Raw genomic sequence first — 71,578 nt, 5'->3', positions numbered from 1 at the left:
GGAGACTGGATTCTCACTGTCAAGATTGCATCAACATAACTCTTCATTAAAAAAAGTTTTGTAACATCTTTTCCACATTGGGTCTGCTGAAATCTCAGTCATCCTTCACGTTTCAATGCCCCCCTTCGCAAAATGCCTTTCCTGATCTTCTATACCCTCAAATCTAAATTTCAGTCTGAATTAACCAATCCTCTTTGGCACTCCTAATGCCCTTTGATCAGACTTTACTTTTTGTACCTATCATATCAGGGTCATCTATTTATGTTGCCAAAGGAATTATACATTCTATCCATCTAAAAACAACAAATAATACAAAGCAAGTGTTAGGTCTCCATTAGGTGTTGAAAATAACCAGATGAACAAAAAATAAGCTGTGGATAAAAGCTCATGGCTCAGTGGGGAATTCAGGCAGACAACACATACATTTCAGCAAGCACAGCCTGTGCAATATAACAGTGACAAGTACAAAGTAGGCTAACAGTTTGGAAGGATGAGAGATCAGGAATAACTTTACAGGGCAGGATGAACAAGTACATACCAGGTAGGGGCGGGAATCAGATTCAGTTAAGAAGGCATGAAACATGGGTGCAAAGTTTCAGTTGTGCCAGGTGAAAAAGGTCTGGAGATCTGCTGTGCCTATAGTTAACAATACTGTACACTTAAAATTTTAAGAGCAGATCTCAAGTTACATGTTTTAACAATAAATTAAAAAAACGAAGGCATGAAAGATCATGGCATATATGGGAGCTTGTGAGAAGACCACTGTTGCTGGAGTTGATGGGGAGAAAACAGGGAGAGGAAGGGGAAGCTAGAAGCCAGGTCAGAAGGAGACTTGTGAATTGTGTTTGGCCTTTAACTTTCTAGACAATAAGAAGCTATGGAAAAATAGGCTCAGAGCTGCATTTCAGAGCACCGACTCAGAGGGCAGTATGGGAGAGCACTGGGCTGAAGAGGAAGGCCCAGAAGTGAGGAGAGCCAGGATGAGAGCAAAAGGCCTTGGTTAAGGAAATGGTACCAGGGACAGGCCTGCCTTCTAAAACACTTATCAGTATCTGGATTTATTTAGGCAATACATTTGCTTACTTTACCACCAAAATATAAGCTCCAATCACCAACAAATTTACTTAAAGTCATATTCCCAGTCCTAGAACTGGACCTTGTATATAGGAGGTGCTCATCAAACACCTGCTAAATCAATGAACAAATCCCTTGAGGGCAGGAACTCTGGCTAACTCATGTATGTATTCTTCAGTACTTACATGAGAGTACTGTATATAAAGAAAGGGATGCTCAAAAAAATGTGATGATGAATTTTTTTAAAGGTCCATGTCCTGGATTTTCCAAATAATGACATCAAATTTTCTTGGTGGAAAGTCCAAAGACAGATTCTTCCAGCTATCAGCTTTGCAAACTCCACCTGGGCATCTAGCAATCCAGCTGGGCCCTTTTTCTGCCTGGTAAATCATTGTTGGCAACAAAGTCTCAGCAATTAGTGCTTAGCTGTTGGTTGCACTGACAATGACAATGGTCAGGACAACCAGCAACACAGTGTGACCCCTATACTGTGTGACAGTACTAACGCATTATGACGAGGTGGCAGCTTGATGCCTCCTTCCCCTGCTCTGCAAATTACAACCCACTTTGGGGGCGGGGGGGGGGTTTCCTCTGCAGAGGAAGGATAAAGGGATTTAATTTCTGTTACATCAAGAACCAATAAAAGGGCAGTTTTATAACTCTTCTGAAGTGGAGCATACCAGGCTCAAGACATCAGCTTGACTGACTCATCCCTATGGTCGGCACCCGCCCTCCAACTGCCAGTTTTAAGTTAGCTGCCTGCTCACAGGGACTCAGAGTACGTTGGTTTTAGAAAAGTGTTCTGTATCTCTGAGAAACAGGTCCCTGATGGTGTCTCCACCAACGTGAGTCAAGAATCCTCTTGGGGGGAATCTACATCGTATTCAGTACACAGGGGTACAAGGATATCCCTAGACCAAGATTTCAGACTTGTAAATAAACCCTGACTCTATCACTTACCAGCTGTGTGACCATATGTAAATGATTTAACCTTTCTGAGTCTCAGTGTTCTCATTTATAAAATGGGAATAATATTCCCTGACTTACAGGATCCCCAAGAGAAAATAAATGAGGGAATTGCTATAGTGTGATAAACATGGCATCTGAAACCCATGGCATTTAACAAATGTTCGTTCCTTCCCTTACCCTGGGTAGAATAAGAGCTCACCACATTGTAAGGAGCAGGCCTTGTGGGGTCTCACACACAGGGAGAAAGAAAGCAGCTTGGAGAGCAGAAAGTATGGAAATGACAGCTTGCAGGTTCTGTCTGTCTCTTCTACTCTTGGGAAAGTTACAAAATGTGAGTGACAGGGGCTGTCCCAAGAACATAAAGGAAGCTAATCTGTTTGCAAAGGGAGGAAATAGCACAGGATGAAGATTGTAAGTTGTTTGAAGCTTCTTCCCTAATTACCACTCATAATGAAAATTTAATTGCCAAGTTAAAAGCAAATTTCACTTTTTCTGTCAGAGAATCTCTGCAGAAACTGGCACATTTTGTTTGAACAGGAAATCAAAGTTACTTTAATGCTTAAATGAGATCTAAGGAGCTGCAGATGTTTCCCTGGGAATAACAAGCTTCAAACTGTCCTACTGGGTTGCAGCAACTTACAGCTACAGGGGGAGAGAAAAACTGTTTTGAGCTGAGTAACTCAGAGGCTGGGAGGTGATTCAAATTCCAAGTACCCCAGTGCTAGACATCTAGAGATAAGGCAGGGATTGGGTGATACAGAGAAGGTCTCTGGCATCAAGAAGCTTACAAGTAGGAGAGAGAACTGAAAGACAACCCAAGATTAGGAAACTGAAATCTAGAAACCTTTAGGTGATGAAAGAACAGCAAGAAACACAGAGGCAACCTTCTGAGGGTGCTAACCCACATGAATGTCAGCCAAAGGACTTCTCACCTGTAAGGTGCTGGTGAGAAAGTTGTTCTGGGAGACAATATCCACAAAGAAATCGGCGGGGATCTCTCCAAGCTGATGGTACAGGATAGAGATGAGGTTGATGTACAGGGTATTGTGCTTCACCATGGCTTCTTCTGACCGGCACAGAAGGTTCAGGAGCCGCTTCCAGTGCTCAAATGCCTCATACACATTTCCCAGCAGGAAGCATACAAAGGCAAATTGGAGTTCACCTAAAAGAGGCAGAGAGGAGAAATGATCCTGGGGGAGAGGAGAACCAGCTGACTCTGTGAGGTCATCAATTCACCAGTTCTGCTCCTCAGCAATGGCAGCCTTTTATTCTTGACTCCTACAGAGTCTAGCGTGGGGTTTTGCAGTTAGCAGGTGCTACAATTTCAAGCATAGGACATCAAACTGTTGTAAAATCAGACTACAAGGAAGAGGTATACCTAGTATTTGCTTGGCAAAGAGTTCACAAAATGTATCCATAGATATTATGCCAAGTGGATTCTAAACCTGGCTGCTTATCATATTTACAAGGAAAGCTTGTTAAAAATAAAGCTGCCAAGCCTCACACCCAAAGATCCTGATTGAGAACAGATGATGGGCCAAAGTAACTGTGCTCTAATAAGCTCCCAGGTGATTCTGATGAAGCTGTCTGCTCCAGGATCAGGGAAGTGCTGCATTACACCACATAATCCTCAGCTTGACTCCACAAAGCAGTCAGGAAAGGTGTATTTGTCTTATTATGCAGACGAGGTCAGGGATGTGCCCAAGGTCACACAGGCAATGCTTGGCAATGTATTCAATGGGAAGATAAAACAGATTTCCTATTGAGTGGGAATAGCTCTAGAGGCTCCCAGAATAGGAAAATTAGTGAGTACTTATTCCAGAGTTAGCCTGCCAGCCAGATTTGGATTTTTTTATAATCACAAGGATATGTGGTATAATCCCTATAAACAGTTTGGTGGCTAAGAACCTGAGCACTGGAGCCAAACTGCCTGGGTTCAAATCTCAGCTCCACCGCTTCACAGTTGTGACCATGGCAAGTTACTTGACCTGTTTATATCTGTTTCCTTACTGGCGGGTGGTAAAGATTAAATAAATCAATGAAACACATAAAAAGCATTTAGAACAATGCCTGCCACAAAGTAGCCCTCAAAGATACCAGTTTTTATTATTCCCACATTTCCACTGGATGTCTGTTTCAAACAAAGAGACCTGTTGTCCTTGGACAACTGGGTCTCTGGTTGCCAAGATATACTGTTGCTGATCAAAGACATTCTATCTGGCTTCAAATTTAATGAGGGCTTCTGTGGTAATCTAGACTCAGACCATCAAATGAACAGATGCACCCACTACCTCCTTAAAAGCTTGGTATCTATCACCTCCAGAGACCTGAAAAAACTACTTTCCCGCCCCAAGACCTGTGGAACTAAGTTTAATTTGTATGATTTGATTTGACCTGTGTAGAAAGTATGAAGACCAGTATTTTCAAAACATAGTCAAATATTCTTTGTATGTTAGAGGTTAATGATTTACTTTTTCAGTTGGCTCATAAAGCCAACTGAAAATATGAGCTTATTCTTTGAATTTAGGGCATTTATTTAAATTCATGCATTTCTGAGCTAGTCTAAAATTAAAGTGAGATGAGAAATAATTTTAAAGAGCTGTTCAAAGATATAGTCATCCCTGCAAGGAAACTGTCCATAAGATTAAAGAACTGAAATGTTTAAGAGATAGGATTTCTGTTCATTTGTTAAGCCAGAATTCTAAGCATTACTTATTAAATGAAAATACTGTGTAATGCATTAAAATGCACCCATTAAAATATCCCTTTTGATCAACTGAGCCAATGATAAAAAAAGTCTTATATTCAAACTTTTCACTCACCTTCTAATAGAGAAATATGCAAATACTGGGACAATTTGTAAAAGATTTTTGCTGTTACCAGTAATCAAAGAAAAATAAAATGAAACAAGATGTCATTTTTACCTACCCAGTTGGAAGAGGACTTTGCTACATAACTATGTCAACAGCTTCCCCTGGGGGTAAGGATGCACACAGGCTCCTGCCAACACACACTCTGCTCTAGCCATTTTAACCCTATACATGTGCTGAAGGACTCGCAAGGAAATGTGTTAGGCTACACTTATCAGAGGGAAAATAGAAACACCTCAAAGGTCCATCAGCAGTAGGCTAGTTTGATAAACTGGAAAATAAGTTGCCACAAAAAAGGAGTGGCTGTTTCGGTGACAAGGAAAAATGTTTATATTAAAACAGATTATGAAATAGGATACAGTAATCCTGTTTTTAAAAAAAATAATTATATACATCACAAGCATATATAATTAAGTTTAAAAAAAAGACTAAAAGGAAACAGAAAAAGATAAATAGAAGAAAAGATAGAATACACCAAACTGTAAAACATGGTTATTCCTAGATAGTGGACTTTGGAGTAAATTTTATTCTTGTTTTTCTTTTTTGATGAATATGTATTATTTTTGTAGTAAAGGGAGGAGAAACAACAATAAAAACTAACAAGTAAAAATCACTGTCCTGGTCTAAGCCAGTAGAGAGCCAACACGTTGAGACAGTCAGGAGCAAACTGAGGAGGCAGTGCAAGACCGAGAACCAGGAGTCCCACTTTGGCCACTTAGAGGGCCAAATCCTTTGTTTGTTGAACTTAACTTAAAAAACAGGGGGATGGGCCACACTGATGGTTCCCAAACACAAGATTGTCTTCATCAGGTTCACCTAGCATGCTTGTTTATGACATAAACTGACAGACAAATTACTGAGGGCCCACTCCAAATCTCTTAAATTAGTCTTTAGAGGCAAGGCCTGGGCATCTATATCTTTAATGAGTGTACTGGGCAAGACTGCCACCTAGCTGTGTTTAGGTACCAAAGGACTAGATAATCCAAGATTTACTCCCTTCCTCTAAGCCCCCTACTATGTTCCCCTTCCTTGGTCCACTCCCAAAGAGCCAGTGTCTCCTCACCGAGTACATCCTGGGGGCTGCCAGGGAACTGCTTGCTGAGCACAGTCTCCAGGGCATAGCTCAGGTCCATGCTGTGCCTGGTTATCTCTGCTGGCGAGGCACCTGCGGGGAACATCTGTGTAGGCAGCTCTGAGAAGCGGATCTCTGTCCCAGCTCTGGGTTTCATTTCAGGCAGCCGTGCCAGGCCCTCCTGGTAGCTTTTGCATTCGGTGCCACAGTGGGGTAGATTCTGCCCCACCCGATCTTTGGTATGCTTCATGGAGAGCACGGGTAGCACCTCTGAGAAGGCACAGATCTGCCGGTTTTCAGGTTGCAGCCTCTCCATTGTGGCCTCACTGATGAAGTTGGTGAGTGAGATCCACTTTTTGAGGGTGGCATATGGATAAGGTCCCAGGAACTGGTCCAGCTCCTGGAGGTTGGCCCTCATGGCTTCCACCTCAGCCTCTGGGGCTGGGGTTAGGTCCACCTCCTCCCGGACTGCATTCCAGCGCAAGACCATTAGCCCCCGCTGCTGCAGGCTAAGGAAAAAGCCCATGCGAGGGCCCACCTCCCTGGGATTGGCTTTGTCCACAGAGCTGTAGTGGAGGAAATGGATTCCTGGTGGGATCATCTTCACGCCCCGGAACTTGGGCCCCACTTCCCAGGAGTTGTAGTCAATCCCAAACTCTGTCCCCTTGGGCATATTTAGGATGACCACGGTGGCCCCTTCAAAGAAGAGTCGCTTGGCAAGTTCAGGGTCCATCTGCAAGGCGGCCATGGGACCAGTGGTAGGTGACCAAAAAGGAGGACACGTCTTGTCTTCCAGAACTGAAAGGAAAGAAATCAGTTAATCAGAACTTAGGTAAGGATACTTCATTTGTTGAGCATTCTCTATGTGCCAGATATTTTATTAGACAACTGATATAATTATCTTTTAATCCTCACCACAGCCCTTCATTTGTTTTACAGATGAGAAAATGAGATTCAGGAGGATTTTGGGGTTTGGCTTAATGAACAAGAACACTCATTTCACAGCTAAAAAGGTATACTCATGAGAAGGACATACTCAAGGTCCATAAGGTCACACAAGACCACACAAATTAGAACCCAGATACCAATATTGTTACTACGTTCCACTTGGGATCTGTTTTCAGATTTCTCTTTCATAATGGAGGATGAAGCAGAGAAGCCTGGAGGGTTCATTCCAAATTATAACTCTGTCTAAAACTTACTGCTAAAGAGTCTCAAGGGTAGAGAAGGTTGATTAAATCAGGCATGCATGCAGCTTCCCACAAGCCTCAAGAAGGCTCAGAAATGGACAGAAAAATTTAACCCACCTTATAAAATTAAAAAAGGTTGGAGTGGTGAAACTTTCAACCACAAGCCTCCCTTCTTTTCCATATACATAATCAAAAGTGCAAGGAGTGAAATGACTTCCTAAAAGTCAGTGTTAGCTCAGGACCACTTGCCCAGAATGGAATCAGAAGGAAAGGTACCAGTTTAATATACTTATTTGAGCTACCTCTCAACTACATGATGAAACTTCTGTTCTCTGGCAGCTACCACATCTGTGATGCTTACAAGAATGGCTCCAGTATAAGTTAATTTAAACCAATCAACTAACCTTCTAGTCCCAAGATATCTATTCAATTCAACAAATAATCGTTAAGCGTCTGCACTGTGCCAGCATCTTGTGCTGGGTACTGAAAGATCCATAATTAAAAGTCACTACTCTCTATGTACTTCCAAATCCAGCCAGAGAAACAAACAAGACCCAAAATTTCACAAACAGAAGAACCAGTTGCCAGTTAACTCAATACAATAGGAAAGACTAATCCTTTTTCAGACATGTTAAGGGCATATTTTATAATCTGAAATCAAAAGCTACAAAGGATTCCACTCTAAATCAACATCTTTTTCAAACTGCAAGTCAACTCACTAATGGATCAAGAAATCAATTTAGAGGGTTAATACTTTTAAATGAAAAGAATGAAATATTTCAAAAGTCAGAATACATCACAAGTAGTAAAGGTTTACTGTTTTCTGAAGCTTTGGTATTTGCATGTATTCTTAGTCATGCCATAAAATGTACTTGTTACTGTAGGTCACAGTCAAAAAAGTCTGAAAGTCACTGCTCTAAATAATTTATATCATCATCTTCCTATTTCCAATGCTGAATTCAGGAGGTACTTAATAAAATATTTGCTAAGTGAACAGCTACTGCATTTAGAATAATTGCTCATCAATTAGCTATTTTCCCTTGTGGCATCTGTGTGCTCCTCCTTGATAATGATATTCCCTTCATTCTAATTCCACCAGCCTATAATTCTCTTCCCTAAATCTTCAGCAGCTGACATGTGGCCTGGCACAGTAAAAACATCCTGGAATGCAGAAAGTCTCATCTATCCACTTCTTTCTTCTACCTCCTTAATTGGAACTACCATATCCTTCATCCAGACACTGATTGCCCTTCCAATTCACTTTGTATCTGCATCCAGACAGTTGGAGAAAACTTTTCAAAGTGCCTAGCTGAGCATGTCACCAACCCACTAAAAACCATTTGACTGGCTTCCTATGTTCTTGGAAAGCTAAAATTCTCACTATTACCTACCAGGTGGGTCTGGGATGGTCCCTGGCAACTATCCAACCAGTTTCAAGTTATAACCCCATTCCTCTCCCAGCCCCAAGCTCTCTGTCCCACTCACACGTGCTGTTCAGACCCACAAAGGTGAAGATCACCTCCTTGGTAAAGCATCTTTGATGTGGAATTAGGTCAGATTTCCCATGATACATTCTCAAGGTACTTTGTACTTTTCCATTTCACTTATCACAACCACAATTTTGCATTTGTTTAATAAAAGGCTGTCACCTCTATGAGACTTGAATCTTTTGTACCTCTGGCACACATTAGACATTCTGCTTACTTATATAGTAAAACCATGATAACTGTGTGAGGCAGGAGACAGGGTCAGATGAGTCTCAGGACACTATCTTACTGAACATTAACTCAGGTTGAGGCTGACTAAGTCAAATAAAGTAGAAAGTTTTTTCCATTGGAGATGGGAAGCAAGGTCACTTATCCACAATCTGACAGTGACTGTCCCTATTTCTAAGAAGGAACCACCTCCCACCCCCATACATACTTTAGATGAAATAAAGTTTTTATCATTAACAAACTCTTTCGGCTAACAACCCTCTAGGCCAATATGGAATCCATCCCGAAGAGGTCACAAGTCTGTGGAGATGAGGAGTTCGAGAGAGGCAATGACATCAAGGAAAGAAAAGCAAAGGATGTACACCAGCCCTTTAATTATGCTGGGTTAAAACTGCTAAAATAGAAGCTATGCCTATTTTTTGGAGAATGGCACACATATCCTGGCTCCCTTATGCTGAACTGCGTAAACTTTAATAATGCTTACTCGGTACCTGCAGGATTGGAGTCTCCCTTTTTTCTGTATCAGTGAACTCAAGACCCCAGAATCCGGTAACGTAATATTTCTGATGAGAAACAGACTCGGTTCAGAAAGACCTTACCCGAAGTTAGAGAGCAGGGCTAGCGGTACCAGACTAGGAATAACCCCACGGTGTCTGGCCCCCAGGTTCTAAAGTTAGGGGAAAAGCGACGTTACCCCAGGATCCCCCAGGAAGTCCTGGCGACGGTGTCAGCGGTGACGGTTTCTCAGGGAGCAAGGCCTGCGGAGACACCGCGGGCCCTCAAGCCCGGGAAGCAGCCGTCCGGCGAGATGCCCTAATTCAGGGCACTCCGCCACCGCGGGCCGGTAATAGGGTTGTTCGGTTACACGCTAACGAAAACAGAGGAGTTGGAAAGGGGCCAGAGAGCCCCTTCAGTAGCCTCCCGGACCTCGCCACACGACCAGGAACCGCGGAAACGCACCGGAAGTTCTCCCCTTTGGCGCCGGAAGGGAGCGTCGGGGAAAGCCGCCCGGTAGAGCACTAGGTCGGGGGCGGAACGTCGGTTCCTGCAGGTTCCGCCCCTATCAAGTGTCGCCTTTTGCTACCGATACTGGATAACAACTTTCATGGAACCATACATTTCATATCCCACTGCAGAAACATATCCACCAGTCTTGATCCTTTGGTCTCAGTCAGTCGTGGTCACTGAAGCTGGGGTCGAGGTCGTGACTTCCCAGGAGCCAGTTTCAGACCCTTAGTTTGAATTTGATGCTGGTCAGCCTGTCTCCATCCGAGTCACTGAGTCACCTCTGATTCGTCATGACCCAGTGTCAGCTTCCAACCACATTCAGCCCGAGGGGAGAGCCTCGGAAACTCAGTCCCCTATCTCAGCAGCAGTAATCACCACATGGGTCCTTCTTGCCATAATCACTCAGCGTCTGGCTATAAACACGCCCTGCGCCAGGAAACTGCCTGTCCCTGGAACCTACCTCTAAGTTAGGCACAAAACGATTAGCACAGTACATGTATTATGCATTTCATTAATGACAGCAATTCAGTATTAATAAATGACTTCTAGTTTTGTGTCTAGCCCTGTGCTGGTTTCAACCAGGGATAAACATCAATATGATTTATTGCAATGAACTGGTTTACCTAATTGTGAGGGCCAACTACTATCTAGGTAAGTCCAAAATCAGTGAGGCATACCTCTCCTATCGAATTTCTAACCCTTACACTAACCCTTACGTAAGTTTTAGTATTCCCAATTTACAGAAGAGAAAATTGAGACTCAGAGAGGTTACACAGTCAGAGTGATGCAGCTATGATACAAACCAGTGTCTGACAATCTGTTCTTGTACTTGTGCTGATGCTCCTTAGCTCGTCTGTCAGTCCTCGGTGATAACTGAAAACACCAATCTGTCTCAGTCACAATTCATCCCTTAGTTGATTACACTGGACCCCCAGGCATGGTTAATCACAATGAGCTGCTGCAGGATTAACCAGAGACATCCTCCATCCATCACAGTCATGTGTGTAATTCTCAGCCTGTCCTGTCAGTTCCATTTCCTGCATGAAAAAGCTCAGCTCCCTCGCCAGCCTACACATTCCCAGTCTTAGCTGCTCACTATGTGGTCAGGTCTCAGAGCTCTCTGTTTCAATTGGGTTCACCATCTTTTAAGAGATTATAGGGCACCCAACAATGGACACTGAAGCTGTAGATAGTGGCCTGGGAATCCCACCTTGAGGATCACTATTCCATCCAGATAGGGGTTTTCACCCTTTGTACTATTGATATTTAGGGGCAGATAATTTTTGTTGTAGGGAGCTGTCCTGTGTACTACAGGATATTTAGAAGAAGTACCCTTGTCCCTATGCATTAGATCCTAGTAGCACCCTAAAACCACAATTATCTCTAGACACTGCAAAATGTTCAGGGCGGGGGGGGGATCATGTCCCACCCCTCATTTGAGACCCACTGATCCAGATGAACCAGCTCCAGATTATTCCCAAACATTCAGAAACTAATATTGTATTTATGGGAGATAGAGCTACAGATCTAGGGTGTGTGGAGTCTCAGTGTTTACAATCCAAGTCCTAGTCCAGAAGTTCAGGGTGACTGATAGCTAAAGGAAACCTGTGGAGAAAATTCAGGGAAGGATTCACAAAGCTCAGTGGGGCAATTGCCTCTGGCAATGGACAGGAGTCTGGAGAAGGTTGTAGAATTATTTTCTTCTTCTTCCTTTTTTTTTTTTTTACATTTTAAAAGGACAGGGTTGTTGAGAAAAGGAAAAAGAAAAATAGAGGCACCTGCATAATCACAGACAGGCAGGAAAGCTGCCTGCAGAATTTTTTTTTTTTTTGCATAGCATTCTGTGTAACTTCATGAATTTCCTTTTTTAAAAAAGATTTATTTATTTATTTATACAAGCACTGGGTACAGTCAGAAGTGTGGGAGGGTGAGAGAATTCACCAGAGTGGGGAACAGAACAGGCTGACTGACGAAATACACTGCTGAGGGAAGCAGCGGGCACGGCAGGAGAGTCTGTGCGCCATGTGGGACCCTCGCCAGCGGCCGGGGATCGAACAGGCGCTGCAGAGGCTGCGGGCAGCTTCACAGCCCAGTGCTCAACCGCTGCGCCACCAGGAGAGGCCCTGAATTTCCTTCTTAAAGAAAAGAAATTGTGTCTAGCATTTGAAATTAAAAGGAAATGCTCAGGATGTAAATTTTAAGAAGTAGTACTTTAAAATATTATAAGAAGTATTAAATATGCACAAGGTAACTTCAATTCTGAAAAAATGGATATACAAAAGAAAACTGAAACAAAAAAAAACACCATATTACTAGCTGTGGGCGATAAAGTGGTCTAGATGAGTCACTTGGTGGAATGAAAAATAAAGCATGACATGTGCACCTCAGGTAGGCTGAGGGACAAGAGTAGGTTTTATAAGGATTATGGTTTGAGTATTTTTACACTTATTTTTATGAAGACCTCTCTTCAACAAATGACTAATTTTCCATTTGTGGAAGTTATAGTTTCCTCTTTAAAATAACTTGCCATTTTCTACATATTCAATTTAAAGAAAACTAAGTCAAGAACGGGACAGGTAGTACATATAGGAATAGGGCAATCTGTGGCAAGGGGGTTGGCAAAGGCTGATGTTGGAGGTTACTATCTACATATCTGCTAGGAGCCCCTGTAGACCTTGATGCAGGTGATCTTCCATGAAGAGAGGAAGGATCATGTTGTTCCCCCATACACCAAGCCCCTCCAAATCCTGGAGCCTACGAGCTTTACTGCTCTCTGCCTAGAATGTGTTCACCCAAGTTCTTCCCATTATTGGATCTTTTCCCTCATTCAACTCAAAAACTATGTCCTCAAGGAGGCCACAACTGGCCACCTTATTTAAAGTGATACACTTTAGAGATGTTGCATCTCCTCCTCCTTTGCCTTTCCTTGGTTGTCATTCTAGAATTGTCTCTATGTACCCATTTCCTCCACTAGCCTGGAGTTCCCAGAAGGCAAGGACTTTGTCTCAAGGGTGTACCTGCAGAACCTGGACCACCTTGGGAGCTGCAAATATTTGTTGAATGAAGTGTTCTACGTTGGGATCTCTCCATGCCAGCTTTGGCCCTTCTTATAATGCCAACCTGTATCAGTAGCCAAGGAGAGAGAGACAGAGAGATGCCAAAGCTGCTTGTGGTTCAGCATCAAACACATTTATTTCACTTTTATTGAGTATACAAGAACAGAGAGCACACGCATACAGCACGGAGCACTGAGGTGGGGAAGCGCAGGGACGAGAGAGGAAGGGCGTGAGTAAAAAGGAACAGGACAGCATCGCAGTTGGTTGGTAAGGTGCTTTTGAAAAAAAATTATTTAAAGTGATGTTGCTCATGCAATTTCAGGCCAGTCTTGGAATGTGCTTGCAGGATTCAAAAACAGAAACAGATCATGGCACTTCCTGTACCCTCATATGGAAAAGATCCCAAGAAAACAAAATAAGAGAAAATGAAGATCTACAGGATGGCAGAATGGAAAAAGACCCTGGAGCACATCTGGTTTATCCTTCTAGTTTTGCAAACGGAAAAACTGAGACCCAAAAGATCTAGTCTGTTTTCACACGGTGAGGGAGGGGCTGAGCCAGTGTGACCAGCTGGAAGTCTTGACTGCCCTCTGGGACATTTCCACTATGCTCCATGGTCTCCTATACGGACAGGCAGCACACAGATGGGAAATGCAAAAAGGAAAAGTAAGTTGAAGACAGACAAGACAAACATTGATATTCTCTATGAAGAGGACAGGGAGGAATCAGTGCCCTAAATTTCAGCTTTGCAGCTCCCCTCCTCTCTGGTGGCACTGCCTGCTTCCCCTTGGAAGGCCAGAGCATCCATGGGACAGAGACCTCCACAAACCCTGCCCACCTCCCAGGCTAACCCTGATCACTCCCTCCCTGCCCTGCAGCCACACACTCAGGGTCTGTAAGCAGGTGCAGAATTCAGAGCAAATATTCTCCTTGTGAGGTGTGCAGTGTGCTCAGGACACCTGGCTCCTGCAAAGACAGCGGGGTGGTCCAATGAGTGGTATCTCTGCAGCTCCTGGCCCAGAAACAGTGTGAGATTTCGGGTTGAGAAGGCAGGGAAAAAAGTTTCTGTGGCTTCCCCCCCAGGAATGCAGTAAGACCTGGTGCATGGACATTATGCCGCTGTATTCAGGGGAGGGGTGTGGCTGATGCTACCTTCTGATCCCCAGATGCCGGGATCTCCCTGTCCTCTCCTTCCCATTTTTTTTTTTTTTTTTTGCCCACAAGGTAAACACTAATTCATGTCTTGTTCTGCCTCAGGCAAGCATCAGCTAAGCAGCTAAGCATATGTCTTCTGGGCAATTGATAAGCCAACTTGGGCCCTCTGAGGGGCATCCCTGGGCAATGTATTAGAGAGAATGCAGAAATATTCTCAGAGAGGCTGACCATGGTGGGAGATATAAGGCTGGCTCAAGGGGCTTCCCAGGGCCCTCCCCTCCCCTCACACATTCTCCTTCAACCTAAGAATAGTTCCTGGCACGAGTAAGTACTCAATAAATATTTGTTGAATGAATTTATCGACTGCTTTAGAAGCTAGGCTGGGAAGATGAAAGGGGACTTAGAAATGAAAGTGCAGTGGGGACACACTCCCTCAGAAAGGGACTCTGCTCAAGGAAGCAGCGTGTGCTGGAAAAGCCCATGTGTGCCAAGGCCACTGCCAAGCTTTTGATGGGGTCTTCTCCAAGGACTTCTGTGGTCTTGAGGCAATTTCTGGGATTCTAAGGTTACAGGCTCAGAGCTTAGATGTTGACTGAAGGGCCGTAGGGTGTCTCCAAAGCAAGAGTCTTCTCCATAGACGGAGCCTTTGGGTGGGACCACCTTGCATTCTTGGCTTCTTCCAGGGCAGGTGAAGCCTTTAGAAATGCAGTTTTGACCTATCAGGGCATGCCCTGTGTTCATGGTCTCTACCATGGCTGTTTTGGCCCAGGAAGAAGAGAATGATTCAGAACATGGATGAAGGAGAGGAAAAGATTGAATTAGGAATTTCCAAACAGCCAGTTTGAAGACACTGTACTCTGTGGGAGCCCAGTGCAGGGAGCAGGCATTAGCTCCCTTTGGATGGGGAGTCAGCTATCACAATGTGGTCAGGGAAAGGCAAGACATGTGGCAAAAAAAAAAAAGAAAAAAAAGGGCTGAAAACCAAGGCAACCCCCCTACCACCACCACCACCCAGGGAGGTAAGGAGACTGAGCCAGGAGAGCCTCTTAAGCAGAGTCTGGATCAGGACTCCGTTTGAACACAGATCAGGCTCTGGTTGCTACTGCCGGGGGAGAGAAGGCATTCTGGACCTTCCTTCTTGCCAAACTCCTGCCTCTCCATTTGGGGCCCCCGCCCCTCCCCACCAATCAACCAATCACAAACACCACATACTGTATTACTACACTGAACCACTGCCTCTACTGTGAGCCACCACAGCCAGAGTCCAAGTCTCCTTGACTGGGCCAGTTCAGTGAGATCTAGGAACCTTGGGATACATTGATCACAGTCAGATAATTATAATTTTAAAATGTCAGCTTCATACTTACCAGCACTGTTTATTTTAATATTTGTTTCCTGTTATATGTAATATACATAACTTAAAAGCACATCCATACAAATCTACAAGCTGCACCTTCATAATGAAAACCCATAAACATACAGTGTCTACTTCCCTTCCTTGGCTTGGTTTTCTGTTCTTGCTTTCTTTTCTTTTCCTCATTTCAAATGACAGTCATCTGTTGTGGCCCTCAGCAGGACCTGGACACAGAGGGTGACAAGTATGGGGTGGGGGCAGGGGGAGGAGGGAGCCAAGACAGAAAATGATAACTAGACGCTTGAGAGTGGAGGGAGGTGGGGAGATGGAAGAAAGGAAGGTGGATTTTGCAGCCCAGTGTCAAGACCCAAAAAATAATAATCCAGTGTTCCTCCTCCTTCTTTCCAAGTGGGGGATTTTTTCTTTCTCGGAAAACGGTTGATGGGTACGTGTCTTGCTGCTGCGACTTCTCTTGCTTTGTTGCAAAAGTATTTTCCTTTGCATCTGAGTGGGCAACAGATGCTGGAGAAGAACAAATGGGATGCTTGTCCACTAAATGTAATGTGCAAAACCAGGGTTATATTGTACCTCTACAATCACTGTGGTCTGGCTTGCTTTTGTTGTTCCTCAGGGCTTTGAAGCGGGGAGCAAGGGATTATTGTGATCTTTTTTTTTTTTTCCTTGAAAAATCCCACCGGTTATTTAATTAGTCTGCAAAGGAAATGTAGGTGTTCAGATGTTGGCTGTTGCTGTCGGCCGATTGCTCGGCCAGCCCCAGCAGCAGTGCAGGACGCGGTGTTTCCTGTATATATACTATATCTCTATATATCTCTATATATATGCTTTTCCTTTCCCAGTCTTTCATCAGGGACAGTATGTCGCAGCTGGGACATCGATGTTGAGTCGGAGAATCCAGAATGAAGGCCCCTTCTTAACGGTTCTCTGGCTTGAGTTGGACCAGAAATGCCAGCATCTCTTCACAGAGGTCAGGATTCCTGGAGTCATAGGGTCAGAGTTGGAGACAGGAGAGGAGAGCACAAAGAAAGGGGGAGGACAAGAAAAGTTAGGAACTCTCTGTCACTCATCTTTTTTTTTTTTTTTTAAAGATTTATTTATTTATTTATACAAGCACTAGGTACAGTCAGAAGCGCGGGAGGGTGAGAGAATTCACCAGAGCCAGAGCAGGGAGCAGAGCAGGCAGAAGGACCAAAGTACACAGCTGAGGGCAGCAGCGGGCGGCAGGAGAGGTCTGTGCGCCATGTGGGACCCTCGCCGGTGGCCGGGCATCGAACCGGTGCTGCAGAGGCTGCAGGCAGCTTCGCAGCCCAGCGCTCAACCGCTGCACCACCAGGGGAGGCCCTGTCATTCATCTTTAATGCATGGCAAGAGGTTTGTAGCTAGCCTTTACTATGTATCCTTAATTATGGCTCCAGAAGATAAAGCAATTTGTCCAAGGCTAGCCAGCTGATAAATAGCATCTGACAAATGAATCCACACCTGTCTGCCTCTGATATATGTTTTCTTGTTTGTTTCCAGGGAGAAGATGTCTTTCATTTTTTTTTTTAAGATTTATTTATTTATTTATACAAGCACTGGGTAGAGTCAGAAGTGCGGGAGGGTGAGAGAATTCACCAGAGCCAGAGCGGGGAGCAGAACAGGCAGAGTGACAAAGTACACTGCTGAGGGGAGCAGCGGGCGCAGCAGGATTGGTCTGCGCGCCATGTGGGACCCTCGCCAGAGGCCGGGGAACAAACCAGCGCTGCAGAGGCTGCGGGTAGCTTTGCAGCCCAGCGCTCAACCGCTGCGCCACCAGGGTAGGCCCTGTCTTTCATTCTTAACAGTCCAAGTTTCCTTTAACACTAAGGCTACAATCACATTCATTTCACTTTTTCTTCCTCTCCTCTCTCAGGTCTAAGAAATGTTTAGTTGTGACTGCAAGAATACTTTTCTATTTGTTTTTCCTTGGAGCAGAATACATGGGACTGCTGTGGCTTGGGGCTTACACCCAAGAGATCAATATTTAAATAAGGAAACTGAAGTCTGGGTTCCAACTCAAGTTTGACTCCAAAACTTTGTGGGTGAGGAAGTGGGTTCTGCAGTTAGAGTCCCTGAATTCAAATCCCACCCCTCTGCCTACTCACACTATAATTCCCAGCAAGTTTCTTAATCTCTTGAGACCTTGGTTGTGCCCTCTGTAAAATGGGTCCTGCCTTATGCAGTTATAGGGAGGATTCAAAACAAGGGTCAGAATATGTTAAGTGCTAAATAAATACCACCTGTTCTTATTAGTACTACTGTGGTTAATTGAACCATACACTATTCTAATCTCCTTGAGGACAAGGAATATCTTTGCTAATGTGGTGGGTACACAGCAATAACCCAAAACTATTTCACAGGTGTATATTATTCCTGCCCTTTACTGTTCACATCTGGTCAAGTGCTGATCGAGTCAGAGATTTAGCAAGTTGGTCAGAACCCAAGGTTCCTCTTTGGAATGGATCATTTCCACCCCCAACCCTGTCAAATTAAAATTTTGAAGGTAAGAAAGCACTAAGAAGCTGGGTGAGTGATGACCTCTTGTTGGCAGTGTTTGGGAGACAGGTCCTGTCTGAAGGAGGCAGACAGTGGGAGAAGATAGAGCAGAAGCCATACATCTAGCCTGCAAGTTGCAGGGAGAGGAGAGAAAAGACTCTTTGTGAGATGGGTATGTATTCCACACTCACAGCAAGAACTTCAAGGAGAAGAATTTCCAGATGGAAGGACAAGTCAATAAAGGACAGATTTTCTGGAGGATTCAGGGAGGCAGGAAAAGACCAGCAAGATGAACACCCACATGGACACAGGGCTTGAATGCCAGGCTGGTGGCAGCAGTTCATGGTCTGAAATACTTTGGGCTGTCATCGACTCCTCAAATTGGACAAAGAAGCAGGTTTACATTGTTAAAAATGTGAGATCCTTCCCTGACACATCACTGCAATGGATTGGATGTATACGTCTCCCCAAAATTCACATATTACAGCCCTAATCCTGTAGATGATGATATTTGGAGATGAGGCTTTAGGTTTTTAAGGGTGAAGCCACATAAATGGGCTTAGGCCTTTATTTTATTTTTAAAGATTTATTTATTTATACAAGCACTGGGTACAGTCAGAAGCGTGGGAGGGTGAGAGAATTCACCAGAGCCAGAGAGGGGAAGAGAACAGGCAGACTGGTCAAGTGCTAACCGAGTCAGAGACTTAGCAAGTTGGTCAGAACCCAAGGCTCCTCTTTGGAATGGATCATTTCCATCCCCAACCCTGTTAAATTAAAATTTTGAAGGTAAGAAAGCACTAGGAACCTGGGTGAGTGATGACCTCTTGTTGGCAGTGTTTGGGAGACAGGTCCTGTCTGAAGGAGGTAGACACTCAGAATGCTGAGGGGAGCAGCGGGCATGGCAGGAGAGGTCTGTCACGCCATGTGGGACCCTCGCTGGCGGCCGGGGATCGAACTGGCACTGCAGAGGCTGCGGGCAGCTTCGCAGCCCAGGGCTCAACCGCTGCGCCACCAGGGGAGGCCCGGCTTAGGTCTTTATAAGAAGAAACATAAGAGATGATCTCTCTCTGCCCTTGACCATGTGTACACACACAGGGAAGGTGACTCACTGCAGACCAGGCAGTGGGTTCTCACCAGGAAATGAATTGGTCAGCACCTTGATCTTGGACTTCCCCGTCCCAACAACTGTGAGAAATAAATGTGTGCCACCCAGTCAATGGTATTCAGCAGCTCCACTGACTATGACCGTCACACAATGGCTGTGAGGATATGCTGTTTTCACCTGTCCCTCTTCACTACCCACTGTCAATCCTCACTCCCTTTTTCTTACCACATCTGGATTCATTTTTGGGGGGTCTTGTGCCTACAACCCCAAAGAAGCCAGGGAACCAGTCTTCCTTCCCCTTCCCACTCTGATTCATTGTATCTAGGGGAGCTAAAGCTTTATTTTTATTTTTTAAAAAAGATTTATTTATTTATTTATATAAGAACCGGGGCACAGGCCAGATTCACGGGAGGGTGAGAGGATTCACTAGAGAGAGAGTGGGGAACAGAACAGGAAGACTGACGAAATACGAAATACACTGCTGAGGGGAGCAGTGGGCGCGACAGGAGAGCTCTGCCGCGCCATGTGGGACCCTTGCTGGCTGGCCAGGATGGAACCAGTGCTGCAGAGGCTGTGGACAGCTTCACAGCGCTGCACTCAACAGCCTGAGCCACCAAGGGAGGCCCGGGAGCTAGAGCTTTAAAGAAAGAAGGTTAGGGGGTATCAAAGCTACACTAGGGATCAAGTCATTTGATGGATTCTCAGAAAGAAATGAGGCTCAGAGGATCCTGGCACCATCTGTTCTTTCCTTGCATGGCTGACGAGCCTCAAAAGGCTTACCTGTGGCTTCTTGTCCCTCTCCTCCGGGGATGGGTCTGTTTCTCTGTATACGACAGCTTTGGTTACCAGCATGTCAGGATGCTGCAGCTTAGCCTCCTTGATGGCCAAAGCCAGGGCCTGGTGTAAAAAACAGCAAAGTGAGCACCATAAATTTCAGACACGAGAGAAACCATGAAGACCAGCAAGGCCCTTAGTGCACTGCTGGGAAACTGAAGCACAAGGAGGGACAGAGGTCAAATAGTTAAAGGCACAGACTAGAGCTTGGGTTTTCCCACTCCTTCTGGATCCTATTTCCCTCCCCCAGGGGCCTCATGTCTGGACAGTGTCAGCAGGAAGAAGACATTCCCTGTCCACAGGGTAACCTGATATGGGAAGCACTGGGAACCGGGCAGTGCCGCTGGGAATAAAGTTTCCTAACCTCCTACCTGATCTTGATCAACATCTTCGTCCCCAGTAATGATGATTCGCTTCTCGATCCTCGTCTCTGAAAACCCTCCTTTCACAGTCTACAGAGGGAGAGGGAGGTGAGGTCAGCTCTGGGGCCTGTTGGGGCACCTGAGGCAGGGGACCTCGCCAAAGCATCCCTCATGGGCCAGCCTGGGAAATAGCAGTCACCTGCTCTCTTGGCTCCCTCCAATTTTTCCTTTTCTGGCTTTGTGACTTCAGACTGCAGCTCTGGCCTGGCTACCACCACTACCCCAGTTACCAAACTACCCTCCTAAGCCTTCCAAGCCCAGTTCAAAGGCTGTCTCCCTGACCTTGGGTGGCTGTCCTTCCTGCCTTGATGCTCCCCCAGCATCAGTCTGTCTCTGGCTGTTCTGGGACACCCTGCCTGGGGCTGATCATTTGTTTGTGACCTGGCCTTGCTCACTAGGCTGGTGATCTTGAGGACAAGTGTTCTTTTGTTCATCTCTGTATCCCCTCCTTCCTCACTCCCCTGTCCAACCTGACCAGAACAGGTGCTCAATGCAGATTTGTTGGATGAACACATGAATGAAATGTAAATGGTGACAAGGTTCTAACTTAAATGACTTCAAACAATACTCCAAGAAGAAACTCTGATAACACTCCACACTCCACTGTTTTCTAAAAGGGTGGGCCTTGGGTGCAAGTTTAGAAGTAGAAGAGGTGGTAAGATCTAATTGGCATATTAAAGGAGGGTGGCATTTGAGGAAGTTCCAGCTGGAGTCAGGAGTAGATGGAAAGAAGAGGGGCTCCCAGTGGGTAGGGCCAGGAGGGTTTGGGCAGGGAACTGACAGCAGTAAGCATGTGATGGGGCTTTGCAAGGTAAAATTTGCAAACCCAAATCTGTAGGATAAATACAGGAGCACAGGCTGGCTGTAATGGAAAACCTTCCCACAAAGCACCCGATGAAGTGGTCATTGCTCACTTTCGGTGAGAGTGGGTGCTCCCTGGAGGAAGTAAGGAAGTGTCGAGTCCTGCATAGCAGTGGGCATAGCGGGGACACTTGTGTGCAGAAAGGGCAGTGCTGCCTGCCAGACTCAGCAGAACATCCTCTCAACCTGACTTCCTGGCCTCGCTCCTCCAGGCCTCCACCCTGGCCTAGACTCCCTCCTGCCTTCTTCCCTGCTACTCAGGCGTGGATGAGCTGGCCTGCCTGCCCCTCACTCCCCAGTCCTCTCTGGCCTTCCTTTTACGGTCCCTTACTTCTCCATCCCCTGCTCCCACCCTGTCCAAGTTCTCTATCCTTAGTCTCTCCTTAATTCTCTCTTGTCTCCCATCTAACTGCACATTCTGGTGGTCCTAATCACTTCTCCGTTAACCCTTTGACAGCTTTCCAAGTGCTCTCAGACTCGGGCTGTCTGTTGTCCCATCTGTCCTGAGATTTGTCCTACTGATCTCTATTCTGTTTTCCCGGCTCTCAGTCCCACCTAAGTGTTCACAATTATGTCCCCTGCTCCTTCTTGTTAGTGATTGCTTTTCCCATTTCCCACAAACATGCACTGCTGCTGTCACCCCCAGCAGCCCCCAGCACAGAGGCCAGAGTGAGACTGACACGCAACAACATTTGCTCATTGCACAAATAAGCGACAGTTTTTGCTCCTGTTTCTGCTTTTCTTTGGACACCTGCATCATCTTTTCTCCTGTCATGGGTCCCACCTGGTTTCCAAAACCCTGCACACATCTCACTTTTTGCAGAAAACCCTTCTTCACTCTCAGAGTCTTGCGTATATTACCTCCCGCTAGGCCCCTCCAGCACTTAGGTCTATAAGGCGCAAAAGCCACGGTTCACAATTACTTCCAAGGAGATAGTCTTGTCCCCCCCAGCCTGGCTGTCGACATTGAAGGGCCTAGGACAACCCGTAGCACAGAACAAAGCGCACAGCACTCCAGAAACTGGGACCACCACAGGTCTCCTCCAGCCACGTTACAAGGCAGAGCAATGGCAATGACCTTCCCGATCCCCACAGCCAGGCTGGGAGTACAGGGCGCCCTGCTGCTACTCACTTTGGTAACATGGGTGGTGGTGGAGGTGGAGAGGGTTTCCGCAGTGGCGCCGTAGGTGCTGGTGAGGACATCTTTCCCGATGATCTGCAGAATACAACCACCCCCCACCCGGGGGGGGGGTCAGGTGAGGACGATGGGCTCTGAAGGGTGGGGTGGGGTGGGATAACCCAAGGGATGGTTGGGGTCCCCATAAAGGTAAAGTTTGGAGGCCAACCTGCTTCTAACAACTGAGTCTAAACATTCAAAAATATTGGCATCTTCAGAATGCTAGGCCCAAGAAATTCTCAAACCTAGAATCCTAACAACACACTAGAATTTAAGAATCCTGTCATCTAAGAAGAATGAGCAGAAGGATTCAAGGTGGAAACAGAGCCCTCCAGGTGCCCCACAGGACAGAACTCTTTCTCTGCAGTTATGATGAGAACAACAGGCTTGGAGAATGCAGGACTGCAAGAGACCTCACAGTGACAGACAGGTTAGCAAGGTAGCCACCCACAGAGCCAGGCCCAGGACCCAAGCCTCAGGCTCCTAGTCTTCTTCTTCCTGGTCAGCAAGGAGAGCAGATGCAAAAGAGCTGTCACATCACAGGCACCACCAGAGGGAGGTGCGACTTCACCCCATATCGCCAATGTCCTGTTTGTGCATGGTGGGGCGGGGGGGGGCAACAGGGGCAACAGGGGAGACTGGGGGGCATTGAGAAGCTCTATGGGCATCTGAAAATGAACCAGTCTCTTGGCACTTAAAAGGGCAGCCTTATGGGCTCTAAGCTGCACTTGCTGTGGGTCCCATGAGGACCAGTGTCCACATTCTCAGCTTGGAGTCCCCTAGCCTGAGCTGGCCCTGTCCACTTACCGGAGAAAGAGAACGGATTTCCGTGGCCACCGTCTGTGGGCCTGGGATCATGGCAGCTGCCCCCTTCCCGGACTTGAGACTGTTCTCCTGGGGAAACAATAGTGCTCAGAAGGCCAGGTCTCAGGTCGGCAGCCCCCAGGAAGGCCGGAGCACATGGCCATGCAGCGCTCATAGCCACAGGTTGAGTATTGACATAGGAAGCAGAGAGCTGAGGCATCATGGAGTTCCATCTTTCATTTGTCACTCGCTCATATACGCAAACTGACACACTCACTCATTCACATACTCACTCGTTCAATACACATTTACCGAGTGTCTGGCATTAGGGACACTGTGGTGAACAAGACATAGTGTTGCTCTCAGAAGCACTAGCAAAGGAGGTGAGACATTCAGGTTCCTGTCCTGGCCCTGCCACATTCTAGCCACATGACCTGGGGATAGCTATTTTCTCTCTATGGGCCTTATGGATTCACCTAAAAGGGACCCTGGCAATGAAGGCTCATCACTGGTAACAAATATCCCACTGTGGTAGAGGGTGTCGATAATGGGGGAGGCTATGCATGTGTGGGGACATGAGGTATATGGGGAAATTCTGTACCTTCCTCTCAATTTTGCCATGAACCTTAAAAATGCTCTTTAAAGTCTTTTTTTTTTTTAAATAGGGACGCTGTATGCCAATGTCACTTCAAGAAATATAATGTAAAAATTAAGAAAAAAAGACCCATGCCCCACAGTGACACTCCCACAGTGACACTCACACAGTTTAAGGAAGGAGAAAGGGTTTTGCAAACCAAAGTTTATAGGATAGATATAGAACAGGCTGACTATTAATCACACATGATAACTACTGTTTTCTGAGTATTTGTGCTAGGAATGTGCTAGGTATGATGCTAAGGATGTATCATCTCATTTAACCTCCATACGGCCACAGGAAATCACTTTAATGTTTCTGTTAGAGATGAGAAGGAAGAGGACCAGAGAATACTAAATGGATTGTTCAAGTCTCTCAGTGAGTGACAGAGCAGGATTTAAATTCTAAGGATTTACACATCAGACTCTGTCCAACATGTTCCAGTGGGGTTCTCACAGTCAAACCCACTTTCCTAGTCCTGCCTTGGATTCTAGCTGCTAGATCCTCCTGGAACTGGTTCTGGACTTACTGGGCCACATTTGGCAAGGGGCCTGGCTGCCTGCCTCCACCTCCCACTTTCTAACTACCTGATTGTCCTGGGGCCCAGAGCTGTGCCCATTTTGTAACTGCCCAGTGGGCTGAGGCCCAGTCAGTCCTGGTCTGTGTGTGGTACTAGATCTGACCCTCTGCTTTTCCTCTGTGTACCCCAAGGCTGCTTCCAGCTGAGGCTGTCAGTAACCTGGCTACTTGGCACCCCATCCACAAGGTACTTTCTGAGATGGGGTCCCAGAATATGGCCCAGCGGCAGCCTCGAAAAGGCAGCCCTGTGAGCTCAATGCTCCTTTCTCCCTCTTAACAAACAGCCCCCTTTGAGTCCTGCTGTTGCTCCAGGTCATTTTCCCCTAAAGCCTCTTCTATTCCTGCAGCTCCCTTCTTCCTGGAGCAAAGCCTCACCTCCACCTTCATACTGAAAACAAGAGACAACTAATGGGGACATGGTTCCTTCAAAACAAGGCACCATCTGCTCCCGTGTTTCTCAAAACTTCAGTCAGCCCTCTCTACTGCCTCCAGGATCAAATCCTCTTCTTGGCCAAGGCAATGCCACCATCTCTGTTCTGGACCCTTCCTTCCTGGACTTGGGGCATTCCTCCTTGCTGCTATCTCTCTGGGCAACCTCAGCCACTCAAGGCTTCTGCTGCATCATGAAAGCCAGTGTTCCCTATCCTTTTATCTGCAGCCCAGATTATTTTTCAACCCTAGAAGTTCAAAACCAATGGTTCCTGGACATGGCCCACAGGTACCTCAGGCTCCTCTTGCTCTGACATATCTGCCGTTAAAGAACACTCTCTCCCGAGCTGTCTATACTAGTGTTCTCAAGTGTGAGGGGCAGCACCTGGAGGGCTGTGAGAACACACACTGTTTCTGAGTAAGTTGGGGGTGGGGCTCAGAATTTGCCTTTCTAACAGGTTCCCAGGACAGAGCTTTGACAACTGTCGTGTTAACGAACGTCACTAGCCTGTCTCTCTTCTTGTCACTCGAACATTCTATCAAGAACCAAATCTTGCCCTTTCCTCCTTCCACATTCTGGCTCCACCCCAGTCCCTAAACTAGTCTCCAGCCTTCTCTTTTGGTCTCTCCCAATGGCATCTGGGCTCAGGGACGTTGCTTGAATCCTTCAGGGTTGAATTCACCACGCATGACGCAGTATTTCACATAGTGGGGGCTGTTCACTAGTCATCTGCTGAAGAAGGCAGGGGGAAGGAGAGGAGGGAGAGTGAGGAGCAAGGAAGTTCTGCACCAGTCCATGCCCCACACAGCTTGCTAGTGTCAGCTCTCTAACCCACAGAAACATGTATGTGATGATATCACACTCCAACCTAAAGTTGAAGTGATTCTGTAACAGGGTGGTGCCCAGGAAAGGGGGAGGTTCCCTGCTCCACCCAAGGGAGGGTGGAGCTGAGCAGGAAGAAGGGAAGCTGCAGAAGAGACTGAGGAAGGAAGCAGGATGGAGCCAGGAGACCTGGAGGAGGCGCGTGGAGCCTAGAGACACGTGAAGAAACTGCGCTTGTCTTTTGGTCGTGGACTGGGTGACACAGATGTGGGTGAGACCCAAGGGGAGGTGACAATGGCAGCTTTTATCTTGATGTTGATTTTGCTCTTTTCCTTCCGGGCTTGTCTGGTGGTTTCTGACCCTTTTCTGTGGGTCCCCACTGGAAGATGCTTTAGACTTGTGGCAGGCTTTGGGGCCTTGCTCTGCGCCATTCCCATATGGATGGAGTTTTACCCACGAGGGGACGGGTAACTTTGGGTGCTTCATTTAGAAACTAGACTCTTTGCCTTACCTGTATTGTTTCCTAGTTTTATTAAAGTTCCTTCCCATTAAAGTCTCCTATGTTTTGTGTTGATGCGGCGGATGGCAGAACCCATTTAGAATAGGCAGGTTTGCGGGGTTTTGGCTGCCCCTCTCCCTGTCCTATAGCAATTCCCCATTGTCTCCAGGATGGAGTCTGGCCTTCATATATGACATTTGAAGACCCTTAAAGCCCTGGTCCTGCCTTCCTTCTCAGCCTCTTCTCTCCTGCTTTTCCACATACTGGACCTCTCACTCCATGGACCACTTGCCTTTCCCCAGATATTTTGTTCCTTCATGTCCTCACTTTTGCTGTTGCCCTTCTTGTTGCCCTGAATGCCCTCTCTGAGATGATGACTTCATTTAACTACCCTTCAAGCAAAGTCTTCCCCAGCATCTCCTGGCAGGGGTGTCACTCCACATCTATCTTCTCTGAGTGGATTAGCATCAGCACCTGTTTCATGAAGGCAGGAGTAATAAATCACAGCAGCTCACATTTACAGACCACTCACCCGCCATGCACCAGGCACTCTCCTGAGGCCTCTGCACAGACCACCTTAGTTCAACCTCACATCAACCCTTTGAAGGATGTGTTACTATTGCCCCCTCACCCTATTTTACAGAAGTGGAAACTGAAGCTTGGAAAGGTGGAGGTAACTTGCCCAAGGTCATCCAGCCAGGAAGTAGAAAAGCTGGGCCTTGTTCACCACTGTGTGCCTAGGACCTAAACACAGGGGCACAGCACATTAAATGTGCCTGAGATTATTTGAATGAATGAAATCTAGCGGGCAGTCTTATTTCTTTCAACTCTGTATTCCCCATACCAGGCAGAGAATAGAGACTCATAAATGGTTTTGGAACAAATGAATAGATGAATGGATGGATGGGTAAAATGAATGATATAGCCAACTGCTCACCACAGTAGCAAATTTAAATTTAGCCCTATAAGCATCCCAATGCCATGTGGTAAAGGGCTGAGGGGAGAGGAGGAACTGAATGATACAGGAAAAAACGATAACTGGCTTAGGTTTATTTATCTTAAATTTTTGTTTACTCAAAACCCATCTGATGGGTAATCTAAATTAACTTAATTCTCTTCCTAAGTGTATATCAAGGGTTTGACAAGAAATCACATTTGAAAACAATTTCCCAACACCTCAAGATAGGTCCTGCCAGGCCCTGATACTGGCCAGCCCCGGCCCCACCCCAGCCCCGGCCCTACCCAGCTTGTGTTCACAATGGTCTGGATGACAGAACAGAGCGGTGGAGGTGGACAGTGGGGCTTCTGGAATCAGAATGCCTGGCTTTGACTTGGTTCTACCACTTTTTGGTTATGTGACTTTTGGTAAGTCACATTAACAGTCTGAAGTTCAGTTTCCTCATCTGTAAAGAGTGGAGACAAGAGAGCATTTGCCTCACCCTTTTTTGCAAGAATCGAATGAGATAATCCATTCAAGATCCTCAGCCCTTTGTGTTACCCCAAATCTCAGTTGCCAAACTCTATCTTCTCTGTGTCATCCTTGAAAGGTATATTACAGACTCTCTCAAGAACCTGAAGACTAGGCAGAATGGGGATAATTCCCATTTTACAGATGAGGACACCTGAGGACAAGGACCTTCCATTAGTTCAGACAGCAAATAGCAGAACAAGGTCCCTTGGGAGGAATGCAGTCCAAAATTCTGAGCATCCAACTTAGGGTCACTGTGCGCCATCTACTGACCAAAGCAAGGAAGCGCCCAAGAAAGCATGCAGCCACCAGGAAGGTGGGTCCTCAGGAAGGACTCTAAGGCACAATTTTCATGTGTTGTCAATAATCAAATAGTACCATTCTCCTCCCACCCCTGCAATGGCCAAGATGTTCCAGATAACTGAGATTCAGGGTTCTGCCTTCCATGTTAATTGGTTTGAAAAACCAAGGTGTGACTGGATGTCCTGTGGCAACCACTGTACCAGACAATAAAAGTTTGACTTGTGTATGTGTCCCATGCCTGATGTATGAAGGGTGAATGAGGACTCCTGAGGCAGCTGGCAGCATTAGCTTCTTATTGGCCGATTTCTGGGGTAAGGGTGATGGGCAGAGAGGGAAGCCTCCTGGGTTCTACTTACCATGGTGGTTGATATGGTCTCCGTGGTGATGGAGGGAGTCGTTGTTAAGAACTCCTTGCCCCCGGGGGCAGCCCCATCAACCTGATGGCCAGAGGAGGAGCCATGTGAGAAACAGAGAGAGAGAGAGAGAGACAGAGACAGAGACACAGAGACAAAGAGAGAGGGAAAAAGAACCAAAAACACCTTCAGCATCTGTCACCTGAGCTCACGGCATCCCCAGTTACAAAGTGACAGGATGTATGAGTGAACAAAAGCACTCGGGGTGGTGGTGATGTCCACACAGATGGAACTGTAGAGATGCCTTGTGGATCTTCCAGTTATTTCAATCATTTCATTTGACAAAGGAAGAAATATAGAAAGGCGGAAAATTCGACAAATTCCATCCAGATTTCAATGCCTGTATCCTTTGACTTAGCAATCCCATTGCTAAAAATTCATTCTTTGGATATAAAATTTGCCAGGAAAATTAAAAAAGGGAGCTCACTGCAGCACTCCTCATTAACTGCAAGACTAAACAGCACTGCAAAATACATTAAAATACATTAGGATCCACTATTAAGTGGGACTAAGATGAGTAAGAGGGGATGCCCACACTTGTCAACAAAGACTGATCTTGAAGATACTTTTTATGAAAAAAGGTAAGGTATGAAACGGAATGACTTCTTGTGTAAAACTGATAAATATCTAGAGATGTAAATGTATATGTTAGTGTATGCATTCATTTGTTTCTGAGGGGAATCTCAGAAAAATTTCGATTTTGTTCTGTTTGAATTTCATAATGGTGAAAAATTTGTGGTTTTGTTTTGATGTCAATAAGGATTGCTGGACTGTGGGGCTTGGGGCCATTTTTAGGGTTTTCTTTAAACTTTTTTTTTTTAATTTTTTAATAAATTCTTTTTTTTTTTTAAAGATTTATTTATTTATTTATACAAGCGCTGGGTACAGTCAGAAGCACAGGAGGGTGAGAGAATTCACCAGAGCCAGAGAGGGGAGCAGAACAGGCAGAGGGACCGAAGTACACTGCTAAGGTGAGCAGCAGGCGAGGCAGGAGAGGTCTGCGCGCCATGTGGGACCCTCGCTGGCAGCCGGGGATCGAACCGGCGCTGCAGAGGCTGCGGGCAGCTTCGCAACCCAGTGCTTAAGCGCTGTGACACCGGGGAGGCCCTCTTTACACTTTTCTTTACACTTCAAACAAAACAGGCAGGGAGGGGAAGCAGATTGCCTGAGGACACACAGCTTGTCACAACTAAAGCCTCATAAACCCCTATAAAAGTGAGAGAGAAACATTCTGGAAATGATAGAGTTGCCCACACTGTGTTGATCTAAGTGTCACTTTAGTTCTTGAGACAGAGACTGGCCTCCAGTGCTGCAAGAACCAAGAAGGTGTCTCTCAGGCCCACAATCTCAATTTTCATAGTTTTAAAACCCGCCAAAGGAACTTAAGAAATGAACTGTAAGTGGCGTGCCTGTGTCTATTCAAGACTGCTTTCTCCAAGGTAAACTAAGTATGTTTCATCTTGCTAAGACACGTGATTTCTGGTCTTGCAATTTATTTGGTAGATGTTTTTACTTATTTTGTCAATCTGATGTGGAGCCTCCATGAATTAAAAAAATGAGTCAATGTGAACAATTCTTATGAAAGCTGAATTGGGATCTCCCCCTGAGCAGTCCCTGGGATACTTCAAGAAACCTCTCCAAGGTCAAACTATCTGAAAGCCATGTTCCTAATCTACTAGCCACTAGCCTTACAACTCTCCCAGGAGTGGGGACACAGGATCAACTCCATTTTACAGATGCGGAAGCTGAGGCTTTAAGAGGTATGCCCAGGACAGAAGCCCATTCTACTGCCTACCTCCAGAGCTCTGGAAGGAAAATAAAACTCAGAACAACAAGGTTAAAAGGTGGAGGGGGGCTCCAAAGGAACCAAGGTGGCAAGGGTGGGGTGACAGACTTGGCCAGTTGGCGCCCCGCACCCTAGAAGCCCAATACCTGTGCTCAGGATGCACAAGAAGACACAGGTTACCTGGGCTGTGTCCACAGCAGCGATTCTGGTCTGCAGTACAGCTTCTGGCTCAATCTTCTTCCTGATGGCCAGGCTGCTGACAGTCATGGTTTCTGTCTTCACGGGCTGTAGGAGATGAGGAAGGACACTCCGTAACTCCAACCCCAGCAGACTCCTGCTCACAGGCAAATGGAGTAGGGTCAGCAGGTTATCTCCCACCCCTACAGCTGGCCAAATCTCCAGAGGGGTATGTAGGTCAGGGCCAAAGAAGCATGAAGAGATGCCATGGACAAAATCCCAGAGGACAGCCAGAACCATACTGGGGCCCAGACAGGCCTGCCAATGACCCTGCAACCACACAACCTTGGGGTGACTATATGCTGTTTTTGAGGCTATTGTATTCAATCAGTGCACTCTGTGCCGAGTCCCACACAAAGATTTGCCCGATGAACATCATGTAACTGAATCCTGAATGAACTGATGTCTATGCCACACCTTCTCAGCTGCTCCATAGGAATTGCTCTTTTGAGCAGGAGACATACCTGGAGGCCGGGTGGGAGATGTAAACAAGTGAAGTGGACTTATTGAGCACTGGGGTAAAATGGAGAGGACATGGGGTGCCAGTCAGGTTTGGCTAACAGTAGCCATGGCCTCTGTGAGACGAGGTCATCTGATTTTTTTAATGATAGGGAAAAAAATCTCTGGATTTTATATTCAATGCCCTGATTTGATTTATTTTATTTTATTTTTGTAAGAACCAGGGCACAGGCCAGATGCGCGGGAGGATGAGAAGATTCACCAGAGATAGAGCAGGGAACAGAACAGGCAGACCGACCGAAATACACTGCTGAGGGGAGCAGCAGGCAAGACAGGAGAGGTCCACCACACCATGTGGGACTCTTGCTGGCTGGCCGGGATCGAACTGACACTGTAGAGGCTGCAGACAGCTTCACAGTGTGGTGTTCAACTGCCTGTGCCACCAGGGAGGCCCTGTCCTGATTTTTATTTTTTTTATTTTTATTTTTTAAAGATTTATTTATTTATTTATTCATTCATTCATTCATTTATACAAGCACTGGGCACAGTCAGAAGCGCGGGAGGGTGAGAGAATCCACCAGAGCCAGAGCGGGGAGCAGAGCAGGCAGAAGGACCGAAGTACACTGCCGAGGGGAGCAGCGGGTGGCAGGAGAGGTCCGCGCGCCATGTGGGACCCTCTGCCGGTGGCCAGGGAGCAGCCGGGGATCGAACCGGCGCCGCAGAGGCTGCGGGCAGCCTCGCAACCCAGCACTCAACCGCTGCGCCACCGGGGAGGCCCCCTGTCCTGATTTTTAGATAAAGGTCAAATACAACTGCTAGGAGATCTGGATTGGGGTCACCAGTTTACAATCTCTACTCTGGAAATTTCAAGTTAAATATTGGGTTCTTTTGAGTCCTCCACTGGGCCTCATTCATGGCTCTATACACAGCAGGTGTTGCCATCTGTGAGCTGAATGGATGAGTGAAAGCTAGCTCGTCATCTGGCTGGGAAGGTTTTGAGGGCGAAATCTTATAGATGTTTGTGACCCTGAGATCAAGCCATTCTTTCAATTAATCATATACTACCGCCTGGTGTAGGCAGGCATAAAGGGGCTGCCACTTGGTGGGAAGAGCAGATTGTCAGTCACCTACCTGACTACTTGGGATAACGCCAGGAGCAGAAGCAAATCAGAGCAAGGGGGCTGTGGAGGAGGCAACTCCTCTGCCCTGGGTGGTTAGGAAGAGATACCTGCACACTTTCCTGGGACATGGCAGAGAAAGGAGTTTCCAGGGCAGAGAAAGGGAGAAACCTTCTACCCAGAGGGTACGGGTAGTGGATCCAGAGTGGATGAGCTTATATTTCAATGCCTGGAACATGGGGGAAAGAAGGATGTAGTGAGGCTGCAAGAGGTGAGGGAGCCAAGGAGGAATGTGACAAACACATGCTACAGAAAGAGCCTCTGTAGAGGAAGGGCACAGAGCAGAGGCCCAGAGATGGCCTATCCCTGGGTCCCCCTAGGTGACAGCATTTCTTCTTCTCTAGAAGATTCCACAACCACCCCAAGACCCCAAGACTGAGTGGATTAAGACTGCTGTTCCTTCCCCAGGAAGCCCAGACCCTGAGAAGAGGAGCCCAGACAAGGATCAGGAACAACCACATGACTTTCATTCAGAGCTAGTGGCAGGAGCCCCCGCGAGTCCACGAGCACATGCTTTCTGCAGGTGCCATGCAACACAGGTGGGGAGAGAGGAGTCTAGTAAACCAGACTGCCCATCATCACTTGACTTCAGGCAAGTGATGGGGTCGCAGTGTTAAAATGCCAAGGAGAGCATGTTAAGGGTAAACTGAGATGGCAAACATGCAAGCACAGAACCATGCTGTTCTGTAGAGGGTTGGCCATGCAACATGAGACAGAGCTTCAAGTGGAGGGACTCTGGGCTGCAGGCTGGTGGCTCAATCTTCTCACAGATGACCCAGGGCCCTTGGAACATGCAGTGCCCAGTGGGCCTAGGTCTTGAAGCTGCGCCACTGTACCTCAAACTGTGGCATATCCGGGGTGGAGCAGGCCCCTCGATCCAGGCTGTCCTCAATGCCCCCAGCATCATCATCCTGGCTGGGCACCCCCTTGTTGAGGTCCCGGGAGAACACTAGGCCCTCTGTTTCTGAGTCGCTTTTGTCCCGGTCGAGCTCAGGCAGGCTGCGGGAGAAGTCCTCAAAGGCGCTGCCGTGGTAGTCACCAATGACTGTGAAGTCGACCTCAGCCTCCAGGCTGGACGTGGAGCTGACTGTGATGCTGGAGCACTTCCGCTCAATGGCCAGGTGGTTGTCCTTCAGGAACACTGCATCCCTTTCCTGGTCCTGGTCTTCATCTCCAGTATCGCTCTCTGGGGCCTTGGGACGTGGCGGTTTGACTTTGTCTTCTGAGCCCTCCCTCAGCCCTGCTCTCTATGGCCAGATAAAAATCAAAGAAATGGGGGTGTGGGGTGGGGAGAGAGACAAAGAGAGAAATCAAGATGGTGAATGACAGAAAAAATCTCAAGGCCACATTGATGTCCCAAATGGAAGAGCAGGTCAGAAAACAAAAAAGAGCCCCAGGAAAGGTTCCTGGACATCATAACAAGCTTTGAAAAACCCAGAACTTTTCAAGAGTGGGGACACTCCTTTCTGAGAGTCTCCCGCTGATGGCAAAAGCAGGTACAAAGCAAACATCCCGCCAGTTGATCCTGGACAGGAGGCCCCATCCAAGGTTTGGATCTGGGAGCGTATCAGAAGCAGCTTTGGGTACAAGGCAGGGATGGGAGCCTGGACCCCAGGCCCATCCGTGCAGGTGGCATGGAGAGACAGAAGTAAGAGGGAGAGATTCAGGGAAACCCGGGGTGGGCGGTGGGGGGAGGCAGAGAGGCTGGAACCAAGAGCTTTGAGGAACAAAAAGGAAGCCAACAGTTTGTCAATTCCACTGAGTCTCCATGGATGGGTTGGCATCATCTAGAGGGAGGAACAATATGGGGTAATTCCTGGCAGCTGGGTGCTCATCGGGTTCTACCCGGAGCTCCACAAGTGGGCCAGCAGGCCGCAGAGTGAAGGTTCTGGTCCCATCAGTGTAATTGACAACAGCAGGCCAAGGAAATGCCGGAGGGGAACCAGCAACTCTTGTCCGACATACATACCTCTCAACTGGCCTGTCAGGGATTAAACACCACAAATATATTTTTGGCTGGTTCATGACATTCTTTTTAAAGACCAATATAACACCCACCAAATATTTGTAAAGTACTTGGCTTCAGGTTCTAGAAATCCAACAAGCACAGAGATTCACTTGCTAGCCAGTTTCTGGAGGGTTGAGAGGTGTGAGGACACACATTCCAGACAAGCCAGAGTTGAGCTGTCACAAGAGGCACTGCCAGGGTGGGTGGGACTCAAAGGCAGTGATGCACCCTGCCAGGTGAAGATGACCGGGTCATCGGAGCACAGGGGGCTGCAGAGACCTGAGGGCCCAATGGGCTGGCGAGTTTCAGACGCCCCCCTTTCCCAGGGGGGTTCACTCCTAAGCTGGTGATGCGCTTCTCTCCCCTGACCGCATCTCCGGATTTGTTCTGGATCAGAGAAGACAGTTAGTCTTAAGGAGGCAGAAGGAAACTTGGCACTGGGACTGAGAGGGAACCAGAAGAGGAGGAGAGAAACCTTTGAACAGCCTCTTTCAGCCTCCCCAAGGCAGGAGAACCAGGGAAGGGAAAGGATGGAGGAAGACGGCTGGACAAGCCAAGCAAAACAGGTAGGAACCCAGCAGGTGGTGGCAGCAAGGCAAAGCAAGTGTGTAGTTGGCTGGTGATGGTGCCACCTTCTCCACTGGGGCTGAGTGATACTCTGGGCACCAGTCACACCAGAAGCCGAGGGTCTTTGTGGCTAAACTAACACAGGCCAAGCAGATGAATACGTCATTCCGCTTGGGTTACACTTGGGCCCGTTTAGGAAAAAGAACTCACAGGGATGGACAAGCAGCCTCTGAGTGCAATGATGACGAGGGGCCACTGAAACATGCTTCTAAAGAGCTACGCGGCATGCGGTCAGCTCCCCAGACTGGGGTCAGTGGTGGGGGGTAGGGGCTCACGTGGCCAATTCCCCCAGTTGCTTCCTCCAGTGTAGTTTCACAGCCTGAATCAGGGGACACAAGGTCGAGTTCCAGGCATCCTTCCTGGTGGGAGGTAGTAGAGATGCCCTCCCTGAAGTGTCTGGTAGCCGGTGATATCACTGAGGACTGTGTGACTTGGGAGCTGGTGAAGTCTCCTGGGGGCTGGAGCTGGACGAAGCCCAGGTCTAAGAGTTTATTCCGCTGTTGCTCTACCTGCCCTGGGGAGGCCTCAGAAGACAACTCATCTGGAAGGGCCCTGGTTTCACCCTGAATCGCTGGGTGAGTTTCAGTTCCATGTGTCTCAAAGATGCGAATTTTGTTGGCCACTGAGGTTTTGCTAATGTCTTCCAGAGATCCCTGTTGGCCCCCAGACTGGAAAGAGGTCATTTCCTTTTTTTTCCCAGAAGGGAACACCAACCCCAGGAATCCAGCTCCCCCGACTTCTTCAGGAACAAGTCTGGGCTTTCTGCTGGTGACGGGAGGTGCCCTGTGCCCACCTCCATCTGGGGTCACAACCGGTCCTAATCGGTCCTTGGCTTCCAAGTGCTCTTTAGAAGGATGGGCATGTTTGAGAAACACAGGGGACTTTCCTCTGAAGGGCATCCCAAGCTGTAAAGGCTCCCCTGACCCACAAGGGGCTGGGCTTGGAGAAGCATCCTCTGGAACCACCTGAAGCATAAAAGGAGCAGGGGAGGTTGGGAGGGGGGTGATGAACTCCATCTGAAGAAATGCTGAAGTCTTGCTGTCCTCCAACACAGGCTCTCCTGTTTGGATGCGAACAGGTCCCCTCTCCTGGGGCAGGAAGTTGCCTCTGTCCTGTCTGGTTGGCTTCCTGCCATCGTTAGAAGAGATGGCCCATGGAAGGGTGCAGGTCTGCAGGTCTGGATGTGTGTTCCCTCCTCTATGAGAAAATGAGTGGTTTTTCCATTCTGCTGGGGGACTCTTCTCAGCCTTTCCCATCAAATCCTCACTCCAGGGGACCTCTTCCCCTGCAGTTCCAGCAGATGCTGGGAGAGAATTCTCTCCCTCCACCCCATGCTGGGCTTCTTTGCATTCCTCAGCAAATGTCTGCACTGAAGAAAGTCCCTCCCCAAGACTTTCCACAAAGGCCTCCTGAGCATCCAGTCTTCCTTGGTCCCTGGGGGGCCCTGCTCCTTTCTCTGAGGAAGCTGGACAGGCTTCATCTTCATGCTTGCTTCTGTTGGAAGTTGCAGCAGAGCCCTGAGGGTCTGAGGCATTCAGCCAAGAGCTCTCTGCTAGCTCCCTGGAGAGTTCCAGTCTGACCTCATCTCCAGGGGCAGCAGCGAGGTACTCTTCTCTCTCCTGCAGCAGCAGAGTCAGGACTTGGCCTTCAGAATCTTTCTCTCCATGGTTTAAATAGAAGCTCCTCTCTGCAAAGGAAGTATCGGTTTCATCACTGGAGTCGGCTCTGGCTTCCTCTTGGGCTGGGTCCAGCAGAAATGACTGGAGTCCTCTCTTGTCAGAGGTTGAAGAGGGGAGATCTAACTCTGCTGGCCTGGTCCCTGAGGCAGTAGGTCTTCCCCAAGTCTGGAACTCCTCCAGCTCCTTCCTTCGCTCTGTCTCCTCCATTTGACCCCCTGAGATTTGGCGCTTCCTGATGGTTGCCTGTCCAGTACCTATCCTGAACTGGGAGCCCTCTTGGAGCTTTTCTGTCAGCTTGTGGCCTGCATCTAGAGAAGCCTCCCCTGGACCTCCTCTGACCCAAGGGTCTTCTTCCCACATTGACTCAAAGTCTTCAGGACTAGCAATCATTCTTCCTCGTTGCTGGGCATTTGCTCTTCCGGCTCTGACCATTTCTTCTGTGGCCACTTCAACTTTGAACTTGTCCACTAGGATGTCCACTTTGGTGAGTCTGCCATCAGCCAGGATATCTGTCAGGCCTGCCTCACTTTCTTCCTGCTGCGTGGAGGCCACTTTTAGCAGACCGAGTTCTTCTGGCCTAATGTACTCTCTTTCTATAAATACCCAATGCTCTGAACCCTGTGTTTCAATTGGAGCAAGAAGAGTTAACATGAAATATCAGCTACCTATAGAACAGGTCACCTTTTCCCTCCACAAGCAGGGACTGATCTACCAAGTGGTCAAAATGTTCCCAGGACTGGATGGGGAGCAGAAGGCATGAAAATGCCCATCAGCTTCATCAAGGCTACACTTCCCATTGAGATACCCAATGCATTATTTACCAGTTCCCCTCAACCACCACCCCAATGTGGTTACATGGGATGGGGGCTCATGCCCTTCTCTGTTAACTATGGTAAGTGGGGAAATGGAGATCCATGGATGGGCTTGCACTTCCTCTTCCTCTGTTAATAATATAACTGTCTGTCAGACCAAGTAGCTATGCCACATGGAATCTTTCAAGAGTGGAGCCAAAAGAACTCTTAAAACATCTTCCAGTGCAATCCCCTCATTGTACAAGTGGGGAAACTGAGGCCTAAAATAAGCCAGTGACTTACCCAATATCATGATTAATTGATGGCAGAGTCAGAACCAGGATGCCTGATTTTTTGATGCCTGAGATCCTTGCTCACTTTCCTCATTACCTACAGAATATGGGTCCCAACTGTGACCTAATGTCAAGTTGAAAGGAAGTACTGAACCCAGTTCCATAAGCCACAGCCTAAAGTCTGGTCTTTCTGTAAAAGTTTCTAGGATGGAAAGAGATTAGAAAGAAAAATACCAAATAGCATTCTCTAGAGATTAGTGACAGTCATCCCACAGATTGAGCTTTGTGGGGTTCATTCCTAAAGATACCAAGGCCTATCCTTGGAGAATTCTAACAATATTCACAGAAAGATGAAAAGGACTAATCAGAGCACATCATGGAAGGAAAAAAATCTAAAGATCCAAGCATTGTGATCAGTACAAAGCCCCAGAGGGGTCTCAGCCCTCTACTTCCTCTTAGGAGGGAATAATGGACTTCTTGAGTTAACAAAGCAAGGTGGCCAATGGAATTTTAATCTTCTTATGGTCACAGAACACTTTCTTCACAAAATCTTCATGGAAGTCCAACATGTAATAGCCTGGACTGCTCTAGTGCCCTGGGGAACATGCCTCCTTGGAAATCACCACTCTGACTCTAGCCCCTCATGGTACAAATATGGAAACTGAGGGCTGGACAAGATCAGCACCTTGCACAAGGTCAGAAATTAAGTTAGTGGCAAGAGCAAGTCTAGAACCCAGTCTCCACAGTAAGATGTGCTGAAGATGGCTCCTGACAAGAGGGGGAATATTGCTATGATCTTGGACTCTGTCTCAGGGCATGACTTGGTGAGGAGTCTGTTGGGCCCATTAAGATCTGAAGGATTCTGAAGAATCCAGGGAGCATAGTAAGCTCTCTTTCCCCAACTCCCTCACTCCATTTTAGCAAAATCTCCATGACTGTGAGGGAATCCATCTTCATCAAGAGAATCTTGCCAAAAGGAAAGAGAGATTAAAAGGAAGATGGAAGTTCTCAGACAAAGTCTGACATAGGTTTCTGAGATTTTATTTCAGGTTATTAAGGCTTCAGGGCAACAGCTCTTGAATCATTCCAGAGAGAAGAGCTTTGAGAGTCTACACAAACCAAGTCTCTTTTCATTTCTACTTGGGAAACAGGCTCCTTTAGTTGCTCCTGTTTCAGCCTGTACTCACATCATCAGCCTGGCAATGATGACCAGATATGGCCTATGGACCCCCACTTCTAGTACATTCCTGCCCCAACTCTACTAGAAACTATTTTCTAGAAACTAGAAACTTAGAAATTTGACTGAGTGGAGTGGGAGCTGGCACAGATGGGAAAGATTCCACAGGAAAATGGGAAACATACTTTTGTTTAGTTACTATGTGCCACACAATGTCAGCCCTTTGTTTAAATTATTACATTTCATTGCAATGGCAACCTGTGGAATAGGTAATGTTAACCTTATTTCAGAAGGGGAAACTAAGGTTCCCAAAGGGGAAGTGACTTGCGTAGATCAGAGTGAGAAGTGAGAGAAGACGACGCTCTGCTCCTAATAAGCAAAAGTATGGAGGAGATAAACAGGCTCCTGAGCAGACAAGACTGAACAAATGACAAAAACTTCGCGGGCATCAAGGCAGAGCTGCTCCTGGCATGATTCACAGGGTGGAATCACGCAGGGTAGCTCTGCGGCCATTCTTCCCAGCGACCAGCTTAGAGCGCCCCCTGCTAGCCACTTGAGGCACTGCAGCAAGACAGACAAGCTGAAGCTGGGCCCGGAAGTGAAGCAATTGAAGGATCAGCAAGATATATCCTCAGCCAGGCAGTTCTGATGCTGGGGTGCTCAGGTCCCACCTGGAGCCTCTGGGCCAAGTTTTGGGCCCTGCTTTTTATAGATGCCTCCCAGAGGAGGGGGTCCAGAAGAGGAACCCTTTAGAAACAATGCCCTGTGAGAAACTTGATGAAGCAAGGAGGGGTATTCAGGTGGAGGAAAGTGTTCACCCTGAAAGGCTGGCCTGGGAAGGATGCTGAGCAGATCTCTGGCTCCAGGGCACAGACAGGTGAGGCACACAGGTAGATGACTTAGAAGGGCAGATTTAGATTCAACAAGAAAACTTCCCCAATAGATGATGGAAGGCAAAACAGGCTGCCATTAAGAACTTTGAGCACCTTTGGAGAGGGCTGGATGGCAATTTTCAGGGGTGTTGAAGAAGGGCACATGTTAGGGGCTTCCTCCCCCTGAGTATGGGCTCTTGTCTTGGCTCTAGAACAGTTCTGTGCTGCAGGGTATCTCGAGTTGCCTACCCTTAGGATGCTGCTGACTCCTGACTATCTTCTCTCAAGAGAGCGCAGGGAATTTTATTATTATTGTTACATTGAGGAAAAATTTATAGGCTGGAACTGTGATTTATGCTTTGTCCCTTAGGTAACTGACTTGTGTCTCTTCTAGATCTAGCACATTTTCAACAACTACAAAACTTTCCTCTGGTAATTGAGATAGGTATGTGTCCTCACATACACTATGTCAACAGCAGGGTCAGACATCAGGGAGAAGTTGGGCCCAGATGACTTGTGAGTACTTTCCAGTCCAGAAGCCACACCCTCCTCATTTGCCTAACCATTTTTACAACTACAAGGACAGTCCTGGAGAAAGATGCCCACTTTTGCTTGACAAACCAAGATCCAAGAAAAGTTTAAAAGAGATGAAAGTGGGATGCCATCCAGATATCATCCCCTAGAGTAGACACTGCTAGACCTTAGTAAGGCTTCTAAACCTTAAGACCTCACAGCAGACGGTTTTTAGGTGCCAGGACCCCCAACTCCCAGCTTAGAGGTCAGAGCATCCTCTAGAGCACCTACTTCAGCAGGGCCCGATTTACAAGAGGGACTACTGCTGCCTCCCCTCGAAGCCAGAAGTGATTCAGACCAATCTCTTCCCAGAATGGTCTCAGTCTTATCATTGTAAGGTACCATGGACAGGGAGGGGCTGGCCCTTCATGGATCCCCGGAACGGAAACTCACTGGTCACAGCCTGGAGATAACATGGGCTACCCTCCACACCCAAGACAAAGGGTTGTTTCAAGATCATTAGTGGAGTTCTGGGTGGGAAGGGAGGTGATGACAGTAACCTCAGGAGACGCGGCGAGGCTTTTCTGAGTGAACACTTCCAAGCCTGTGGACGTCCCAGGCTCAGGTGCCAAGTCCTGCTGAGAGGTGTCCTGGGTTCTCTGGGACTGCAGGGGAGGCCCAGGGCCAGAGGAGAGAGAAGGAGGGAGGAAGGGAAGGAGACAGAGAGGGAGCGAGAGAAAGCAGGAGAGACACACACACACACACAGAGTCTGTAAATAGTCCAGTTTTGTAAATCCCACATCCTTAGGGTTTGTGGATTAGATCATGAAAGAGCCATGCTGTGGGGACCATGGAATGATACAGAAAGGAACTGCCCTCTAAGAGCCATTCAAGGGAGGGAGGCCCATGGTGGTCAGTTGCCAGACAGGACTGTGCCGTGGGGCCTTTCCTCATTGCCTGTGGCTCTTATTCTAGAAGTTTGGAGCCACTTGGACTCTGGCATCAAGTCCTCCCTGGGGGTCTCTGGTTTAGGCTATAGTTTAATCCTGAAGTTTAGGAATCAGCCCCTTTGAAAAAAGTTATCTTTGAAACAAAACCCAGGTTTGGCAAATGGAAGCTCTTCTTTATAGCTAGGGATCCCTTTCTTGGTTTAAGTTCCCACCATTTCACTTTGGCTCAGGTGAGGCCCAACAATATATGGGGACACTTCTAGGAACTCAGACTCCCCCCCACCCAATAGCCCATGTATGATCAGGAATACACATTACCACTAGCAATGGTGCCAGGACTGCCTAGCACTCTCCAGCTTATCATGTGCTTTTATAGCCATTATTTCACTCCACCTTCCCAACAGCCCTATGGGTGGCAATTTTGACTCCCCTTTAGATGAACTGACTACGCAGTGAGGTTAAGAGAGGTGAGGTCATTCACCCAAGAAATCAGTCCAGCCTTTGGCCATCGCTCCTCCCCATCTTCCAAATCTTCATAGGCATCTAAATGCCAGTGGGGCCTGTAAGCCAATTAAATATGGTCCATTGTTCCCAGGTTAGCTCCTGGATGGGCTTTTTCCAACAGTGGACTACACTGGTGGGCATGGAATAGATTCCACCTTTTGGTATGATCCACCTTCTAGCAATTCCTGCTACAGCCAGCAAGAGGGGCGTACTGCAAGCCAGTCTGCTACAGCACCCCAAGGCTCCAGAGTACTGCTCCCAGGTCTCACCCTTCCTTTCTCTGCTGGAGTCTGATCTTTTCAGAAGTGTCTGCACGCCACCTCACCCAAGCCCCAGCCCACACAGAGACTGATGAGAGCAACTTGGGTCAAGTCTCCCTTGGGGCAAGGGAAGGGGTGTGTATAACTAATGACTAGGTCAGCCCCCATGGCCCAGTCCAGGGTCTTCAGGATCTTGGTTGTGCCAGAGGTTACCATAGAAGCCCTCTGTGTATGCTCTTCCGTGGCACTAGCCTTAAAGGCCCCCATAGCCAGGGAGCTACCACTGCAGCCTCACTGAATGAGGTCCTCTGCTAATCTGGAATGTTGAGGGTAGGTCACTCTGCTTATTAGAGTATGGCCACATCCCCAATTTTCAAAGCACTAGAGGGCAGCGCACACACAGGTGATTCTATACCTGTTCTTCACACAATTTGGTCTTGCTCTTAGGCAGCTGTGACTTCACAGCAAATACAATGGCCTAGGACACAAGAAAATTGGGTTCTGGCCCCTCTTTTACCAGTCTGACCATGAGCAAGTCCTTCCCCTTTCTGAGCCTCACCAGTGCCCTGTTTTACAATGATGACCTTGCACCAAACAGGTTCCAAGGGTTCTTCCAACTTAAAAGGAATTCTGATTTGAAACTGACCTGTGTGAGTTCCAGGCACCCCTCAAAAGGAAACAATAAGAGACTCACATTGAGCATCTAGGTAATCTGCCAGCTCCTCTCTACTGTACCCCATTTAACCCTTACAACCTTCCTATTAAGTAAGTACTTTATGATCACCACCTAATAGAGGTTCAGAGAAGGTAAGTAACAAGCCCAGAGCCATCCAGCTAGCAGGCAGTAGAACCAGAATTCAAACCCAGGCAGTGTAAGTCTAGACCATAGTCAGGTTTGAGGCCAGTAAGCAGAAGCGCTAGAGAGAAAATACTAAGTACAAATGGGGGTAAATACTGCCAAGATCTAGCAGTCCTAAAAATAACAGCTTGGGATTATAAATACAAGAATTCTCAAGATCCTATCTTTATCTGTTTCTCAATTGAGAAAACACCCCCATGCTTTCCACTGCAAAAGGCGGATCATGTGGAATCCTTTTCTGAAGCAACGATCACAGGTCTGATTTTTCTGGGGGGATTCATTCCACTCCAGTGGAATCTGAGGATCCTTCTAGGAGGATCCGTGTTTTCACAGTAGGCACGAAAAGCTACTGGATGCAACTATGAGGGCTCTCAATGTGTAATGTGCATGAGAACTGCCCAGGCATTTGTTTAAAATTCTGATTCCAGGGCTCTACCTCTAAAGATGCTAATTCAGTAAGTCTAATGTAGGGTCCTAAACTGCATTTCTAACAAACATCCCCTCCTCATTATACCCTGGCTGAAAGATAGGGTATATACCAAGATACTGGGAGTCCTTTGAGTTTTTCAAGGTGGTCCCCAGGATTCTAAGATGTAGTGAATTTGTCTCCCTCAGACTAATCCACCACCTCATCCCCACCACCCCCACTATCACTTTATGCAGCATCGGGGAAGGGGTGCATACAGAGGTGGAGGATGAGCTTAAGTCAGTACATCGCAATCTTCTCAGCGTCTTTACCCAAGATCCCTGTTGAGGGGTTCAAGGTGAGACCTACCTCATTGGCTTTCTCAGGGGTGCCCTTGGGGGAGGGGGAGGCAGGTGAGGAGGGCAGCCTGCGTTCCCGCTCCCAGTCTCGATCCCGATGGATCAGTTTGCTGTTGGGTTCCTTCAGGGTCCTCTTGAGCTCATTGATGCTGGCCTGGTGCTTCAGCAAGACGTCCTCCGGCTTGTCTAAGAACTAGGGATGGATGGAGAGGGTGGGCTGTGTTAGAGGAGGTGGTGCCAGGGGCAGTGAAGATGTGAAGGGTCATCGCTGCCCTACATCAGCATCCATGACACTGTTCCACCCTCACAGAGGCTACAGCCAACAGGACAAGGACAATTAGACCCATCAGATACACAGAACACATACGATTAGCAAGAGGAGCAAAAGTACTCAAGATTAAGAAGAGATTTCTGCTCAAGCATCACCCTTTCTTTTCCCCGGCCTGGCTCCCAACCTTGGAAAAAACAAATCAACCCACCTGCCTTGTAGGGGCCTAGAGTGCAGACACTCTTAAATCTGGGACACCCCTACTCCCATACTAGAGACCAGTGGCCAGAAAAGAGTATGGTCATTGTTCTCTGCTGTGAACTTTCTCCTCTGTACCTTTCCTAACCACCCAGTCGGGATACCTTCCAGATACCTCATAGGTACCAACTCCTTGAGTGCAAGCAGGGAGAGACATGGCCAGAGAGAGAAATAAGCATGCTGTGAGGTGTTCTGGAGGATTAGGAAAATCCCAGACCAGGAAGAAGAGAGGTGAGGCCCAAGACTGGACACAAGAATGGCACAGAGTTATCACTGGAGTCATGGGTGTGTCTCCCATTAAACCGCCAAGTCTGAGCTCTGGCTGGTGCAGCACAGCAAGCAGAGAATCTGCCTCTACATCAGTCAATGATTCATTTTTGCACAGGAGTCGACAGTCACTTGCCAAAGCTGCTTGTCTGCCTACTTCAGGGGGCAGGGTAGGGCAGAGCAGGTGGACAAGGACCCTTATCTGCAAGGCTATTTGAGGATTCCTGGCAATTCAATTCAGGACAAGAAATGGACAAACTCAGTTTATTGTAAGTCAGAGGAGACGATTCTGGGAGAGTTACTTGGAAGGTAAGCCTCTCCCTGGACAAGGCGAGATGCTTCTCCTGGTTTCATCTCTGGCATCCAAGGCTCCACTATGAATGACTCTAAGTTATCCCAGGAAGGAAACCAATGCTACTGAGGCTTCTGATCTCCCTCCTGGCTGGCTGTGCCCCTAGTCTCCCTGAGTTCAGCCACCTCAGGAGAATGTCTGAGAATAGAAACTGACAGATTGGCACAGGAAGTGGGTTTGGGCTGTAGTAGACCCAAGACATGGCTTTGTGGTCTTCCTGTGCCTGCCATGCTATCTGTGGGCACATGGTATTCCTGAAGGATAGCGGGAGCAGTGGTGTGCTAGGATCCTTGAAGGTTAAGGGCCTTGGGAAACCTATTCTAAATGACTTGCAGTACAGATGGGGGGCTAGGGCTGAGGGGACTCTCATGACTTCCAAGAATCAGTGACACAATGGGGACCAAAACCCAGATCACAGGACTCCAAGCCTGGTCCTTCCTAGGCCCAGCCTCTGGCCCTTTCCCTTGAGGCCCAAGAGCAAACCCACTTCCCTTGTGGTTAAGGTTCAAAGGAAGAGCTGGAGACTGTGTGACAGAGAAGGAGAAGTAGTTACACAGGAGGGGTAAGATGAGCAACACATGGGAGGAGGGGAAAAAGGAGGCAGTGGGGCAGCAGCAGGGAGGGAGCTGTGACTGGAGTCCGAGAAGACACAGATGCCCTTTGAGGCTCCCCCCACCCCACTCCCACATCTGGGTGCCAATAGAGACAATAAGAAACTCAAGATGAAGACACAGAGGACACAGGTGAAGTGGTGGCATGATCAAACAGTGGTGTGGAGACATGAATGTGCAAAAGATGAATGTGAGGGGCAGGGGAGATGAGGTTGATGGGAGTGCAGAATGGCCTGAGAGAACTGATGGTCAGCAGGTGGAGAGCAAGCATGGGATGGTCTGCAGAGACAGAGTGAAGATGGATAGAGGGAGGGGTGAGGAGAGAGGGAAATGGCTGGTGGAGTCCGAGCAGGGAACTAGAGAGATGAGCTTAATGATGGGTAGGGACGAGGGGGGCTAGGCAGAGAAATGTGAAGGGGAAAGGGAGAGGCGGTGGCATGGTGACAAATGATCTGAGATGTGAATGGCTGGGAAGGGAGGGACAGGTCCCATGCAGTACCTCCTGCTTGTGTCTTGGCGTGGTTTCCTGCTCCGGCTAGCGGGACACGGGAGGAGGGAAAGGAACCAGCAGTGTCAGTAGAGCAAATGGATGAGAGATACCGCGAAGGGTCTGGTCCAGCAGGTAGCCCCAAGCCCGCTCACCCAATAGGCAGAGGCCAGAGAAGCTGGTGGGCCACCCACAGGGAGGTGAGGTGGTCAGGGGTAGGGAGTGTGAAGCAAAGAGCTGTCCAGGAAGGTGAAGAAGGGGGTGGAAGGACTAGAGGCCACATGGGCAGCCACACTGGGGGCATGGACACTCAGGTCTGGCATTCATGCTTCTTGCCATCAGCGTGTGTTTCGAGGCTGGTGCTGCCAAGGTGAGACTGCCTGATGGAAACACTTGGCTCTGTGTATGCACAGGCCCCTAGTGTGTGCGCATCTGTGAGTGAATACATGTGAGCCTGAGCCTACACAGGCCTGTGAGAGTGTGTATATAGGTATGTGAGAAAAGGACAGGGCAACAGGAGTGAACACACTTGAGAGGGCCTACAGTGACATCCCATCACGCTCTTGGGAGAAAAAGGGGCAATTTGGAGTAAGAAGTCAGAGACCTCCAGGGGATAAAGTGCCCCTCCAGGAAGCAAGGGTAAAAGAAGGTGAAGAGTGCAGGTTCAGCTTTTCCAGTCCTCACTGAACATGACCCAAGGCCCAGGCCCTGTCCATGATGCACCCCATTGCGAGGAGTTTGGCCACAGTTGGGGCATTTGAAAGTCAAGGCTGAGGCTAGACCCAGGATCAGCCTCCTCATCCCCAGGTCAGAGAGTGTGTGAAAGCCAGGCCATACCTTGAGCTCCTTAATCTTGGTGGGGGTCCTGACTTCTCCCTCTTCAGCCTCTGACCGTCGCCCCCCAGACTCGCCATCTTCTTCCCGCTTGTCACCGTCAGGTCCCACATCATGGTTCTCACTGACTGAGGCTGGGCGGGAGAACTCTGCTGAAGTTGGCAAAGACAGCCAGGTGACCATGTGGAACATCTCCCAGGTACACAGACAGGGAGCCAGTCTACCACCTGCTTAGCCACACCTGGAGTAGTGTGGCTACTTCCATACCCCCAACCCACTGCTGGATAAGGAGTCAGCTTCCAGAGGCGTGACACAGCCTTCCCCAGGTCTGAGGTGCCGCTCAGCCCCGGGCCCCCTGCTGATTTCTACAACACTGATTTCAACAGCACTAGAGTTGTTCAAATCTCAATCCCATCTCTTCTTGGCTGTGTCATCTTGGGTAAGTTACACAGCCTCTCTGGGTTTCAGTTTCCTCATTCATAAGTGGTGCCTACTCAGGTAGTTGGGGAGAGGAACAAACAAGTTAAAGCATGTTAAGTATTTAGAAGGCTGCTGGCACAGAATGAGCCTTCAATCAACACTGACCCACAAATGTCACTGTTTTTGTTGTGGTTATGGCAGAATCCTCACTTGATCACTATTTAGCAATATGCAGAAATTGTGAGATTAGATTTTACTTGTGAAAGTTAAAGTGCGAAGGTTTGCAAATGATTTAGCTTCTCTGTAAATGAGGAAGAATTCAAGGGGATCCCAGCATAACATCTTTCTTATTCACTGACATTCCAAAGTACTTTTCTGAAAAGGAAAGAAAGGCGTGGGACTACCACAGACTTTCCACCAGGCACTGGGCCGAACCCAGACTATGCCCGTGGATTATGTCTTTGTGGGACACATGGCTGGAAAATGATGCATTAAAATGTCCAGCGCATGGATTCTCCTTGGGGATGGCTTAGATTAAAATAAAACAATTATCCTTTCTATTCATATAAATATATTCACTCTGCAAAGTGCTCATTTATGTACATTATTTCATTTGATACATATGTGTTAATAGCTAGACTGAGAATTACTATCTCCATTTGACAAAGGAGAAAATGAGACCTCAAGAGGGGAAAGGTGCCTCTGGTGTCATCTCAATGTCTCAGAACAAGGCCCTCGACCTCCTGGTGGAGAGTCCAAGCTCCCAGTCCTCCCTTGATAAGCCTCACCAAGTCTGGGCCACTCTTTACTGCCCTGCACAATCTGCGCTTCATTCAATTCCTGACATAGTAATGGAAGCTGCAGAGGAAGGTAAAGGGATAATGGATTCTGCTTTCCTTTTGCTTAAATCTCAGCTATCACTCCTATGCCCATTCAAGGAGAGTACACAGCTTTCTCAATCCCAAATGCACCCCTGCAAAACTGCATGTCCTGGGAACACAGACGGGATCTGGCCCAGGTCTCACTTTCATCCTGCAGGAAAAGTATCAGACTCTCGTGACCATCTGGGCAAACACCTCGGTATCTTTCAAAACCCTGCCCAGTTATCACCCTCTCCCAAGCCTTTTCTGTTGCCATTCTGGGCAGACTCCCTCTCTGCTCAAGGATTAATTAATTTCCACTCTCCTCCTCTGTATTCTGCACATCTACCATTGCTTGAATCACATTAAATGCTTACAAATCCATCTATCCATGAGCTTCTCAAAGAAAAGGATAAAACTTAATCTAAACCTCAGAAAAAAATTTCGAGTAGAACTACTTGCTTTGGAGGCCTGCCCTCTGTTATGGATATATCCCCAACCTGAGTCTTCTCCTCTCACCTTTAAACTGCCATTTACAAACCTAAAAGCAATAATAACTTATTGTTACAATAAACAATGACTTACAATTAGATGCAATATATTGAAGTTCTACTGTGTGAGAGGAACTGTTCTGGGTGTTGTATAGGCATTATCTTGCTCAGTTCCTCTATAACACAGCAACGTGGGTATTATTTACTTTATAGAAGAGGGAATAGAGTTGAGAGAATTAAATTACTCAAGGTCTCCCATTCATTCATTCATTCATTCATCCATTCAGATATTTATAAATGACTTCGTGTGTGGCTGAGGTTTAAACTCAGATCTGCCTAACTCTGAATCTCCCCAATGCCCCATGTGACTATGAACTTTACCCACAAATTAGTGTGCCTATCCAGAGGCAGCCCCGAGGTCCTGAGGGTGCTAATTTAGTAGCTCTGAGCCAGGCTCTGGGAATCTTCATGTTTAACAAGGTTGCACATGATTCTGACGGGTGATCTGCAAAGCGCATTTTGAGAAGCCCTGGTCAGCTTGACACAGAGGTGTGTAGAGTTGATTCTTGTTGATGTAAAAGACACCTATCAGCCCAGTGGAAATAGGGGGTGGTGGAGAGCTCCACAAGGTTTGATGTCAATCAGCCTACAGCTCATAAGGACCCAAAAATGACCAGGAACAACTCCTCAGCTTCCTCAGGTAAGGCATCACCAGCCCCACACTGCAGTCATAGTGCACCATTCTCCCCGCACAGTGACAATCTGTGAATTGCTAAGCTTCTTGGGTGCGGGGCCCAGAGAACCACATAGCAGAAGCTGGAATCCCAAAAGGGCACAACTCAGGAAGTCCCAGGAGTGGCAGTGTCACACCACAGCAGGACCCAGGCTGCAGCTGCCCAGGTACAGTGGTGCTCTCAGGCCACCACACCTGTGCTAATCAATCAGCGATGTGTCTGTGCCCTTCAGTGCTCATTTGTGGAACTTGTCGCATGCCCCCTCATCTTTCCTCACCTCAATTTGGGGCTTACCTCCATCCAGGCTGCGGGACATGGTATACCGTTTGCTCGAGGAACGCTCAAAGAAGGGTGCAGGCCGGTCGATGAGGGCACTGGCCTGGCGAGTCTGTGCCTGGGTCCTCCCACTATATCGGAACTTGGAGCCCATTACCAGGAAGCCCTTGGGTGGGGGCTCAGGGGATACCAGCCTGCAATGGATGGATGGAGGTGAGGTGGGAGATCAGACCTGAATTGCCAAGCCCGAGGCTGAACCACAACTGGCCTTTCACCCACTACCCCACCAGCTATGACATCACTAAGTGGTCTAGAAGGGGAGAGAGTTAGGAAAAGAGGAAGGGAGGCCTCTCCTCAAGTCCCTACTAGCTCCTCCTGCTGCTCTCTCCCCTCATCAAACAGACATGCACACGCACTCACGCCTCTGCCTCCTCCGCTCCCCCCCGCCCCACGGGTAGGCTCACCGGAAGAAGGTGTGGTGCTCGATGCAGACCTTCCACAGTCTCTTGGCCGACCGGTGGTTTGGGAGCTTAAAGCCAATCGTGCTCTCGAACTGCTCATACTGCCAACCAAGAAGGCTGGGTGAGAAGCAAGGTCGGCCTATTCTCACCACCAGTCCAGCCTTTTCTAAACCTCTTCTCAGGCACACGCACCTCTGGCCTGTTCATTCATTTATTTACACATTTACTAGACAAGGTAGTCAAGACCTTACTCTGTAACAGGTCCAGTGCTAAGCACAGGCACACCATGGTGACCAGAGCAGAAGATTCTTTGGGTTATGGGGGGTGGGGGCTCCAATAACATATAAGTGACCAAGATAACTTCAGATGCTGACACAGGCATGAAGGGAACAGACATGTGTGGTGTGATATGATGCAGAATACCTGGGCCAGCTCTGGGGTCATGTGGTATTTTAGAAAGCATGATCAGGGGATCTTTGAGGAGAGATCTAAAAGATGGGGAAACAGCCAGCTATGTGAGAAGGTGGGGAAAAGGAATTTCCGGCAGAAGGAACATCGAAAGTGAAGGGCTCCATGTAGGAAAGAGCTTGGTTTATTCAAGGGTCTCAGAGGCCAAAGGGGCAGGTACAGAGTGGACAGGAGCATGTGGCAGAGATAAGTAGGAGAAACAGGTGGCCACAGATGGAGTTTGGGCTAAGAACCAAGAGCTTTTGAAAGGTTAAGCCAGCAGAGGAGTGGGGATAGATTTGATGTGATCTGATGGGAGTTTTTAAGCTGTGAAAAAAATGGCCCAAAGTGACAATGGAGGCAGAGAGAACAGTGAGAAGGAGGATGTAGCATGTAGGTGAGAAATGGTGGCTGTTGGTGGCTAGTGTGGTGGAGAGGAAAGAGGCAGAGGGGCTCATATTTGTTCTAGAGGTAGAAATGAATGGACTTTTTAATAGGTAAGATGAGGAGGCTGGAAGTATACATGTTTGCATGTGTGTGCATGTACTCATGTGTCTGTGTATATCTTAGTATCTGTACACTCTAGAGTACTACCTGTGAGGAATTACATAGCTGACTCTCAGTCCGTCCTGTCAGAGGAGAAGGTCATTGGCACAGACTCCTAGGATGATGTCGATGCCCTCAGAGTCCTGTGTGGGAAGGGACTATGCAATGGCAGGCCCAGGATCCATGCCTGGGGACAGCCAGCCACCTACTCCCTCCCTGTAATCTGTTCATAGTGGGACTTTGGGGCTTGAGCCTCATCTATTCATTGAGCTATGTAACCTGAACATATGTGGTTATCTTTGTATGTATGCTTACATGTGTGGGCTGCAGGTGTGTGTGTGTGTGTGTGTGTGTGTAGGCATGTACCTAACGTGTGAAGTCTACATACAGCCCCAGCAGAAGAGGGACCTTTCCCCACCAGCACCCCATCCATGTATCCTGGATAGGAAAAATCTCAGGTCAACATGCCAGAGTCCACTCCATTCTAGACAATTCTAGTGAGGAGAAAGGGTTTGCAAACCAGGCTCACCTCCCCAGGCCGAATCTTGATATAGAAATTACTCCTTTTGTAGGAGATCTTGAGAATCTTCGGCCAGGCGAAGCGGTTGATTCTCAGCCGGTCCCGATAGATGAGCAGGCCATTGGCACAGACTCCTAGCATGATGTCTATGCCCTCAGAGTCCTGTGTAGGAAGGGACTATGGAATGGCAGGCCCAGGATCCGTGCCTGGGGGCAGCTGCCACCTGCTCCCAAAATCACTCCCTGCAATCTACTTATAATGAGACTTCCAGATCAGGGCTTGAGCCCATATTGGAATCCCCCTGACCAATTTCTCACATGGTCATTCAGTCATTCACTCATTCATTTTGTCATTTATTTACCCACTCACTCTGTCACTCAACTCACTAATTCATCCACTCTGCAAATATTTAGTGCTAGACCAAGTGCTATATGCTAGGGACACAGAAATAAATGAACGCCTATGTGTTTCTCTCATGATGCTCCCAATTTAGTGATGGCACAACAGACTCATAAATAGAATACAGGAGAAAGTGATAAAGATCATGAGGGAATAAAGGGCCATGGAGTTTTGAGGAATGAGAAATGAGAATTGAAAAGGCCTCTGATAAGAGGCAATGTAGGGTCTGGCACATCAAGTCCTCTGGCAGGCCCTTGTGGTCCATCAGAGGCACTACCCAGACACTAGGGGAACCCTGGGACCCAGTGGTACCTTGGCATGGTGCAGGTCTACTCCATACATGGAAAGCTTCTTGGCATTCTCTAGGAAGTGGATTTCTGCTTCTCCTGGGGTCATGCCCCTAAAGGAAAGAAAGTGATCACAGGTTTGCCATGGGAAAGGCTCAGACCTAAGTGCTGCTAATTGAAGAAGGCCATGATCAGAACCTGTGATAGTAGCAAGGCAAATGTTCTGGAATGGGACTGGGCCTCGCCTGGTCCTTCCCCTCTGCTTTCATGCAGGATGGTGCACCCTAGCCCCCCTATTTTTCAGTGCACACAACCCCATCTTCCACCAGAGCTCAGAGCCAGTCTTGTTCCCTAGGTAGCATTTTCGGGCTGCACCTGGAGTCAGGATTTTTGCCTCATTCTGCCACGGAGTTAAATGTGAGCCATAAATTTTGTTTCTCTGTGACTGTGAAGTCATTGTAGAAAACATTGTTCATTATAATCACCCAGGGGCTCCTAAATTATCACCTACATGAGACATTTTCTCCAGAATTTTGTATCAGAAACCACTTAATCTCCCTTGAGGTACAGGTGCACATTTTCCTTTCTGACAAGAAGACTTATGCAATTAATCAAGTTCCTTCTTTGCTTTGGCTGCAAGGAAACTATACATTGTACACTAAGTCACAGCTAAAATTTGTTGAATATTATGTACTAGTTGCTGTTCCAAATACTTTACATATATTCTCATAGCATAGTGAATCCTCATAACAACTCAATCAGGTAGATAACATTATTCCCATTTTACAGGTGAAGAAACTGTGGCACAAAGAGGTTGAATTACTTGCCTAAAGACATATAGCTATTAAGTAGTTAAGGCAGAATATGAATCCAGACAACATGGCTCCAGAGTTGGTGTTCCCAACCATTTCACCTATATGTGTCTCACCTCCTCTGGGACATACCTTCCTCTTCTCTGCTCTGTTTATCCCAGTGAGCTGCTGTGTGGGATACCTGGATACTAGATGTCCATGTATTATAAGTCAAAAGAATTATTTAATTAAAGGGATGGTCAGGTATTTCTCTAGTCCATAGTGATCTAACTGCTTTCTCTGAATTTTTATGACTCTTGCAAATCCCTAACACATTTTGCAACCTACAACAGAGATGACGAACAGAGATGCCAACACTCCCTACTCCTGAGCCAGGCACTGTTAACCAGGTATGCAGCTCTGGCATCCCACTCAATAAAATAAAACAGCAGCTGTTGCTAACCAACCAGAGTTGGTATGCAAGTCTAGGGAAGACAGATGTACCACCCCTAAACTGACATTTCATCACACCCCAGAGGCTTTCCTCCCCACAGACACACCCCCTTTGCATCTGGCCCTGGGCCACCTCTCCATATTCAGCCCCCAGGACACAAACCTCCTCATTCCCTCCATCTTCTTTATCAAGGAGAGAACATCTTTATATTCCCTCCTACATGCAGAGCACTCTACAGTTTACAATGTACTTTCACATCATTTATCATACTGGGTTCCCATAACAACCCTGGACAAAGCACTTCTAGCTGGAAAGGAACCTAGATCATTCAGTTTCAAGGGTTTCCCCCAGGGGGGCAGTACTGCCCTCACCATAGGCATTTAGAAATGGGAGAGAGGGCATTTGGGCTATTACAATGACTGAGGGAGTATTTTGGGCACTTAATGCCTGGGGCCCAAAGATGCCAAGCATCTTGCTCAATGAACTAGCCTGCTCCAAATACCAACAGTTGAGAAACACTGACAATCTAAGTGTATACATACAACTGAAAAAGGAGCTCAGACAGGTCAAATAACCCCCTACAACCACATATCCAGTTAAGCATTTTCTAACTGTTGGAACAAGGTGCTTCCCACAGCACTCAGCCATTCAACCCCTCAAATCACAGTGAACAAAACACATAGCTGACAGGCTCTGGGTCTCTAATACGTACACTTTAGCCCTCCTGGCCACCCCAGGTAGGTTTTACTAGTGCCCACATTGAACAGATGAGGAAATTGGGGGAGAGGGAAGAGGAATGACCTGCCCAAGATCCCTGGCTATTAAGTGGCAGAAGGTGAACCCACGCCATCTGAACTTTATATCAGGATCAAGACGTCAGGACACTTACCCAGGAGCACACAATAGCTATTATTATCTCCAGAGACCAAAGACAGGGGATCATACATGCCTAGAAGAGCATGTACTAAATTACTTCCATTCCCATTTGATGGAGACACAGTGGGGTAAGACATTTGCTCTCAAGACACACCTGGTTAGGGGCTGAGCCAGGTGCCACACTTATAGCACAGCATCTGGAGGCCTAGCAGGGAAGGTTTTAGTCAACCAGCAGAGGCTCTGCGGAAGGCTGGGGGTGGGGTAGGGGCCCCCTCACCGGTAGGTCTTGTGCAGTTCCATGATCCTCTCCTCCAGTTCCCGAGTCTGGTTAGGGGCGAAGCGGAGCTCACTGACATAGTTGCCCACGTGTTCCTCAGCATCATAGTCACCCAGCTCAGCCTGCACAGCGTAGGAGCCCAGCAGGGCATGCGTGACAAAGGAGCAGGGCAGCCGGCCAGTGATGATGTCTGCCCGCAGCTGCAGGCACAGGTAGTATCTGGAGATAGGGAGAGTGGGCATGGGCACAGGGCCCCACTCCCTCCCTAGATGACCCAAACACAGCTGCCCATCCATCATCAGAACCAAACTGACCAATGCTCAACTTGGAAGAAAAAGCATGTTCCCAGACCCTGGCATTCCTATGTTGGGAATTTGGGCATGACCTATGCGATGGCTTTGTACCATTCACATGTCTTTCAACATTTTTATCATTTCTAATTTTGACAGATTTCTCCTACTGTGGGAACATTTCAATTTTGAACTCATTACCAAGTTAAATAGGACTACTTTGCTGGTTTGGGCTTTTTAAAATGTCACATATATTTAATTACACAATTATTCTTAATTGTAAATTCTTAGTGGTGGAAAAAGTGTAAACTTTAGAGTTGATGCTAAATTTCCTCTTGGTGTCCATTCTCAGACAAAGGTACCCTGCTTTCCATGTGGTGTTCTAGAACTTTTTCCTCCAAGGACAGACAGAATGCACTTAGTTTTGATGCAAGGGTGTTTTAACATATAAATGGCATTAAATGCTACATCAGAATCTACAGTTTGCTTTTTCACTCCCAACTATGTGCCCTGGAGTAGTTTCGAGGTCAGCATCTGCAACTTAACTTCATTCATTTTACCTTCTGCACCCTATGCCACAGCCTGGGTGGACCTATTTGCCCATATTTTCTCAGAACTTTTTTATTTTGCCTCCAGCTCTGAGTGAATTGTCTGAAAACAAATTGGTTTAAAGGAAATATTTCCAATCACTAGGCCATGATTTTTTATAACTTTTATGCACACTTGGCTGGTTTTACAATTTTTAGAACCATTTTAAACCATGTTTTATTGCTTTTGCAGTTGCTGTGTATTAAAAAACAAGTTTCAGTTCATTCTCAGTCATTGATGCCTCCTTGGAGCCCATTTTGCTATGTTTCACCATTTTTTTCAATTGCCAGTTTCTTTTCCTTTTAAGTGGCATTCACTCAGAAAAATTTTTACTGCTCTGTGACATTATTTTGCAGTCAGAACTGAAGTTCTGCCAGGAAGTATATGCAGCCTCAGTGTGTGCTCAGGCCAAGGCACAAGCTCAGTGTCAGCAGCAACTCAAACATCACGGGCCCCAAATGTGGGCTTATGGGCATTTTGTTCAAAAGTAGAATTTGGAAATCACTGCCTAGTACTCTGACCAATCTTTCATTTCAATCAATTTGTCATTTAACCAATTTATTTTGGGCCCAAATGTTTTTGATTAAATCAACTGCTACTACCACCCAACTCTGGGTGCCCTCTGGGTGCAACTCTGGGTAAGGCTAACTTTCCTCCTGGTGCCCAGTAAGCCTGATGCCTGGGTATTAGCACAAAGAGGTGAGGCACCAGTAGGGATGGAGTGTGTGCTGATATAAAGCTCTCACTCCTCCTGGGAATGAAGTTCAGACCCTGCTGCTGCCACCCTGGCCCCAAGCTGACCTCAGGACTTGATCTAGTCCAGGGACATCTGTCTTATCTCCCAAGGCCAGCGCCAGCATTTTGATCTTGGCCTGCTGCCTGGCAAATTTTAAAGAGAGACCCAACAGGGGAGAGAGGCTGGTTTAGTAGCCCCTTCCCTGCTGCAGGAATAACTCCAAGCCCACATCTTACTGAAGGGTGCGTAGGACCCCCCCACACAGGGATAACACAGCCTCAGGATATCTTTGGAAGGGATATAAAAAGAAGGACCTCCCCTTGTTCTGGTTTCAGAGACAGGATGAGACCCATAGAAGCTCTTATCCTGAAGAATGCTTTATACTCCCTTCCTATCTTTAAGCCATGGTATCCTTGAGCCCCAAAGCACAGTAGGACTTCATGTGCAGTCCATGTTCACCCAAGAGCCTGGGCTTGCCTCCAAGGGGTTCACATGCCTCATTTGACCCCGACAGGCCTGATGTGTGCACCAAGTGCAAATTCCACATGCAAAGTTTGAATTCACTATCAACATTTTAAAATTGTGGCTTTACTCTCAAATCTCTAACTTTATCTCAACAACTGGGCCTGATTCCCACAGGCAATGACTGCCCACACTGAACTCTTTCAGATGGTGCCTGTCCTTTCAAATTCACATTGGGTCCCCTGCTCTTTACGACACCTGCCCCTCTAAAGTCAAGAGCCAGCGACCATTGGCCAACATGTATGCATCACTTTCTCTTGCACAGAGTCAGCTTTGTTTGTTGATGCTGACTGCACGATCTCAGTGGACATCTGAGCTCGCAACTGCTATCTTAAACACCCCGATGTCTCCAAGGGCCAGGTGCCCTCATCCCTAGTCACACACAACCAGCACACCTGCCGCCCATGCAACCCTTACCTTGTGATGTCTTCTGTCAGCTGAGCCGGGTCAGGGGGGTAGAACTTGACTGTGAAGGCAAAATTCCAGGGGCTGCCTGAGAGGAGAAGATGGGGAAACTATCAGAGATGTTCCAGCACCCGGTGGGTGGCCCAGATGCACCACACCAAGGGTGATTATTTAAAGCCTTCTCAAATCTATATTCTCAGAACATTCCAATCAAGAAGTCTGAAACATTATTTCCACTTGACAGATGTGACTGAGGCCCAGGTTAAGAGACTTGTGAACTAGCTATGGGATGGAAGGTAGAAAGGAAGAAAACCAATGGTGCACACCAGCCACTATGTAAATTACAAGAATCACTTCATTAAACCTCATAATAACCCAATAAGTAAGTCCTGTGATTATCCCCATTTTGCAAATGAGGATACCAAGGCACAGGCAGTGAAATGGTCAGCCTTCCAAGGTCACCCAGGCAGGAAGCAGCGATGCTAGGGTTCAGTGCCTGGCTCCAGAGCCCATGCTCTTTCCTTTAATCCAATGTCAATGCCTTCGGAGGCTAAGGGGAAGATGGGAAGTCTGGAAAATGCCACATTAAACAGGTTTCCGATCTTTGGACTTCTCAGAACCCTCACTCTGCCACTGTAAACTCCACCTCTCCAAAGGGGACATATATTCAGTAGTTTCTAAAATTTATTTGACCTACTGTACCCATTTTTCACAGGGCAGCCTGGCAGATTAATGTTCCTTGGACTACACTTTGGAAAACTCTGCCTTATACCACACTGGCTCCATATTAGAGGGCAGAAATAGATTATAAACAAGACCTTAAAAGCAAATATAATGGACTAAAAGAGACAAAGGGCATTTCACAGGATAAATGTTAAGCTCCAAATTGAGATCTGAAAAATCAATGACACATATATCGAAGGTAGAGAGAAAGAAAGAGAAAGAGGCTAAGGTCTTAGCTGGAAATAAGCTCTGCAAGTCAAGCAAAGGGATGATGACTTAAGAACGGGAGAAGGGAGGGAGTGAAGGTGGGGGGCTTGGCGAAAGGCTACAGTCAAAACCATGGTCTCATACCACCACTGGGACATTTCAGGCTCCATGCTCTAAAAAAGTCCATCAGGGTATTGCAGGTCCTGCAGGGTTAGAGGCTATGCCGTCATTGTCATCCTAGCCCAGTGCTCATTGCAGTCTTCACCAGAAGAGTTGTCAGGTCTCCAACACTACTAAGCGCCGGTCCTTTGACTTGCTAGGATCTTTACACACCTCTAGAAGAATGTGATCTTCATAATGATCCTGAGGTTGACCTTCCTTTTTATAGATGAAGATTCTAGAGGTTGTTACCTTCCTGGGGGCACTCAGCTAGTTAGTGGTAGAGAACAGGGCTTGTGACTGGTCATCAAACCTCAGAGCCCAGGTTCCTGATACAGCTGACTCCTTGGTAAAAGCAGCCTCAAGGGAAACAATCCCTGTCTCAGGAGTAATAACAGTAGTAATAAGGACAGTGGTAATGATAATAGCTAATAAGCACACTGGGCACTATGGTATACCGGCATCATGCCAGGTGTTGTATACATAGTAATTCATTTAACCCTCACAACAAGCCTAAAGCTAAATACTGTCATTACCTCCACTTTACAGATAAGAAAACTGAGGCACGGAATAATTAAATATCACAAGAAGTAGCGATGGAGTCAGGGATCAAATCTAGGTAGTCTAGTCCCATTATCTGTCTTTTCGACCAATACCCCAGAATGCCTCAGGAAAGCACCTACTTTGTGCTGGATGCTGTCCACATATCCATCATTAAATTGTCACCCCCACCTTATAAGGAAGGAATCATTAATCCTCTAGCTAAGGAGAAGCAAGAGACCAAAGAGGCGGAGAAATTGCCCCAGTTCCCTAGGCAATGAGCACCAAGATTTGGGAGGAAATATTCCCAACTCAAGCCTAGGACACAGGACTTGTGGTGCTGCCCAGAAAGCTGAGGGCCTGTCACAAAGATGAGGGGCAAAAACTGCTACATTGGGGCCCCAAAAAGGACAAGTAGGATGAATGGGTGGAATGGGATGAAGACTGAAGCAGGTTGGTCACAGAGAGAGACTGTTCACCAAGCCTGGTCTATGCTGGCTGGGCTGTGGGGATGGGGGACTAACACTCTGCTCTGGGGAGGGAGCTGAGGTCCAGTGATTCTGCTGGCTGCTTCTCTTTCCTAAGACCTTGGTCCTTATCAAAGGTTGCACACTTGGTTGCTTGTGTGTGTTGCAATATTTCAGGTATGAGAGAGACCTCCCAGCTGGGTGGGGGCTCCTGGGAGACAGCCTGAAGTCCAGGCCCAGGACCCTGTCGGTCCCAGAGGAGTATGCTCTGTCTGTGTGCCTGCCTCTTTGTCTCCAATTGATAGGAGCCTACAGGAAGAATTCCTCCAGCCCCCTCCCGCAGAGTCAGCTGGCATCCCTGGGCCCAGCTGCCTGCTGTCATGGTAACAGGCTCAGCTACAGCTTTCCAGCCCAAGGACCAGGGAGCCCAAGTACAGCCCAGGGGGAGGGGCTCCAGGAGAGGCATCTTGGCCCTTAGGCTCAGGTCTTCACCTACTGCATGTTCCCCTCACCCCTGCTCCCAGCTGAGGCCACCTACCTCCCCCTTCTGCCATCTGAATGCTGCCCCAACCCTCCCAACATGGCTTTTCTCTCTGGGCCAGAAAGGACAGGTTGTTGGCCTGCTCATCTCTCTTCACTCCGGGCCTTGAAAAAATGCAGGATGGCATTAGGAGGCCAGAGCTTGAGGCCTGGCACAGCCCACACCTCACTCTGTGACCTTGGGTAAGTAACTGCCTCTCTCTGGGCCTCAGTCACCCATCCACAAATACAGGAGATGCTCAAGATCAAGGAGGGGCCTAGCTTCCCCTGACATGTGAACTCCTATCAGTTGGCAGTGCCCTGGAATGCCACAAGGGCGAGGTCTGAGACACAAGGGTCACTGATCACTGAGGTCCACACAGCCCGGACAGGAGAGTGGTTGTTCAGGCCATCAGTTTGTCCCCTTGCCCTAAATGATCCTGCAGGTCCCTGCTAGGGCTGATATCCTGAACAGGGTTGTTATTCCCCTGCTAACTTGCTGCGTGACTCTAGACTGTCATTTTTCTCATCCAGGCCTGAGACTCCTCATCTATAAAACAGTAATTCCTAACCTGCTCCCCCAAACATTTGCCAAGCAGAGCAGATAAACTCATAAGGCTGAATGCACTTCCCAAAGTCAGAGGGCCCTCAAGGCTTGGTGCCCCAGCCCACCATTCTACTACATTCCCAGCAGGCCACTCACTCCGGATTTGCTTCTTGATTTCCTTGGAGGGGTCCAGCCAGTTCTGCAAGAGAAAATAGTTATTTAGAGGGGAGATGGGTGCAAGGAGTAAGGAGTAGAGAGGGCTAGGAGAGAGACACATCCTGAAAAGGTCTGTTCACGGCCCCTCGCAGGGAACACCTTCCCTGGCTGAGCTTCCTGGACCCATTTCCTCAGAATTGGGAAGTGAAGGAATGAGACCTGGATTCACCCAAGGACCTGGGAGCCATTATCTTGGAACTGCATTACCCTGAGACAGCGCAGTTAACAGGTGTAGTCGAACTGGCGGTAAGGAGGAAACTCAGATAGGAACTTCCCAAGTGTGGGAAGAGGTACCAGGGATAAGTGCCCCAGATCTCCCAGAAAGCCATGCCATGGCTCTCCGGATACCCATCAGGGGGTGACTTGCAGTTCCCTGAGGAGGGCCTGGGGGCAGTAAAGTGAGAACTGAGGACTGACAGAACAGAGTGAACCTTGGGGGCTCATAAAGAGAAGGTGCCTGATGGAAGCCATGGGATGTGGTGAGGATGATGGGGACTTCAGGGAAGAGGTCAGCCCCAGAGCGGGACTCCCTGCCAGCCCTGCTCCCCAGCCCAGGTACCTTCTGGCTGTCGGCATCACAGAAGGTCAGGCCAAAGTAGTCCTTCTCCAGGAGGTTGAGGTGCTCACAGACCAGGTCAAACAGAACCTGGCCCCGACCATGTTTCTAAAGAGGAGAGCAGAGGTGCCTTGAAGCTCCCAGATTCTACCCAGGACAACCTGAAAACCCCCAAAAGTCTGCCAGCATCTGGAGAGGATCTTAAGACACTTGCAACCCATCTGGCTCTGCTCTCCAAGTTCTAAGGGATCTAGATGACACTAAACACTCATCTCATCAACTGCCTTCTCCTGAGCCCAGCTGGGACCCTTCTGGACTTTAGACCTGCTTGATCTAAATTGGAGTGGAGATGGGAAGGGTGACTGATTTCACCTTCCTTAATAGAGATTAAGAGATGGAGGCTAACTCGGACCCAAGGAGTAATTAGCCAAAGTCCTTTGGACATGAAAGGAAGAGGAAAAACACCTGAAATCTGAGGGCCATGGGCAGGGAGAAGGGAAGGTCTGGGACCCAGGGTAACCACGTTACTCTCCCTCCAGGGCCCCTCTCCTTATACTAAGTCCACATGAAATCCCGGGCAGCACACCTGGAGCACCACCTCCTGCCCAGCTTCCCTATGCCCAGGAGACATACTTAACTTACACGGAACCCTCAACCGGCCAGCTTGTCCTCTAGACTAGAGATGGTGCCCTAGACTGGAGGGGCAGTCTAATAAATACATACAAATGATTCTAGTTTAAACATCATCCTCTGCTAGGTGAGAGTGAAGAGCCCTGTTCCTGAGCCATGGATCAGCCCTTAGAAGGTGGCTCCTTGCCAAAGCACAGCCACCCTGAGAAACCTGTTCCTGGCGCCAGCCCTGTGCCCTGTCTAATTCTATTGGCAATCATTACAGCCCTCTCCAGGCCTCAGTGCCACCATCTGCACAAAGGAGGGCAGGCCAGGCCATCTCTCCGGGACACTGCTGCCAGTCCAGAACTCCGTGGATGCCCTCTGGTGTGACCCAGGCTAAGTGCACACTGCAGCCTGTCCTGGCCAGCAACTGGGGATGGGGCATGAGCCAAGGGTGCATCCTACCTCCACCTCACACTCATACTCAGAGGCATCGAGCAGAGTGACTCGGCAGATGGCACTCTTGTATTTCTTGGCAATCTTCTGGGGTGATTTCTGGGCCTTGCTGGGCGTGGTCCTCTCCGACAGGCCATCGGCCTCACTGTAATCCTTCTCTTCCATGTCTAGGCTCTGCAGGTACAACCAAGGGGAAAGTTTGATCAGTTACCTTAAAATCATAGCCTTTTATGTGATTGCAGTTAAGGAGGCAGCTGGGGCTAAGATGGATCCTAAAATGAGAGTCACCGTCCTCAAGACCCCGGGGAAAGGGGCCTCCCTGGTGGCACAAGGGGTTAAGTCACAGCACTATAAAGCTATCCATAGCCACTGCAGCATGAGTTTGATCCCCAGCCTGGGAGCTACCCACATGGCACAGCAGACCCCTCCTGTATCGCCTGATGCTTCCCTCAGCAGATCTATTTCAGTAGATCCACCTGTTCTGCTCCCTACTCTGTTTCTGGTGAATCCTCGCCCCCCTCACACCTCTGGCATGTACCCCAGTTCTTATATGTATAAATAAATAAATTTAAAAAAAAAGTCCCCCAGGATGATAGGACCTATGATGGGTATATAGAAGAAGAATTAGAGCTTCCCTGTGCAATGGGGTAGGCTCATGTGAGGGGGCCACTTATTCTCCACAGGCTGTTGCTGCCAGCAGGAGCACCCCACAAAACCAAACCCAGAGGTCAGAGATATGCTACCTCCCTAGAACAATCCATATGGTCTCGCTCTGTCACTGATTTAGTCATTAAGCTGTGGACTGATCCAATGGAGGGAGAGGTTAGAGCCCCGTCCACTAGCCAAACCCTGCCACGGACACCCTCAGTGACCTTGGCCAAGTCCCTGTCCTCTCAGGGCCTGTCATAAGTTGGCGGAGGCATGAATTCGAAAGCTAGATGATTCCCTACATCCCTTGTCACTTTGATGAATTTCACTCTGGCATCACCTAGGGTCTGACAAGCTAGAACAAATAGGCTCAGGGTTAGGAAAATAAGGTTGAAAGAGCAGGAGTTTCCAAAATCAGATCTAGGTTTAACTTCTACCTTGGTTACTCTATGGGAATGTGACTTTGGGGCATATTTCATCCACTGAGCCTCAGTTTCCCCAAATGTAAAATGGGGGGAATGAATAGCTACTCTTTCTGGTTCAGGAGATAATTAAACATAAAAATGAACACAATGTTCCCAGCACAATGCTCACATGTAAGGGGTCAGTAATAAATTCCTTTTCTTCTTTCCTCCCTGGAGGGCTATCTGGACAGGGAGGGGAGGTTCAGGCGCACACCTGTTCAGCAGGCCGAGTGTCCTGCTGGTGCGGATGCTTCTCATTGGAGTTGGCCTCCAGGTGGCCGTGGCCCACAGGGGTCACAGGGGTGGTTGCAGAGGCTGCCTCAGGCTGCTGCGGGGCCTCCTCCTGAGCCTTCTTCACCTCAGAATCAGGGCCTGTCTCTGTTGTCATGGTGACCAGCACGCCTGCATTGACATAGAAGAAGAGCAGATGATGGGGAGAAGGGCAGGGCAGCGATGGTGTGACAGAACAGAGCAAGAGGAACCACACGTGGAGAGAGACAGATGGAGATAAATGGACAAAGAGCCACAGAGAGAAGGAAGGAAGGAGGAGAGACAGAGGTAGTGGGGATCGGTAGTGGAGAGAGTCATGAGAAGTAACGGGTTACGGCAGCAACTGAGGTCACAGACCCCCTCCAACCCTCAGTCCACATAGCTCCTCCTGGACACCAATATCTTAGCCCAAATCAGGAATCTGGGCCCTTCATGGGGACACTGAGTCTTTCCAGGGAGCCCCACTCCACCAAGCTCACCAGAAACAGTCAGCGATCACTTCCAGGCAGGACCTCAACTAGCCAGCACCTGGCACTCCAGCCTCTCAGTAAGTGCTGGATAAACTGAGCTCAACCCAAAGTGCCCTGAGCTCCAGGCCTGTGCAGCAGAGACTGTGGGCAAGGCTGTTCATCCCCAGTCTCAATAATTCCTGCCCTGCTGACTTCACAGGGATAGTCTCAGAATGGATCCAAAAGGAGAAGACAGAAAGTCACTCTTTAAAAATGTATAGTCTTGATGATATAAAAATCTGCAGAACTGAGCTGGGGCAGTCACTTCACCTCTCTGGGACTCATTCAAAAAAACAAGAGACTTAGAGAAAATATCTCAGGGCAGGCTATTCTTATCATTTTCCTCTCAGAGCAGTAAATGATATTTCAAAGAATCAAGGACCTACTGCCCAGGTTCTGTTGGAATAAGCAAATTGCCAAGAGAGAAAAGGAGAGTATGAGAGAGAGAAAGAGAATATGGCATGGTACAATTTTTATATTTAAAAAAAGAAAAAACAATCTCTACAATACATCTCTGTGCTCATACGTATGTAGTAAAGATCTGAAAGGTTACCTACCAAACTTTTAAGAGAGGTTCAGAATTCAAAAATAGAAATGGAAAATGAGTACTTTCCATGGAGTGGGAAAAAAGGTACACTTCATTTTTTTACTTTACACATTTTTGATTACTTTAATAATTTTAAAACATGCATATATATTTTTAAGGTCACAGTTGGTTTTTGTTTTTTTTTTAAAGAAGGTGAAAGCACCCATTCCTGACCCCATCATTGGATCTTCAAAAAAGTTTGGAGCTAAAACCTGTGCAACAGAGAAATGGGCAGGAATCCTCACCCCTGAGTCTAGAGTCTTTCTCTAAATCTATCACATTAAATAAGAAAGATCTAGACTAGACCTGGAAGAACCCCTCCACCCCCTCCACCCTCATCACCTACCCACCATAGGAAGCCTCTGATGTACAAGACAGACAACAGACACTGGATGCACCCTGGGATATCCACCTGCATCAACCCCTGCCCCACACTTTTCTATTTTGCTCGTCAGTTTCTCTTTCTGCATTCCAGGGGGCACCAGCAGGTCAGGGGCCCTGAGCTCCCCACTCAGCCACCCCACAGCTGTGAGTCTGGGAAGACCATGAAAAACCTAATATCCACTTAGTAGAGAGAGTGGAATGCTGTTAAAGCTGGAGCCTGTAGCACAAATGAGAGGGGCTGTTGTTACTGACACTGATTTTAAGAAGTAGGATGAGGAGGAAGGAAAGGCCTTAATCTGCATAGCCTCATCTCCACCTAGAAGTGCTTTCCACTCATGTCATTACCCTTGGCTTTACGGGCATAAGTTAAAGCCATAGTTAAAGAAAAGCTCTGTTGCTTATGTGACACTAAGTGCTAACTCTGTGCCAGGGCATTCAGCAACAAGAGCTGCTCCAGGAGTGCTCACACCCCATAGAGTCAAATTGAGACTTGTCTGCCTGGCTCAGAATTTCTTTTAAATCTACACAGGATGATATCCACCATTATACTAGATAATGCGTAGAGAGAAGAACCCTTAAAATAAACACCTTCTTAATTTTGATTCCAAAAAGGCATCCACAGACTAATCTGTATATTTTCTGCTTGAGAAGCAGAATCCACGTGACCCTTGTGGGCCCAGGCAGCCAGAAGCGCCAGGGCCTCCACTCCTCCCTTCTGCCTCCATCTGACGTCAGCCCATACTCTCTGAACCTTCCAGGACCTGCACCTTCTTGGAAATAGCTGGAAGAATGACCTCAACTAAATATCCCAGCAATCCCCCACCTGGCAATGAATGCCTGGTGCCAGCAGAACCACTGATGAGAGAGTGGGATGTCTTCTGAGGGAACTCAACTTCCTCTTTTATGGGTGAGACCCAGCGAGCAAAAGAGACCTGTGTGGCCATCATTTCCGCAGTTTCCCCTGAGGACTGTTGCCATCTCTCCTCCCTAGCAACCTCCTAGCTAGGTGGACCCAATATCCGGATCCATTATCCTTTCCAATGCACTTCACTGCCTCAAGCAAACCTCAACAGAATCAACTTGAAAGAGAAGCACTCAGGCCCAGGCTAAACCCCACGGCCAGAGACTGGGTACATAAGTGATGGTTCACCCATTCTACCTTGTGAAAAAAGATGCAAAAAATCATAGAAAAATCTCCAAATGAAAAAGCACAACGGACAACACTTTGTACAGATTCACCCTATTCTAATTAATACACACAGATACAGCAAAGTAGTAACTAGGGTTGTTTCTAGATGGCAGGAGTACAGATTGTGTTTTCTTTCTTTCTGTTTAACTGTACTTCTCCATTTTTCTACTATACTAGGCAAGCTCTTGAATGAATAAAAAATTTAGAATTTGAAAAACAAATTTTTCCAATTCACATAGCTTGGTATGAAAGGATGAGGAGAAAAAAATCTATTTAAACACTAAAAAATAATGAATTAAAAAGAAAAATAACATTATTTTCTTTCAACCACAATGAGATCCCTCTTCATTTCACATCCAGGAATAACGGCATGGTTCACTCACTAAGCCACAGAAAGGGAGCCAAGAACCTGGCGTTGGCGTCTGCCACAGCCAGTCACGTGGGTTCGATGCTGCCCAGGCCCAGGTCAGCACAGACTGAGGGAGCCCGCTGGGCAGCCAAGCCGGCCGGTCACCATAGGGGACATGGGGGGAAGCATGTGTTGGTTCCCGTGGAGCTCACTGCGACTTGGGAGGATGAAGCTCACCAGGGAGATGGTTAAAGCCCTAAGGCAGGATGTGACTTAGATTAGCCAGTGTACTTTTCAGTAACTTTCTGGGGGCCTGGTGATCAAGAGATTAGCCAGCAGTTCCCAAAGAAGCTTAAATACGGTAGGGAGTGGAGGGTGAAGTAGAATTAGGTTTTTAAAAAGGGGAGAAAAAAAGGAGGTGGGGGGCATTTTGGGCTTAGTAACCATGTGGGCAAAAACCCAGAGATGGGAGCAAGTAGAATCCTGCAGAAGACAGACAGGAGGCTTTGATGACATCCTCTCTCCTCAGGACAAGAAACCCCTAAAGGTGAGCTCTAAACATCCTGGCTGGATTTGGGGAGAGGTGAAGGAACTGAGGGCGCTGCTACAGGCAGCCTTGCAAGAGTCAGAACTGCTGCAAAGGTCAAGGCTTTTTTCACTGAGTGCCGCAGCCCACCAGTACAGGGGACTTCATAAACCCTCGTCTCATAGATCCCTCGCAGGGCAGTGGGGCAGCAAACACACCTAGGTCGGGCAGACTCAGACCACGAGCCTAGTTTTGCCACAAGCTGGCTCTGTGACCTTGAGCAAGTGACTTCACTTCTCTGAGCCTCAGTCGCCTCACCTTTATAAAATGGAGACACCCCTCCCTCCCTCTCAGGGTGGTGATGGGGATTCAGGAAAACAGCATACAGAGAACACTTAGCATAGTATGCAACCCAATATAACAACCCTGAGAGGGTTTGTAATTAGGATGTGAAGATGCATAGGGAGAGGCCTGAGAAGCAGGGGTTCAGAAGTGCCCACCCAGTACAGATGGACAAGGAGATATTCTAAGAGACAGGTCGGCGAAGCTAGACAGACGACACCAACATATGACAACCCAAATGCCTGGGATTAGAAAAGGGAAAGGTCAGACAGAGAAGCAGATGCTGACGGTGCCCACGCCAGCCCTGTCTGGAGGAGAGGGGCCCGATGCTTCAGCATGCTTGCCTGGCCCACAGGCTGTCAGCATCCGATGTTCTTGCAGCCATCGTCTAGCTCCCCTGGCTGGCCCTCCAGGGGCACCTAGCAGCCTTTGCACCCTGTGGCTTTCCATCTCGATGGTCTACAGGAGAGGGTGGCCTAGTCCAGCCAAAGAAACATTCACTTGGCCTGTAGTATACCGCTTATTAAAAGTGAATTCAGGGCCTTGCTGGTGGCGCAAGGGGTTAAGCACAGCACTGTGAAACTATCCGCAGCCTCTGTAGCAGGAGTTCGATCCCCAGCTGGCCAGGGAGCTACCCACATGGAGCAGCAGACCTCCTGTCTCGCCTGCTGCTCCCCTCAGCAGTGTATTTCAGTCAGTCTGCCTGTTCTGTTCCCCACTCTGACTTTGGTGAATCCTCTCACCCCCCGCACCTCTGGCCTGTACCCCAGTTCTTGTATGCATAAATAAATCTTTTTTAAAAAGTGAATTCAGGGCCTCCCCGGTGGCGCAGCGGTTGAGCGCTGGGTTGCGAAGCTGCCGGCGACCTCTGCGGCGCCGGTTCAATCCCCGGCTGCTCCCCGGCCACCAGAGGAGGGTTCCACATGGCGCGCAGACCTCTCCTGCCGCCCGCTGCTCCCCTCAGCAGTGTACTTTGGTCCTTCTGCCTGCTCTGCTCCCTGCTCTGGCTCTGGTGAATTCTCTCGCCCTCCCGCGCTTCTGACTGTACCCAGTGCATGTATAAACAAAGAAACAAACAAATAAATAAATAAAAACATGCCTCTATAAAAAATAAATAAATAAAATTTAAAAAAAAAAAGTGAATTCAATGGTTTATACAGCAGGCCCTCTCACCAGGGTTAGCATGTATCAGCATTCCTCAGTCCAGTAACTTGTGTTAGTTCTTTCTCTCCATTTCCACAGCACCGCCCAGGTCTAAGCCATCAACCTTTACCCTCATGGCCTCCCCAAGTGCCTCCATTTCCCTCAGGCCCTCCTGGGGTTGATTCTCCACAGAGTAGTCACAGAGATTTTTTCAAAACTCCAGGTGGATGGCCTCTTCGAATCCTCCAATAACTTTCCAACAAAATAAAACACAAGCTCATTATCAAAGCCAGGCCCCTGCATCCTTTCCCACCACTGCCTGTTCCCTCCTACCATCACCACTGTGAGCCTGTCACACCAGCTTTCTGTCTGCTCCTCAGCCACACTAGGCTCCCCGCGGCCCTGGGGCTTTGTCTTTACGAGCCCTCTACGTGAACAGTGGCCATCTCCTGATTAAAAAAGCTCTCAACCTTCAGATCAATTATGCACACCTAAAACGGGTCCTCTTGCTTTTTGCAATTTTAGCTATTTTTTAAGTGTAACAATTCAGGGGCATTATTTATTCACAACATTGTGCTACAATTGCTACCACCTAGTTTCAAGACTTTCTATCAGCCCAAACAGAAACTCTGCCCATTAAGCAAGTGCACTGGTCTTGGTTTCAGCTTTTCATAGCAACTATCACAAAGGGAATGTCTATTGATTGATTGATTTACTTATTTGTTTCCATTCATTCTGTAGAATATAAATCCTATAAAGCAAGACTTTATCTGTCTCATTTGCCATTATCCCCAAGGCTCAGCACAGTTCTTGATAAATGACAATAACAAAGCTAACATCTAGAGAGTTTGCTATTTGCCAGGCACTGATCCAAGCACTTTACATCAATTAACTCATCTAATCTTCATAAGAATCTATAATAGGTATTCTTATTAGCCCCATTTGACAAAAGAGACTGAAGCAATGAGAAGTTAAGTAAATTGCCCAAAATCAGAGAGCTAGTCAATGGCAGGGGACCTGGGGTCTGAAGGGTAGATGGGTAGATGGATACATAAATAGATACATGAGTGATGAGTGGATGGGACCCCAATGAGACCATTTTTAAATCTACTCACATGAGGATCAGAGACCTGGGCTACATTTACCTCAGAATCCTTTCTGGCTACCAGTCAGCCAGCCAGCCATCCTCTCCTGATAACTTTTTCAGACTTTCAGCATCTGACTGTCCATCCAAATTCCTGATATTATCATCTTTATTTTACTGATGATACACAGGCCCAAAGAGACATTACTGATGTGCCCAAGGTCACAAGACTGTGCCAAGTCTCTCTGAATTCGGAGTCCATCCCACTCCTGGCATTTCAGCAGAGGGTTCTTGCTTCTCCTAGGGATGATCTGGCTCAGGAAAAATTTCCCAGCAAATATACTGGGAAGAGTTGAATTCAGAATCAGGATCATGGCCTCTTGCTTCAGTTCTGCCACCTCCTATCTGACGGGTCTTGGGCCAGTCATTTCCCCTTTCTGAGTATCAGTTTCTTCATTTGTCAAACAGGGATAAGAAGAGAGCTCCCACCTCCCACTTTAGAATGAGGCCATGTAGAGAAAGGATGTCACAGACAGTGGAAGGACTTTGAAATACGAAAGTTAAAGCCAGGGTAAATACAAGGGAAGAGATATTATAGGTATTAATCACATGTCTCCCAGAAGCATGTCTTTGCCCATGTATGCCTAACAGTGGGGCAACTTGAGGGCATATACAGCAACCTATGGCCATGGCTGTGAGCAACTGTTTCCAAAACAGTAAGACTGTCTCTTTGAAATCGTGGACACTGGTGATATTTTCCCAGGTATTCTGGGGAATTCTGAACCAGGTAAGAACTAATGATAGGAAGGAATGCAAAGAAAGAGAAAAGTAGACAGAGTACAGGAGACACCAAACACCAATGGAATGCCAGGCAGGAAGTGTAGCTCTCCTATTCGCATAAAGCTTTCCATAATCAGTCACCACAATAACTGTTCTTTCTTTGTGGGAAGTCAGAGGGTACATCTCCCCCCACCACACCCCCTGAGCTATTAGTCTCCATTTTTACACCCAGATTCATACCCTGCCCAAAGAAGTGGAAGCTGGCCCCTTGAGCTCCCCTAGCCTGCTGAATCCTGATTGGGTGTGGCTAATGGGAGGTGCTGGTAGGATATCAGAGGGAGCAAGGAAGGAAAGGTCGGGGCATATCTTCCTAATTTCCAGGCTGTGGTTCTGGTGATAGCTCAGCCTCTCTGTGACAGCTCCTTGCACAGACCCAGCCACCACTGAATTCTGATAACACCATTCCCTTGCTCTGCTCACTCAGACAGAGGGGTGTAAAAAGCCTCTGTCACTGTTAGTTGTGAGCACCTTGGTACCCTTCATGGTTGCCCAAACCAGGCTGCCCACACTTTTATTAACATCTACTTGGTTGAAGTATCAGAATGGAATTGTCTTCTGCTGGAATCTGACTGCCACACCTCCTGATCCTAAACAGATATATGATTTAGAAAGGGAGGGGAGGAGAATTCTAGGAAGAAGCAGAGGGAGACAAGGAGACCTTGAGAAGCACCTCTCTGTGCTGCAGTGTCTTCCTCTGTACAATAATGACCAGCTTGCCTATCCTGCAGGCTGACGGTGAAAATGGAATCAGATCATGCCTGTAAAGCATTAATGCATGCCAAATGGTGCCCAAGAAATATTAACTATTTCCATCTTTAGAATTATATCTAAAAACTGAAAAGTTAACAATAGCATTTCCTTGGAGAAAGAATTAAACTTTCTTACTTTATTTTACTTTTTAGGGGATTATCTGTTTTGCAATTTTCTACTATGAGCATTGCATTACTTTTGGCATCAGAAAAGAAAAACCAGGGCCTCCCTATTGGCACAGGGGTTAAAGTCTCAGCACTTTCAAACTATTGTCAGCCACTGAAGCATGAGTTCAATCCCTGACCAGGGAGCTGACCCACATGGCACAGCAGACCTCTCCTGTTTCACCCACTGCTCCCCTCAGCAGTGTATTTCAGTAGATCCACCTGTTCTGCTTCCCACTCTGTCTCTGGTGAACCCTCTCACCCCCCACACCTCTGGCCTACACCCCAGTTCTTGTGTACATAAATAAATAGAAATAAATATATATTTAAAAAAGGAAAACCAGGGTCTCCCGGTGGCGCAGGCGGTTGGGCGCAGCACTGTGAAGCTGTCCACAGCTTCTGCAGCGTGGGTTCAATCCCGGCCGGCCGGGGAGATACTCACGTGCTCCTGTCTCCCCCGCTACTCCCCTCAGTGGTGTATTTCAGTCAGTCTTCCTGTTCTGTGCCCAACTCTGTCTCTAGTGAATCCTCTCACCCTCCCGCACGTCTGGCCTGCACTCCGGTTCT

The 71,578-nt window shown here is 47.7% G+C and overlaps 2 protein-coding genes across 2 annotated transcripts in view; both read right to left on the bottom strand.

Annotated features, from left to right (window-relative positions):
* AAR2 (AAR2 splicing factor) overlaps positions 1 to 6,754 on the bottom strand; it is a gene marked incomplete at its 3' end in the record, with an annotated part of 13,211 nt that extends 6,457 nt beyond the window's left edge. The window contains exons 1-2 of the mRNA XM_084246818.1: positions 5,977 to 6,754; positions 2,976 to 3,205 (exon numbers count right to left, since the gene is read on the bottom strand). Coding sequence (XP_084102944.1) covers positions 2,976 to 3,205; positions 5,977 to 6,733 — 987 coding nt within the window. The 5' untranslated portion in view covers positions 6,734 to 6,754. The remainder of the gene's footprint in view (positions 1 to 2,975; positions 3,206 to 5,976) is intronic.
* A 6,722-nt stretch (positions 6,755 to 13,476) lies between these two features.
* On the bottom strand, positions 13,477 to 63,263 carry EPB41L1 (erythrocyte membrane protein band 4.1 like 1; the record flags this gene model as incomplete). The annotated part of the gene is made up of 23 exons (XM_084246667.1): positions 13,477 to 13,575; positions 19,881 to 19,997; positions 20,306 to 20,386; positions 22,350 to 22,433; positions 23,202 to 23,288; positions 28,290 to 28,370; positions 30,313 to 30,417; positions 32,843 to 33,253; positions 34,917 to 35,294; positions 36,222 to 36,938; positions 43,315 to 43,497; positions 45,560 to 45,595; positions 46,385 to 46,530; positions 49,181 to 49,356; positions 49,627 to 49,724; positions 51,146 to 51,298; positions 51,848 to 51,935; positions 54,221 to 54,439; positions 56,774 to 56,849; positions 60,080 to 60,122; positions 60,699 to 60,803; positions 61,773 to 61,937; positions 63,090 to 63,263. The coding sequence occupies 23 exons, from the start codon at positions 63,261 to 63,263 to the stop codon at positions 13,477 to 13,479; spliced, it is 3,822 nt and encodes a 1,273-aa protein (XP_084102793.1).
* Positions 63,264 to 71,578: the final 8,315 nt, after the last annotated feature.

The sequence above is a fragment of the Talpa europaea genome (genome assembly GCF_964194135.1).
Source record: "Talpa europaea genome assembly, chromosome: 11".
NCBI classification, from domain to species: domain Eukaryota; kingdom Metazoa; phylum Chordata; class Mammalia; order Eulipotyphla; family Talpidae; genus Talpa; species Talpa europaea.
This window is presented reverse-complemented; position numbering and strand designations above follow the sequence as displayed.